At 42.4% G+C, this 72,089-nt stretch overlaps 1 protein-coding gene across 1 annotated transcript; it reads left to right on the forward strand.

The window, feature by feature from the left end:
• The first annotated feature begins 9,279 nt into the window (after window positions 1–9,279).
• Window positions 9,280–11,731, forward strand: DDIT4 (DNA damage inducible transcript 4). Its single transcript, XM_075258592.1, has 3 exons — window positions 9,280–9,432; window positions 10,136–10,353; window positions 10,458–11,731. The coding sequence occupies exons 2-3, from the start codon at window positions 10,179–10,181 to the stop codon at window positions 10,949–10,951; spliced, it is 669 nt and encodes a 222-aa protein (XP_075114693.1). The 5' UTR covers window positions 9,280–9,432; window positions 10,136–10,178; the 3' UTR covers window positions 10,952–11,731.
• Window positions 11,732–72,089: the final 60,358 nt, after the last annotated feature.

Raw genomic sequence — 72,089 nt, forward strand, 5'->3', positions numbered from 1 at the left:
GATGTATGAAGGTGGATGTGGTTATTGATGACCCATTAAGACATTTATAATCTTCAGATTGTCTACTTTCAAAAAATATATAGGGTTTAGGGGTTCACTTACTTTTCATAGTGTGTAATCACTGCATTTTATAGGATAATACTTTTTTAACAATTCCAGCTTCAAAGCAGATTTTTGTTCCTTCCAGTTCTGGTGATTTTCTGAAGACATGTGCATGCAGGTGTAGGCCTTAGTGATATGAATGAACTCTGCACATGTTGAACTCTTATTTTTAGGAGGTTTGGTGAATATAATTTTTTGTTTGGTTTCCGCTATAGCAACTAATATACATTTATTTGCATCTTTTCATAAAACATTCACTTGATATCAAAATTGCAGGAAGGTGCCTGTTCGTATACAGTACCAAGTGGCATTGAGACAATGCTGCAGGGGTTTATTTTAAGAAAATATATAGGTATGGTGGGGTTGGATGTTTTTTTAATGCTGCAATTTAGATTTGATTTATCCATCTCAAAACTGTGAAAATTGCTCTGGCTACTGGAGGTGCAAAATTTCCAGAGACCCTTGCCGGTGAAATGGTTAATAGTCTCATCATGGGGAAATTCAGTGCATTACAGCAGCATGGATAATACAGTAATATCTTACAAGAAAAAAGACATACAAGCTCACAGCAGATAGAAAAGATAGTAGGACCCACCAGGAACAACATCTGCAAGGAGTTTGTATGTTCTCCCCGTGTTTGTGTGGATTTCCTCCCATTCTACAAAGACATACTTGAATGAAGAAAAAAAAATGTACATTGTGATCCCTATATGGGGCTCACAATCTACATTAAAAAAAAAAAAAAAAAAAAAAGATCCTAGGAGTCATAGCAACTAAGAAGGAAAAGAAAGACTTCAGGATCATTTAGTCCTCTGTGCGGAGTGATCTCCGCTGGTGCTGCTTTGGGATGTCAATACTTGCTGACAGGTTCTCTATACCCCCAGCTATACTAGTAATTAAAATAAGTAAAAATAATTAATTTTAGACTTTACAATATGGCAATAAAGGCCAAAGAAAGTGCATGCTGGAGCAATGATTGTTTCAGCGATCGTTCCTCCTGCATAGTCTCTACATTGGTCTACAATGGTGGCCATGATGGTAACGCTGGATGTACGTAGCCTTTTTTTCTTATCAGAAAAGAATTCAGTCTGTCCGCACTTTGTCCACTAATGATACCTACAATGTTGGCCATGTTACCTTCAGAATTTAGAGACTTGTTATTAGACATGTGTAAATAGGCTTTCAGAGGGAATGGAGGGCTTCATTCTGCTCCAAGTCTCACAGTATCCCTGAGTATACCGGTGAGGAGAAACATTTGTACAGATATAGAAATGAACATCATACTGTAGAAGGCCCATACATGGTATATTCACTATATTATAGCCTGGGAATCTTCAGGGTATCCCTATATTATTAATCACGGCCAGTGGCGTAACTAGGAATGGCGGGGCCCCCGCCATTTTGACATGGGCCCCCCCCAACACCGAAGATCTCGACCGAGTCCCTCCTATGCATTCCTGCGCGCTCTATTATGACCCATAGTGTACCCTTCACACAGTATTATCCCCCATAGTGGCCCCTGCACACAGTATTATGCCCCATCGTGGCCCCTGCACACAGTATTATCCCCCATAGCAGCCCCTGCACACAGTATTATGCCCCATAGTGGCCACTGCACACAGTATTATACCCCATAGTGGCCCCTGCACACAGTATTATGCCCCATAGTGGCCACTGCACACAGTATTATGTCCCTTAGTGGCCCCTACAGGACTAAATACTGTCACGTCACCCGCTGACCGCTACACCAGGACAATTGTGGATAAAGTCTGGTCATGTGCATTACAATTTAGTAACTCCATGCGCCTCATATTAATAGCAGTTAACCCCATCAAGTCCCTCACATTAACCCTTGTGTACCTCACATAAGAGTTACTGATATGTGAGAGACATGGAGGTGATAATAAAGTATCTTCATTATTATTACCCCCATATGTCTCATTAGTAACTTTTATGGTGAGGCACACAGGGGTTAATGTGAGGGACATGATATGGTTAACTGCTATTAATATGAGGCACATGGAGTTACTAAAACAAAAGTAATCCCCCCAAATGCCTGACATTAATAAGTAACCCCAGTATGTACCTGTGTGTCTTTAGTTTCATTTTCCTGGAGCAGCTTCTTCTTCTCTTGTCTGCAGCTCGGCAGGGATAAGCCCCGCCTCCTGGGCTCTCCTCGGCCATCTCATTGGTGGGCAGAGGACAGGCAGAGAAAGGGAGGGGGGGAGGAGAGAGGGGGAACGTCTTGAAGCGCTGAAAGGAGCCAGACCTGCAGCTCCTGTGTGTCAGCCGTTGCTGCAGCTTCGGGGCCCCCTGTTGGTGGAAAGTATTCCACCAACAGGGGGCCCCAATCATTATACTCGGGGATCCGAAAAGACCTCCGAGAATAATGATAGCAGCGGTAGCAGCTGTCACCGGGCCCCTAATGTCCCGGGCCCTGTGGCAGCTGCCTCTGCTGCTATGGTGGTAGTTACGCCACTGATCACGGCCATTTTATTGCAGGTTTAGTAGGGGTCTGGAGCACAGCTGCCAAAACTCCTCTCCCAGACAAACAAGGAGTGTGACTTTGTTTAACTGTACAGTATAGGTCAAGTGAAATGTCTTCATACAATAGAAAGTGAAAGTCTTTCAGGCGAAGACAGAATGTATTGTAACCTCAACAGCCGGGAAATTAGTGGCAGCGACTAACAATGCCCCATTAATTGTCATCTGTCTGAAGCTTTGTCCGCCTTTTCATGGTGTTTCATGGGTTAAACATAGGGCTCCGTCACCATTCCTATATCTTTAGGAATACATACCAGGATAGGAGCTCACAACATTTTGAGTACCTACATGTGCTCAACCAATACAGCATGCCAATGTATGAGTGTTACTGCAGATTGGGAGTCGCTGCTGTCTGCCATAACCTGCTTCAGCTGTCTCTATGTTGAAGGTGATGTGACAAACCATTCAATGAATGTCACTCTAGAATGCCTGCCACTGCTGTCTGCCAAGTGTCCACAGCATATTACCCTCCAGAGGAAATCTGTATGCAAACCTGATACTTGCTAGGAATCACTACTACTCAGAGCTTCACACCTCTCAAGATATGTGGCATTTACTTAATCAGGACCTTTCACCAGTTCCCCCAATTCCAATTCTTTGTAGCATTCAATAGATTCTGCTCTTCTGCCTCTTGTTTTTTCTCTAGACCTCACTATTCCCAGGTATTCATTTCTGATAGTCTTAACCTAATTATGCTGTCTGCAGTCAAGTGGGCAGTCCATGTCTGGCTGCTTAAGCCAAGGACCGCCTACTTGACAGTAGAGGATATGACTGTACTGAAAGTTACAAAAGTGATTACTTTGGAATGGTGGAGACTAGAGAAAAAAATTCCAAATGCAGAGTTGGAGTTTGTGAAAGGTCCTCTGTAAATATCCTTAGGTGCCCACACACACAAAACCAAATATTCTTGGACCAGTTTTTTTGTCCATTTCTTTATTCTTACATTGAACAATTAAGTCACAGATTTATTAGACTGACTTTCCCTCTTTTGTACATGTTTTGGCCCAGCCTGTATTTAAGTAATTATAATTATAACCCCTCAGCTCTTGTGCTTGTCCCAGAGAGGAGCGGTGTATGTGATAGCCAGGATTACCAAGCTTCAAGCAATAACATTGCTCAGTAAAGCCAGTAGACCATCCCTGCAGACTGTCAGATGGCAACACTTATATAATATGTTCATAAAGACGCATCTGATACCCTGAAGCTGTATTATCTCGCTTACATAATGGCATGGGTAGTGAAATTGATTTTACCTCATTTTAAGGTCACAGAGCTGATCTCGGGGATTATGAGTTAGTGTGTATGTCTCACCTACTAAGGGGTCATACATATGTTAGATTTTTGCCAGTATATCCTATAGATTTCAATGGGATACACAAATAATCTTCACTGTTTCCCAACTTTTCTTATCAGGGAAAGAAAGATCCATCAGGCTGAATTTTAACCTTTAATTTCTCCAGACATAAGCAGTTTCACAAGACTCCAGCAGCCACTTATCTCCGCATTGAAACAGCTTGCATGTTCAGCAGAGATTGTAAGGCTGTATGTTACTTGCACATACCCTGTTAAAGAATACAACATAGACAAACATTCCCGGACAAAGCCTGCCATTACTTCTCAATATTTGTGGTAGACATTTGATGGGTATATTTTCATGGACATAGCTCTTGTGGATATCGTTTCTCATCTAACTGAGCCTTGGAATCTTATGGCTAAACACCTTGAGAACATGAGCTCTTCTCCAGAAGGAAGAATACTGTTGATGTAGTGCCACCTATAGGTAGCCACCTTGTAACAGTTTCAAACACTATTTTTTAGAAATTTTACATTCAACTTTATGAGCCAAAGTCAGAAGGTGATTCAAAAGGAAGGGGAACTTTAAAGGAAGAACTTGTATATCCCCTTCCTCTTCATCTATGTCTGGCTTTGGCATAAAAAACTGCATCAAAAACAGCAATCGTATTTTTCAAAAAAATGCTGCATGTGAAACTACCCGGATAATGTCCAACCCATAAAAGATTCTGGAATTTGACTGGGTCTAATCTGGTTTATATCAGTAGCCACATTTCAATGGACTTTTACGGCTAATACAAACCAATCTACCTTTTAAGTGGTATTAGAGAGTCTTCTTGGTTCTGTAGTGTGGTAGCAGTAGTGTGTATGTGTATATATTATTATACATATATAGTACTAGGCAAATGTTTAAGGGTTGGTTCACAGTAGCGCTTGTATTCCGTCTGCAAGGAGTCCGCAAGCGCTGTGCAGTTAAGCACACGGAGCCCATAGACTATAATGGGCTCCGTGTGCTTGCCGCGCACTGTCCGCACACAACATTATAGTCTATGGGCTCCATGTGCTTTGCAAGCACATCGCTTGCAATTGTGATTGCATTCCGTCCAGGGGGGTCTCCATGCAGACTCCTTGCGGACGGAATACAAGTGCTAGTGTGAACCAACCCTTAGGGTGCATGCACACTACGTAACGCCGGGCGTGTATGAGAGCCGTACACGCCGGCATTACGGCAGACTGCCGAACACTTCCCATTCACTTCAATGGGAGCGCTCGTAACAGCGGCGTTTACGATCGCTCCCATTGAAGTGAATGGGAAGTGTTCGGCAGCCCTGCTGTAACGCCGGCGTGTACGGCTCTCATACACGCCCGGCGTTACGTAGTGTGCATGCACCCTTAGTCTTTCAAAAATAGAGGTGGTAATAGTTTATGGCTGAGGCTCCATATTGTGAAAATACAACTTTTTTTGTTGCAGATTTGGCTGCATTTTCTTTTAGCCAAAGCCAGGAGTAAATTGAGCAGTAGGTAGAAGTATAAGAACTTCTTATATATTTCCTATTCCTTTTGTAGCCATTTTTGGCTTTGACTCAAAAAAATTGCAGCAAAATCTGCTACAAAAAAAGCTGCGTTTCTGCAATGTGGGGCCTCAGCCTAAAACAGCATTAATTCTACTTGGAATATGTGCAGACAGTTTTTGAAGGAACTCGACAGGGAGGTTGTGCCAAGCACCTTGGAGATCTTCTGTAGATTTAGGTTTGCTGAAATCCTTCTTTCACTTGATCTAATCCTAGACAGACTGGATTATGGTCAGTGCTCTGTAGGGGGTTACATAATCACTTCCAGGATTCCTCCTCCATTGGGCGCTCACACCAAATATTGATGGGATTTAGATATCAAATATATAAATATAATGCTTTCAAATATAGAAGTCTACACTTCTATACTAGAAAGCGTTCTTACTTTGCCATGCAGAATTTTCTTACACCTGCTTAAAACGTTTGTACAGTACGGGATCGATATATGTATATAGGAGATAGATAGATAGATACAGTAGATAGAAAACAAACACAGACCCCTACACAATAGAAACTATACCTATAGATACACAGACTGAGAAATGTTGTAGTGCTTTATGAGTCGTATGTAGCACCCTTTACAAATACAGTGTGTGTGCGTGTGTGTGTGTATATATATACTATATATACTATATAGACATTCTAAAATTTTAAAGAAACATGACCTCTAACAATCCTATCAAATTTTATATCATTATTTTATTTCCTTGTCTCCATTTGTCCTTCTGTTAAGCAAACTACTATAAATTTTCAGCATTGCCTCATACTGGCTGCTGCTTTCAGTATCTAGATAGATGGGAGATATATTTCAGGCACCTCTGTCTGATGTAATTTATGCTGTTGATTTCCAGGAGACTGTGCTGGAATGTGAGATCATTCTGCAGCAATCCTGATGCAATTGCTCTTTGTGGTTACAAGACAGTTTTTAGTATAATCGCTAGGGGCAGCAGAGAGCAGAATGATCTCCAGCTGTTGTGGTACGTGCAGAACTGGTTGTTGTCTGCATTCCTATAGTCCAGCACGGTGTATAGGCTCTGGGGATAGTAAGAGCATCATGTGGACAGCGTGTGTTCTCATTCATTCATTCATTCATTCATTCATTCATTCTCCATAGACTGTATGATAACTGCATGCTTACAGTTTCCCCTCTGCCCTTCCATGTACACATTATGAGACATATAGAAATATAGAGACAGGTGTGATGTATGTGCTGCCTGGTCCTGAACTATGAGCCCTGAAAACAATGAGTTTATGGGAGGAAATGGTCTGTTGTATAACAAAAGCAGAGGTAGTCTGCCATCCTGGTGTAATATATGGCTGCAGGGATATGGATTACTCCTGGATTTGGGATCTGGGATCTGCTTCCCAAATGCCTCCTAACTTTCCAAACGTGTATGGACTTGTTTACACAGTGCAGATTTGGTGCATTCATTTTTGTATGTGATTTTTCCTAGCAAAAAAACAAGGACTTAAACTTTAACATGAGATGTCTGCCTATATCTCTGCTATACCTACACGCTCACCTATAGCAGGTATTGATACTTCTCAGGAGGTCCCAGATATATTAGATGATATATGTCTCAAATGTGTTTACCCACACTCAGAGTACTCGGAGTATATTCACACAAGACAGACTGGCTTCCTCTAGTTTGAAGGTGCAGAAAACCATCTGCTTTCTACAAAACAATATACTGTACATGCCCCCATTCACATACATGGACAGTGCTTCGGTACGAATTTCCTAAATAAATCTGTGAACATGTTTTTATGTTTTTTCCCTTCTATACTGTCTTTACTGAAAAAACGAAATGTAAGACGTTCTGCGTTAGCACATAGGTTTATTAGGAATATCAGCCATTAATGATGGAAAATTGGGGATGAAAAGGGAACAAATGGGAATCCTGAATGGCTTGGAAGATGCATGTACATAATAAGAAAAAATAACCAAGATATATATCATCGTGTATGTGCTCCAACCAGGTTATGTACTCCATTATAATGTTACTATATTATACTACTGTTATATACTATACTATACCCATCTATGTGCTGAGACCATTATGTACTATATTATACTACTGTTATATACTATACTATACCCATCTATGTGCTGAGACCATTATGTACTATATTATACTACTCTTATGTTCTATATTATACTGTATTATACTACTGTCATATACTATACTATACCCATCTATGTGCTGAGACCATTATGTACTATATTATACTACTCTTATGTTCTATATTATACTGTATTATACTACTGTCATATACTATACTATACCCAGCTATGTGCTGAGACCCTGTTATGTACTATATTATACTGTTTTCTACTACTGTTTACTATATTATACTGTATTGTAATACTGTTATGTACTATATTATACTACTCTTATGTTCTTTATTATACTGTATTATACTACTGTTCTATACTATACTATGCTATACTATACTATACCCAGTTATGTGCTGAGACCCTGTTATGTACTATATTATACTACTCTTATGCTCTATATTATACTGTATTATACTACTGGTATATACTATACTATACCCAGCTATGTGCTGAGACCCTGTTATGTACTATATTATACTGTTTTCTATTACTGTTTACTATATTATACTGTATTATAATACTGTTATGTACTATATTATAGTACAGTTAAATACTATACCCAGCCATGCGTTCGGACTCTGGGACAGACTGTAGATGTTCTCTCTATGGATCAGCATTGATCTCACGTGTGACATAGAGAGCTGTGTGGCCACATATATCTTTATGACTGATATCTGATACATTGTAGTTATGATACATAATATTGAATGTGTTACCATAGTATTTCCTATACTGTGTTCTGTTATACTGCTCCCTCTAGGTAGAAGAATTCTCAGTACATTTCTATAGTGCTTTTTGCAGATTTTTATAGTAAATTAGCAATTCAGTTGGGATTATTGGAAAACAGATAGAAACTTGTTGGTTACTGAAGGCTAATAAGTGACAGCCTGCCTTACCACATATGCAGCGCACATATTACAGCTATAGTACAGTATTACATCATCTAGTACCACATACAATGTACATTGGAAGAAGTCACATTGTAGCTAGGTAGCTTTGGATGGAAGTCACATAAGAACTATGTAGTGATCATATGCAGGGTCGCATGCGATGTGATTTGATTCGGGGATCGCCCGATCACATCCAGATCATTCAGTGCTGAGTCTTTGTCCTGGACAAGTCAATCCTGCAGCATTATATACTTTTCTGCAACTTTCTCTCCATCACAACACCCTGCTCTGGATACAGATTTATTTTATGTTTTACATCTTTTGCAGATCCTGCATCCATTTCTGCCGTGTAGATACAGACAAATAACATGTTGATCAGCTGAAACCTTTAGGAGGAGGAGGAGGGGGAGGGGGCTCGGTCTTGAAAGAAAGAAAAACAAGAGTACAAAGCAATGCAGCAGCGAAATGAGCAGAGTGCAGAAATGATAGACTGATGCCTTTGTGTGCAGCCTCCCCCTCCTCTATCTGTCCTACGATAAACAGCCCTGACTCCAGTCCCAGCTGTAAGGGGGAGGGCTCAGCAGAGCTGTAACCGGGCAGGAAAGAACGTTGTGAACGTGCGCTCGTATCTCATTGGGCAGGAGAAGTAGTGGGCGTGGATTAGAGAAGTCTGTGGAGTCGAGCCCCCGTCTTGTGGGCGGGGCTTCAGCCTGGTTCCTATATAAGCGGCCGTGCAGGTCAGGAAGGTGCCAGTGCCAGCGATGGTAACTCGGACCGGAGCGCTGAGCAGTCCCGCATAGCAACTGCAAGCGCACGGGTTTAGCACTACTATTCACACTTCATCCTCCTGTTTTTATTTTATACATCTTCTGCGGTTTATCTGCGGTTTTTCTCCATCTTCACTACAAGCACTGTAAGTACAGTATGCCTTCCCTTCACTCTGTTGTCTAATGCAGTTCATTTAGTGATGGACAATGAATGAGTAGAATTTGCTGCTATATCTTACTGTGTGTATATGTATATATATGTATATATATATATATATATATATATATATATTTGGAATATTGTGGCCTTTGTTTTGTCATCGTTCTAGGATTATAGTAAACATCAGGGGTCCCCCTTTATATCTTGGTGACCCTTTTAGTTTCTGACAGTTCTAGAAATCTCCAGTTCTATCTTAATGTTTCTTACACTGCTTAGGCTATATTCACACCTGCAGGTTATGTTTAGATTTTTTAATGCATTTTTTTCATTTAACATTAGGATTATAACAAAGAAGTTTAAAGGATAATCTCTACTATTTTTTTTAATTACTCGTTTTTGGCTTCAAAACCTGCATCGTAAAATCTGATGGAAACCTGTGTGTGTGAATACCTTTTTATACGTCATAAAGATAATTTATGGAAATAAGGCCACTTTGTTTATCCTACATTATAAGTTAATGTACATGAAAACATTGCAGTAGTAGATATTCCCAATGAGCTGATCAGTGCTTGCCATAGATCTTTAGAACATCTCCAGGACTCGCTGTGATCATATCCATTGTTATCAGCTATTTGATGCAATGATCTCATCCTGCAGTAGTTGACGGACTCTTTTTCCTTTCTTTGCAGTGGTTACTACTTCTTTCTTCACAAGCTCTGTAAAGCATCAGTCATGCCTGCCCGTGGTGGTATCTATTACACTCTGCCAGTGGCTCTGCCATCACCCATCATTGAAGAGCCCAAAGACCTATGGGTTGGCCAGTGTGTGGACCTATCTGAAAGATGCTCCAGTCTTCCCAATTCAGACTGTGAATCCCTTACAAGTAGCGGCTCTTTCTCGGAACGTGGTAGGTATTGCCTATATTCAGGTTACTACCTGTATCCATAGTATTTGCCTGGTTTTGAATTGTTGCCAATGAAGACTAATGTATATCCTCTTCTTCCATTACAGACTTTAAGGATTTTGATGACTTGGATAACATTTCCATACCAGACTCCGAGCTCCTCTGTGACCCAGAAGGAGAAGAGCTATGTCCTAGTCTTCTTAAAAGAATAAAAAGAAGCCTGAATAAAGCGAATATTAACTCCTTGAGATGTTCCAAACTCCTCCTCCCTGATGATCTCCTTTACCATTTGGGCCAAGAACTGAAGCACCTGGCCTTCAGCGAGCCTTGTGGGCTCAGGGGTGCACTTATTGATCTGTGTGTGGAGAATGGCAAGGACTGTCACACTGTGACCGAGCTAGCTGTCGATCCATGTGTAGTCCCGACCTTCCAGCTGACCATCCTTTTTAAGCTGGACTCTAGGTTATGGCCTAGGATTCAGGGTCTCTTCAGCACCAAGCCAGTCCCTGGGTCTGGGCATTCACTCAAGCTCAGCCCTGGCTTCAAGGTTCTTAAGAGGAAACTGTATAGTTCTGAAGAATTGATTCTTGAAGAATGTTGAAATTTTATGAGTGGGGAAAAAAAAATTGAATGAGATGTCTGTATCATGGGCTACTGCAATCACATGAATGGTTAATGGGGTATTGTACAATTGCTGACTGGGGTGCCTTGAAAGGTGATTTGTTCTGTTTTATTGTTTTACAGTATTTTACACGTGTCTTTATTTCTGTTTGTCGTTTAACCCCTGTGTTGCCAGATTCCTGCCAATTTTTGTCTGGCACCATACGGGTTTACTTATTCACTGCCAAGTTTCGTGAACGCCATTTCGTGTGCATGGATTACTGCACTGATGATGAAAAGATCATGTACATGGTGACGTTTCTTTCTTAATCTAAGGTTTTGCACACATAGTAGTGACTACACTTGCAGTGGTCTATACATGAGTATTGAAGTTTAGCATTATGTGCACTAGAGAATACTACATTTTTTTTCTTAGTATGCTTTGGCAGCTGGTCTGCCCTACAGGTAGTTTGCTTTACCTCTTATAGAGGATGAAATGTTAGAAAAACTGAAAAGTCGAAGTACAATTTCCTTTTGGGACCAAGTGTGGGCTTCTTGTTCCCCTCACTACTGATTCATCGGCAGCTAGAAGAGATTCTGTAATGTAGCTCTACTGCAGTTAACAGTATGTGGAAAGCACTAGTATTCATTTCAATTGTGTTTGTATTCTGACCTGCTGCTTCAATAAGGTTTACAAAAATATATATATACACTTGATGTTCAAGTACCAATCCACACAATGTGCCTTTTTTTACTTTTTTAATAAACCATAAGAAAATAATACCACTGTGTCCTTGTCTTTCTACTTGATGGGTTTATATAATAAATCCTTTGTATGAATATTTTTTTTTTTTTTTTAATTGGCCTGGTATAAAATTGGTGAGGTCACATGCTGATTCTGTGCAAGCTCATGGTTAATATTGACACCTTCACACTAACTACAATGGTATCAATATCTCCTATTGACACGTACATGTCATTACAATCACACCAGTAACTACAAGTGTCTCGCAAGCTATCTGCATTTTTCTACAGTCTATGATCAGATTCTGGGACTGTTCTATTACTGACCCACAATCCTGGTCCTGTTGTACAGCCCAAAACCTATTTGATACAACATAACTATGAACTCCAGTATGATGCCCTCTAGTCTTGTGTAACTATTACCAGCATGCCTGATCAGTTTGGTCACTATATAAAGTGGTTTTCTGGGACTTAAATATTGATCACCTATCCTGAGCTGTTTACTGCTCAAGTGAATTGGGTCTGTGCTGCAATACCAAACGCAGCCACAATGCAAAGTATGGCGCTGTGCTTGGTATTAAGTGAAGAGGCCGAGGTGCTTAACTGAAATCTGCGGTCTCCTCAAATAGCTGAGCTGATAGTGATGCTCTAGCTTAAAGTTGGGTCATCATTCTTACATAACACCTTTATGTTGAGGCCGCACATTATGGAAAGGCTGCCTTTTCTTTTACAGATTTTTGCTGCATTTTTATTTTCAAACCAGAGTGGCTTCAAAAAGAGCGGTAAATATTAAAAGTTCTAAGCTGCAATACCACATGCAACCTGTTTATGACAGAGGCAGCCATGTTTTTCTAATCCACGATAACCATTTCGGATATGATGTCCGAATCATCTCTAGCTGCTGACTTGCTACAGTAGCAGTGAAATAGATGGGGCTTTGAGGGAGTCTGTTGCAGATTCCAGCAAATCAATCCAGTCTGCAGGTAGGTTACGGTCACTTGAATGAAACTGCGTTTTCCCCGCCATTCCCAAAATACGGTCATTATGCAAAAGAGCTCTTTGGAACATCTGCAATGTCCTTATTCCTCCAAGGAACTCATTTACATATATCTAATACATGGGGCGGAAACACTGATTCAGGAGACCCCGTGCAACAAATTGATGCTTACACTTTCTCTGATGAGAAAACCGATGGCATACAGAAGTGACATCAGATTTCTTCTCTAATTCAATTAGGTAAAACAGATCCTAATCCGATCCTATAACATATTCCAAAACTATTATATCATGAAATCGAAGGTAGTATGAGAAGGACTCAGACATACAGCACATTGATTCCCAGGTAGCTGAGTGACTTCACCACCATAGGATCACGTTAGTACTTCCATCGTATAACCAGCTTTGTTCTCTTAATTAGGACAGTGCAATTATTTACAGTACAAAGGTAATTACCACGTGAATAAATCCTAGTCTCCCTTATAGACAGTATAGCATCAGTGAACCAGTTATCTAAGAATCTGCATCAACTACTCATTAAAATCACTAAGCACTGGAATTAGAAAGTGCGACATTGCTTGACAGAATGTTCCTCAGGACGGTTTGTTTCTATGAAGTATCCTTCAGTTATTACTCCTGTCATAGCTATGGGATTTATCATACATGTGACTGTCAATAGCAGATTACTTTTCTTTAACTTGCAGGCATGTTTATTGTGCTGGATACCTTACACCATGCAGGCTGTGCTATAATAGTGGTCTCCAAGCCATACCCTGAATAACTATAGTTTCCTTGCCCAAAAAATAGCAATACACATAAGACTAAGATCTACCGAAGCAAACAATTCCATTGGAGGTGGCTGACCATGTAATTTGTATTAGATCCAATGTGTATATATTGGGGGAAATGGATCAGGATATATATATATATATATATATATATATATATATATATATATATATATATATATATATATTATATATATATATATATTATATATAATGGATCAGGATTGATATATACATATATATATATAATAAAAATAGCAGCCACCTACTATTGAGAACACGTACGCCTGTGCTAGGTTCTCGTTAGAATTTGGGATTCCGTCTTTCAGGTCCACTTCGGGACCTGAAAACGGAAACCCTATCCAGTCAGGAAGCGGTTACATGGCAAAAAAATGCTGCGTTTTACAATACCTGGAAAGGAAAACTGCAGAAAAAAATATGTGATGCGTCTCCACTGTGATTTTTTTTCTGTAGCATTTTTTAGCTGAGTTAAAAAATGAGCTTGAACCTTAGCTTAAAGGGGTTTTCTGAGAGATAAATAGTGAGACCTATTTTACAAAATAGTTCGCTAATATCCGATTGATCAGGGTTTGACCCAGAACCCATCAGCTGTTCAAAGAGCCTGCAGCACTTGAATGAGCATTGCAGCTTCTCCTACTTGGAGAAGAGGAGTCAACTGTGGAGATCGCGGTTCAATAGAAGTCCAGCTGTCACCAAATGAGGGGAAGATGAAACCCCATGAACTGTTATACCCCATTACCACCCCCACTAATCACCCATCCACCCCTGGACATCCCATTACTGCCACCTCCAATCAACCATCCACCCCCATATGTCCCAACTCCCCCCGCCCCCGCCATACCAACCACTCTCTTTACTATATTCAGACATACCAATGAAGCTCTTTCTGATTTGATTTAATTTGATTTGATGAGAAGAGGAAACTCTACATCCTACTGGGATAAGAGGAGTCCACTGTGGAGATCGCTGCCCAATATGTGTCCACTTGCCACCAAATGAGGGGAAGATGAGACCCCAAGGACTATTATACCCAAGTCACCCACCCATTCACCCATCCATCCATCCTACAATTACATCGATACCAAATTTGTATAGTGTTTTTTTTTTCAGTTTTACTGTTTTTGCTAGGTAAAAACCTTTTTTGTAATAATATTTTTTTTTTTGTATCACTTTTTTCCAAAACCCATAAGTGAATTAATTTTGGTTACAGATTTGTGTGAGGGTTTCCTGACATATTTCTTGATTCCCTTTTTGGCAACATGACAATTTTTAGCTGGTTTTTTTTACAACTTTTTGTTGGTGGTTGACAGACAAAAAAATGGCAATTCTGGCTTTGCTTTTGTAGATTTTTTTTTTTTTACGCCATTCACTGTGCAGGGAAAATAATATTACAGTTGCATTGCTCAGGTGAATATGAACAAGGCAATGCTCGATATGTCTGTTATGTTTTTTGGTGGCTTTTTTTAGTATCTAACCCCTTAGGAACACATAATGTACCTGAATATGATGGTGTCACTAAGGAAGTATAGAGAGGGCTCAGCAGCTGAGTCCTCTCTATACCCAGCAGGTATCGGCGGTATTATACAGCAGGCACATGCTACTAACAGCTGTGATTTGTGCCTGTACCAATCGCAACTGTAAACCCTTTAGATGCTTTGGTCAATTGAGACTAATGTGCCTAAACAGCAGCTAAAACTATATAAATTTGGTATCACTTTGATCATACTGACCAACAGAATTCTGTAATGTGTAATTTTTACCACACAGTGAACACCGTAAGAAAATTATGCAATTTTTTTTCCAATTCTGCTCCATTCTGAATTCCAGCTTACCAGAACAGCATATGGAAAGATTAAATGGTACCACTATAAAGGACAATTTGTTCTGCAAAAAAATAAACTGCATTTGACTCTGGCAACCCCCAAAATAAAAAAGTTATAGCTTTCGGAAAGTGGAGAGGAAAAAAAATGGAATGCAAAGTCAGAAAATTGATGTGGCTTAATAAACATTGGTAGATGGGAAATTAATGTTTTGTTATGTGTGTATATATAATGTTTTGTCATGTGTATATATATATATATATATATATATATACATACATATATATATTTATTTATTATTTATTTTTATATATACTTTTTTTTTTTTTACAAAGCTTTATTTAAATTGTTTATAATATTTCCTCTTCCCAAGGGGACTTGAATTTGCAACCTTCTGGTTACATTGTAGTATACTGCCTGTCATATTCTGATGGTGTGGTCTAATAGGGACATATTGAAGGCAAGCCTGGGGGCATTCATTAGGCCCTTGTCTGCCAGTTAAAACAATAGGACCTCTATGAACAAACATCTGATCTCTGGGGGGGGGTCTCAGGGATGATGTCTAAAGAAGGGAGCGCACCCCCCCAAAAACTACCGTATTTAAACACCAGCATCTAAGGGGTTAAATGACTGGGATTGGCAGCATTTTGATCCTGGGCATTAGGAGCAGGTGTCTGGCTGTGAATACACAGCTTGGCTGTCAGGATTTGAACCAGTGTCTTGCGGTTCTCCTGGTCGGTTCTGTGTTTCATGGCTATTTGCCCAGTTATTGCAACTCTGTCCTGTTTACTCAAATGAAACTGAACTGCACAAAGGCCATATGGCCAAATGGTCGCTCACTGAAGCACCACTGACACTCTGAATAGCTAGCTGAGGGTCTCTTGCTATTGATAACCTGGGAGATCCATGATGACCTGTTAGTCCTGGCAATGGCCTTAGAAATAGAGGGATTTGTTATTAACAATAGAATTTTGGAAACCATTTTATTGCATTACAGAGTTCCATGAATGATGTTCCGTGATACATAATAGTGCTGTATCCTATAGCAACAACATACCAGCTATTAACACCGTGCTGGTAAATGGGCCTGCCCACGTATAGAATTCCATGTGGAACAGCTGAGGTTTCAGAAGTTCCTTTTGGCGTTCCTCGTGAGCCTTAAGATTGCTGTTGGATCCTTTCCATTCTACAAGCAAAGATGTAACCCAAGCTATCCCATCCACAACATTTGTACAAACATTGCTGAATGAGCCTTGACCTAAGCAGTGACGGATGACAGCAGATGTTGGGTTACACATGGAAGTTTATGGTTTGATCATATAGCAGACACGAGCAGCATCACATGGTTCACGTGGAAAAGTCTCAAGAGCGATATTATACATCCCAATGAAAGGCCACGTACAACACTTTATCCTTTTCAGAGTGTCCAATGATTCTAGGAAGTTAAAAGTAGAAATCTGGATGTTGCAATCTAAAGTGTGGGCCAAACGCTGCCTGTGAATCATTGCTCTTATAATCTGATCTAGCTTGTTTTTGTTATGTTGCGTTTCTCTTAATATGGACTGTGGAATTTGGACCTCATGCGAGCTTGTTTTTTCGGGTCCACTTAAAAACAACAATGTCTTCTAGTTCTACAAGACAAGCAGAATGGACAGAAATAGCAGGGCTGGAGAAACCTGAGAGTGCAATGGAAAATCAGTCACCGTATCCTGTAGTCTGAGCGTTGTGTCCAACAATAGATAGGGTGGTGCAGCTGGTAAACAACAGCCACACAGTGCTCTCATCCCCTGCTCTGCACCAATCTATATGGCAATATTATGGAGATTGTATAGTAGTATTATTTGGGAACTGAACTTTTTGGGAATGGAAAGGCAGGATTCTGTGAGCAATATATCATACTATAACTCAGAGGAGTAACTTGACGCTCCTGGGCCCCAATGCAGAATCTTTAATGTGGCCCCTATACTACATTCAGCTTTTGCAATGAAAAGTATATGTAAGGATGGAGGGCTCTACTGTGCTTGGTGCCCTGAGCACCATTTTCTTTAAAAGGGCTCTATCATTGGGAAAAGTCATTTTTAACTAATCACATCCTTGTATAGCCTTTAGAAAGGCTATTCCACACCTACCTTTAGTATGTAAATTGCCTCAGTGGTTTCTGAATAAGTTAGACTGGTGCACGATGCATCGTGCACCTCCTTTGCTATTGTTTCCTATGGCTGTTATACAGCACAGGCTGCTGCTGCTGCTGATGACTTCCAGCTTCCTTGTTTGCACACACACACATAGGAGATAATAGCAGAGATGAGTGCTGCTGGGAACTTTCTGTGCTGGCTGGAAGCTCATTAGCATGTGAATAAAAACGGACTTATTCAGAAACCAGTGAGGCAAATATATACTAAAGGTAGGTGTGGACTAGCATTTCTAATGGCTATGCAAGGATGTGATTAGTTAAAAATGACTTTTACCAATGATATAGCCCCTTTAAAACCAGGCCTTAGAACAGTGGTTTTGAAACATTTCTAGAACTATTTCCTACTCAATCCACATAATGGGGCAGATTTACTAATCCTTTCGAACTGTTAGACTATACAGCTTTAATATGTTCCAGAATTATCACAGTGACTGGTCGTAGATGATAAATCTGGTGCATCTTTGTTTATACCCCTACTAGCTTACTAGTTTTACTTTGCAACTGAAATTTGTGCCAGAACATTGGCAAATTATGGTGCAGATTAGTATACGCATATCTTTCTTTTTTGCCAAGCCCTACCCCCGTTTGGCTACACTCTCCCCATTCTGGGCAAAGTGAAGAAAGTGTCTAAGGTTAAGGCCCCAAGTAACGGGCCACAAGGAAAAACTGATGCGGGAAAAATAGCAGCGGCAACACATCTCGGCTTTTCCCGCAGCACTTTTCACAGAAACTTCTGCGGACTTTCTGCTTCCATTATTCCTTTGGGAAAACCACCAGCGCTTCTGTAGGTATAATCGACATGCTGCAATTTCCAAAACTGCATTTGTGGAGTAAAAAGCTTTGTGCTTTCACACAGACATAATTCATGATCCTAAATGGACTGTCCTTTCCCCCAAGCCTTTTCCTACAGCCATTATTGTATATTAAATAATACACCACCCAAGGATGTAGAATTTCCTTTTGTACGTCATAGGAGAAGGAGTAGACAAGGCAAGGCAGCAAAAGTTCCCGAGAATTAACAAATCATTTCCTTTTCTGTAGCATGTCTTCCTGACCATAGTCACTAGACTGGGTTGCCTTGCAAGCAAATCAAATCTAGTGTTTGACACTTTTTAAAGGTCTTTTATTATGTTTGTATTCACATGGTGCCAATATATTCTGCTGAACTGTGCAAACCGAGATCTTTATTCAAACTCATCAGTTCATGCATATGAGCACCAGATCAGACTGTCCGGAGAGCAGCCAGTGTAAATTTTTTATATATTGGTAAACTTTGTACAAAAAGGTTGTATATGATCATGCAAACCTCAAGGGATGGTTTAAGGAATTGAAGAATGTAACATCAAAGAAAACGTTTGATCTAAAAATGTTGCCTTACAGTTTCCATACACGTTAGAGTGAAGTCTGGTAAACCCAGACTTAGACTGGCCCGCAGGCGAACAGTTAAATCCCTTAGGTCAGAATATCTCCCACCTTGGCGTGATGCAGTACACTCACTGTACATTATACAAATACCCATCGCAAGCATCTCAACCAGGCTATCCATCAATATGATATACTGGGTAGATTATTTAAGAAACGACCCAGTTTATTTTTATATACTGTAGACACAGGGGGCTGAGATGACATCTAGGTGCAATATCCTTCCTCCCTGGGCTTCATCTTCACAATCATACTGCAGGGGTCCCAATAACCCACCGCAGCTGACGGACATCTGCTGCTGTGTGATTACATATCCCCGGATTACAGACCAAGAGGGCTCTAGTTCAAGGCAAGAGTCAATGAGCAGATCACTGACAACACCCCAGGACAAGAACAGTCAGCGACAAGGACTAGGCAGTAGAGATGAGCGAGTACTGTTTGGATCAGCTGATCCGAACAGCTCGCTCGCATAGAAATGAATGGACGTAGCCAGCACGCGGGGGGTTAAGCGGCCGGCCACCGTCAAAGCAGAAGTACCAGGTGCATCCATTCATTTCTATGGTGCGTGCTGTTCGGATCAGCTGATCCGAACAGTACTCGCTCATCTCTACTAGGCAGCAAGGTATTACTGAAAAATAAATTATGTTAACTACATTTTAGAAATTTCTGAACCAGTGTTAATATTTGTATGTAGCTGTATAGGAGGCGCCAGAATAATTTATACTGGTGGGCCATAGGTACCCCAGTACAGAAGTAGATAACCAGCTAAAACCAAGTTTGTTGGGTTTATCTTGTATGTATTGGGTGAAGACACAAGTCTCAGTCAGTGGTAGAGGATGTCAGTAAATACATGTAAAATTGGTAATAGAACCAGGAGGAAGAACATGTCTACTCCATAGAGATAGCAGGCTGGTATTACCAAGCCAGTGCTCACTGTATCTAGTTATTAATGTCAGTTACACACACAAAACCATACACTTTGTATATATGTACACATCTAATAATGTAAGTACACATCCATGTTAAATCATAGTCCAAAAGCAAAACATAAGTGCATCTACCGGAAAATCTTGTTCTTCAGATTATATCCTTTATCATTCAGACAATGTTAGTCATAGCAACAGTTGTTTTCGCCCCTATCATACAGAATGTACAGAACTAGGAGCATTAGACTACAAAAAATAACCTGACATCTACAATTTCATCCAGGTTTTGTATATGTAGAGTAATATGATACCATTTTTAATGACCTTGACAGTTCAAGGAGCTGGAGTGGTACAGGTTCAGATCTTGACTTGAGAATATTACTGTCATTACAATGTATCATTGACGGAACATTGTGTGCCCATAATAAGTCAATAGGCATCATAACAATAAGCACAAGGCTTTCTTATGTTATTACTAAAAGAAAAAAAAAAAAATCTACTGGCAGTACTTTCTCTTTCCTAAGCATTATTGCTAATATTTCCAAGAGCATTATTCCTTATATACAGATATAGTAACTGTGAGGAGAATAGGTTGGTAGCAGCAGTGGGGTAGACCCAACCAGTCAGAGACAGGTATACAAATCTTGCAGCAATGTGGTTTATTTAAGAAAAACAGCAAAATAAATCTTTATGCTGGGCACAAAAATGACCAAAATAAAATACAGCTTTAACTTCAGGCAAAATAATAGTAAACAATAGAGGCAAATATAACAAATTATGTGTGGGTAAATGACCATAGCAACAAAGTGAACCAGCCACACAAAATATATGAATAAAAATTAACTTTTATTGAGTGCTCCTAAAAAGGTGTAGCAACATATATACATACAAAATATATAAACAAACATAAAACAAAATCATATAGGGGTAGACAATGCTACAAATACCAACTTGTCAGCCATGGAATGTACACTGGATGGCAACACTAATATCATAGTAGAAAGGGCTCAACCATAGCTAAAACTGAAAGTGTCCAATAATAAAGTGTTGTAAATGAAAACAACAAATAATCAGTGTAATAACCCACAGATAGCTATGAGACTGCCCACATAGGATGATCCAAGATTAGCCTCCATACATACCAACAGTAAAGGGACCCGACATGCGTTTCACCTGTACTTGACAGGTTTCGTCAGGGGACAACTACTAGGTATCAGATGCAATCTTATATAGAAGTCCGGCAATAAGAGAAGACTTACCGCAGGTGTGTATCAAGTAAGAAACAAACACAGCAGCCATAATCACTATGCACAGAAAGAATTACTACGGAAGCCTAGATGGTCCAAAAAGGTAATAACGCAAAGCAATGGACTTGCTGATAAAGATATACACACGTATATATTGTGATATCCATATAAGGATAAGTGTTGTATGCGGTTTAAGCTTCAAGATATAACTAGCCACATCTATACAAGAGTGCATCAAATGCCATATAAATGAAAATAGAAAGATAAAAGCAGGCTTCTATCATTGCATATAAAAGATCCTTTGAAAAACACCAACACCATATTTTACTGAAAAAAACGCAAGTACTCAAAACCATTATGTCTGCACATAGTTCTATCTCAAATAACAATACACACAATGTAAGTGATAAATACATAGAGTAAAAACCTTATATATGTCTAAAAGTGAACATATTAATACAAAATATAAAGTGTCAATAATTTCATGCAATACATAGCATAAATTTAAAAAAAATAAAAAATTAAAAATTAGAGAGACAGACCTTTTTAACTGATCCCATCTTTTTAGTTGACCATGTTCAATATTGGTGGCGCTACATTGACGATGTTCTGTTTATCTGGCAGGGTACCATCTCAGATTTAGAGCTCTTCATGGAGTGCCTCAACCAAAATAATCGAAACATCAAACTTACATGGTCTTATAGTAATACTTCAGTTGAATTTTTGGATATATTATTGACAGTGGATGCAGAGGGTCATATTCAAACAGAATTGTATCAAAAACCCACTTCTACGAACTCTCTTTTACATTATAAGTCTGCACATCCTAGACACCTGATTCACAACATCCCTACAGGACAGTTTCTCAGAGCCAGAAGGGTTTGTTCCACGGAGGTAAGTTTTGAAAAAACAGCACTGGATCTTAAATCCAGATTTTCACAAAGGGGTTACAGTAATCAATCTGTTCAACAGGGCTATCTGCGGGCGCGCCTTTCCAATCGTACTGACTTGATTAGAAAGAAAAAGAATAAAAAGACAACTGTCCAGGATAAGGTACGGTACATAACAACATACAGTACACAATGGACATGACAACGTGCCATCCTTAGAAAATACTGGGACATTTTGACATGTGACCCTATACTTGCAAAATCGCTTGGTCCCTCCCCGTCTATCACATATAGAAGAGCTCAAAACCTCAGGGACACCCTAATACACAGTCACTTTGCTGAGGAAAGAAAGGAGAAATTCTTGTTTGGACAAGGCCCTAAGCCTGGATGTCGACCGTGTGGTCACTGTGTAGCTTGCCAAAATGTAGAGACTACCTCTATTTTTTGGGATTCAAGCAAAAAACGCACATTCGAGATCAGGAAACACCTCAACTGTTAAATCTATAGGTGTGGTGTATTTTGCAACATGCTCATGTGGACTTATTTACATAGATCTTACAACTAGAGAATTCCGAAGGAGAGTTCGTGAGCATGTTCTCGGGATTCAAAACGCAAAGGATACAGCAGACGCAAATCTGCTTACAACAATTCCAAAACATTTTTTCTTCCATCACAATGCGGACCCCACATCTTTCCGCATCTGGGCGATAGATCAAGTCAATATGGGTCCTACAGCGGGAGATTGGAGGAAACGCCTTGGCCAACTAGAAAGTAAGTGGATCTATAGATTAAAGACAGTTCAACCGCTTGGTCTCAATGAGAGTATAAGTTTTGCCCCTTTTCTTTGAACCACATGTTCCACTCTAACAATGTGTGACTTATGGTGTGTCTCTTCTCTGATTGGATACTGAAAAAAGATTTTTTTTTAAGGAAAAAAAAAAATAAATTTAAATTTCTTTTTATATATATATATATATATATATATATATATGTTATTCCTTTTTAGAAGAATTTTTTTCTCTCATTCATTTTTTATTTTTTGTTATGTTTTGTTTATTTGTATTTATGTTGGTCTGATGTCTCTAATTATGTTCTAACTACTGGTTATAAGTATCATTATTCATTATGCTTTATTATTATTTATGTTCTGTATTTTTGTAAGGTAAACTGATACCGTGTTATTCGAACTTCGGTGAATACAGACATCATTATTACATGGCTGCTTCAAAAAATTCCTTGGAAGACCACCTACCTATATGAATTGGATCTATTCTTTATTGTTTTGACAAGATTTTTTTCAAAAAGTTTTTTCATTTTCTGTCACTTTTTTCACTTTATCGCACTGCGCACTTGGCACATTATTTTCTCACTTTTACTTGCTTCACATATCATGTTTTTGACTAATTATATATCATGCCTCTATATATATTTATATTTTTCTAGGAAAAAAAAAAAATTTAATTATTTTTTTTCTTTTTAAATTTATACTATGTATTGCATGAAATTATTGACACTTTATATTTTGTATTAATATGTTCACTTTTAGACATATATAAGGTTTTTACTCTATGTATTTATCACTTACATTGTGTGTATTGTTATTTGAGATAGAACTATGTGCAGACATAATGGTTTTGAGTACTTGCGGTTTTTTCAGTAAAATATGGTGTTGGTGTTTTTCAAAGGATCTTTTATATGCAATGATAGAAGACTGCTTTTATCTTTCTATTTTCATTTATATGGCATTTGATGCACTCTTGTATAGATGTGGCTAGTTATATCTTGAAGCTTAAACCGCATACAACACTTATCCTTATATGGATATCACAATATATACGTGTGTATATCTTTATCAGCAAGTCCATTGCTTTGCGTTATTACCTTTTTGGACCATCTAGGCTTCCGTAGTAATTCTTTCTGTGCATAGTGATTATGGCTGCTGTGTTTGTTTCTTACTTGATACACACCTGCGGTAAGTCTTCTCTTATTGCCGGACTTCTATATAAGATTGCATCTGATACCTAGTAGTTGTCCCCTGACGAAACCTGTCAAGTACAGGTGAAACGCGCGTTGGGTCCCTTTACTGTTGGTATGTATGGAGGCTAATCTTGGATCATCCTATGTGGGCAGTCTCATAGCTATCTGTGGGTTATTACACTGATTATTTGTTGTTTTCATTTACAACACTTTATTATTGGACACTTTCAGTTTTAGCTATGGTTGAGCCCTTTGTACTATGATATTAGTGTTGCCATCCAGTGTACATTCCATGGCTGACAAGTTGGTATTTGTAGCATTGTCTACCCCTATACGATTTTGTTTTATGTTTGTTTATATATTTTGTATGTATATATGTTGCTACACCTTTTTAGGAGCACTCAATAAAAGTTAATTTTTATTCATATATTTTGTGTGGCTGGTTCACTTTGTTGCTAGGTTCAGGCAAAATAATGTCAAACTAAAATCCTGCTCGTCTGAGCACCAACTAAACAGAAAATACTAACTTCCCTTGTGGCTTACTACCAGCCACACGAAATCAACCAAAAAGAAACTCTGTATCGTATCACAGGACAGACCCAGCCACTTCCTCTCCTCTCAGGATCTATCCTGAAGTGCAGGCCCAGCAGGCTTTTACGGCCCAGTAGTGAGCCTATGATCCACACCTGAGCTGAGGCCTACTCCAGACCTGACCACACATAAGTGAAGTATCTGGGGCTCATATAGCGGGACTCCAGCACTTTGCCTCTCACCTTCTCACACAACCTTAAACTTGAATTTTTTTTTTTAGACCAATCCTTTATCTTCTAAATACCAATTTGTTGCCTTCCAGTTCGTCAAGGTGCTGGAGGCAATGGCATACATAGGAGTGATGGGGGCCATAAAAAGGACTTAAACAGGGCACTTTATAGTGGCAGGTCACATCCTCAAGCCCCCTATCTCCTTTCTTGGATTACTTCCCCATACTCATGTTTGCTAATGATGCAGATTCTGTGAAGAGGGTGGTCCTTGGATAGGTTTCTAGCAGTGTTTTCATACTTCTTTTTTTTTTTTTTTTTTATGTAGATTGTGATCCCCACATAGAGCTCACAATGTACATTTTTCCCTATCAGTATGTCTTTGGAATATGGGATGCAAATCCATGCAAACACGAGGAGAACATACAAACTCCTTGCAGATGGTTTTTTGCCCTTGGTGGGATTTGAACACCAGGACTCCAGCGCTGCAAGGCTAACCACTGAGCCACCGTGTAGCCCTATTTTCATACTTCATTTTAACATGACAAAGATCACACTAGTGACTAAAGAACATAACTTTAGACTGTCACTTTTCTGCATGGCATAGGTATTGGAGAAGAAGCAGTTGCACTAAGACCCTGAGGGGGTCCAAACACCATGCTAACAAATAAAAAGACCCCAGTATTATGAATTGCAAAAGGTAGATGAGGGTCCCTGCTACAGAATTTGCCTTGTGACCCAGGAACTCAAGTTATACCACTGACATTGGGCAAAGGGGAAGTAACTAATCAGGGGTATAACAAGCAGGGGCTGAAGAGGGTTCAGCGGTAGCAATCACTACTGGGCCTTGGATCCTCAGGGAGCCCAATTGCCTCATTAACAATGTAAGAAACCACCAGAATTAAAGATAGCATAGGGTAATTAGGGGACCCATTATAGATTTTACATTGGGGTTCAGGAGATCCACGTTATGTGTTTAGTAACAAGTAACCATGGGACCACATAGACAAACTTGTAATGGCGCCCTGCTCTACCATCTATACCTACCTTAAGAAGCAAAAGAGCTAGAAAAGTGTACAATTATTTTGGTCTATGTTATCCCTGGATTATTACACACAGTGATGTTACAGTACAGGGATAATGCACACAGTGATGTTACAGTACAGGGATAATGCACACAGTAATGTCACAGTATAGTGGTAATGAAAACAGTGATATCACAGTACAGGGATAATGCACACATGTGATGTTACACTACAGGGAAAATGCATACAGTGATGTCATAGTGCAGGGAACACACACAGTAATGTCACAGTACAAAGATAATAAATACAGTGATGTCACAGATTAAGAAGAAAGTAATTCTAATAATGTCACATGTTGGCCTTGTGCTGTCCCAGTAAAATAAACGAAGGAACATTGAGTTTTCCAAGTCCCCTTCCATCATCTATAGTTAACACTAATTGTACCCTAATATACCCTCGCAGTTATGCTCATGGCGGTAATCTGAACTGCCCACTCTAGACTGTGCCAGAGCCTTGTCCTAAAAATCAGCACTGTCTCTTCTATGGAGTATAGCCTGCACTGTATTCATTTTATACTGTATATTCAGCATCGTACAGTATATACGATAGTAGGCTTCTGTAATTGTTATATACAATATTTAAAGGGGCTCTATCAGCAAAATTATGCTGTATGAGCCCCCATATACTTGAATAGCCTTTAGATGTTATTTTGAATCCCCCCCCGTTCTAAAATAAACCCATAAAAACATATTTGTAAATCATACCTATCGTGCACGGTGGGCAGTCCTCCATGGTCCAACGTCATCTTGCTGTCACGCCTTCCTCTACTTTCTTCTTCCAGTGACGCCCTCCTGTCCTCGCTCTTCCCCGCCTTCATCTTCTTTTCTTCCGGAATGAAGAAGTTCGCGAGTGTACTGTGCATGTGCAGTACGCTCGCGTAGTTCTAAGGGGTACTTAGAACTGCAACAAAAATGGCACCGACGCGTGTGCAGTAGCGCTCCCTCCGCAAGATTTGAACTAGACCTACCGAAAGAACAGAAGATCAAGGCGGGGAAGAGCCAGGACAGGAGGACATCGCTGGAAGAAGAAAGAAGAGGAAGGCGTGACAACAAGATGACGTCGGACCGTGGAGGACTGCCCACCGTGCACGATAGGTATGATTTACAAATATGTTTTTATGATTTTATTTTAAACCGGGGGGGGGTGAAAATAACATTTGCGGTGCCTGAATAGCCTTAAAGGCTATTCAGGTATATGTGGGTCTCCTACAGCATAATTTTGCAGATGGAGCCCCTTTAATAGACAGTGATCAAACATCTGACCACAGAAAACTGGAACACTGCCAAATTGTGGGGCTCTGGTCGGCTGATCTATGGTTCGATGACATGTCTGACATAAAATAAAAGTCTATCTTTACAAAAACCCTCTTATTTCATTGCAGAATGTCATCCTCTGAAAACTTTCATCAGAATGCCGTCTGCAGGCTATGAGTCATGCTGAGTAAACGTGCTGTGCGTGTGATACATCAGTTATGTAATAGGATGGAAGTGTGTGAACCAGGGGCACGTTTCTTGTATGAAATAGGATCCTACCCAATGGATTTTTGCTATCAGATCTAGTGGGAATATACTTCTTATATGGAGAATGATAATATATGTGGAATAATAGTGACAGCTTTCAGATAGATCACTGAACTAACTTAATATTTTTGCTTAACGCAACTGCCCAAAGGTTCTTTGTCATATTTATAATCCAAAAATATTCTAATAAAAAAAAAGACAAGGCGACCTTCTGAGGACAGACAAGTGGCTAAACTACAGGCAGTTATATACATAGGACCATTGTCTCCTGTACTACAACTGATGTATGACTGACACTAGCATGCTGGCAAGAAACTAAATATTTAAAGGGGGTTGTCCACTTTCAGAAAATACATTTTTTTGTTTGTATAATGAAAAATTTTTTTTATAGATCTCTGCTGCTTTCAGTCTTTGCATACTTCTGGTGGATCAAAATCAGTCCAGGGTCATGTGATATACAGTCCAGGGTCATGTGATATACAGTCCATGGTCATGTGATATACAGTCCATGGTCATGTGATATACAGTCCATGGTCATGTGGTATACAGTCCATGGTCATGTGGTGTGCACAACACAGTAATCAGACATCTGTGTTGTAATGAACCGTGTTCATCACATGACCAGGGATTGATTTTATCCACTGGAAGTCAATAACAGCAAGCAGAGAAAACCGTGAGGAATTGATATAGAAAGTAAATTGGAAAATTCTCAAACTTTTCATTATATAGACAATAACAAATATTTACTGAAACTCAACAACTCCCTTAAGGTTCCTATACACATTAGGGCAAAGCCCAACTAGCTGACTAAGGGCCCCTTCACATGGCGTAAGCACTTGGCTCATTCCGAGCCATACACGTGAGCGCTTCTAAACACTTCCCATTCACTTCAATGGGAGCGTTTGTGTGTACGGCTCGGAGTGAGCCGAGCGCTTAAGCTGTGTGAAGGGGCCATAACTTATGGTGGTGTCCTGACCTTTCAACAGCAGATGTTGGAGGAAAGAAGAATCGGGCATATTGAATTTCAATATGCCCAATCTACTGTATGACCATACTAGAGTTTAGTCAGTCATGTGGTTTATATGGAGGGAAAAATGAAGTGGGCAGTAAAGGCAGCCATATTGGCTGTGACTTGAAAACTGATAAAACCAGATCTATCTATATATAGCAAGTATAGAAACAAAGTAAGAAGAAGAATGAAGTCTGAATGGGGAAGGGGAGGCTGTGTCTACATTTTTATTAGTTTGAAGGGAGGATTGAAGCACATGTAATTTCCCCTTTCCGATGCACGGCAGGGAGTAAGGTAATTTGTAGTTCACAATGAATCTGGCACTAGTAAGTCTTTACCAGTTGCTATATAAAGCATCAAGAGGGATTATTTCAATTCTAGAGCTCAGGCCAGCTGGATCTGTGACAACGCTCTGATGCAATCCTGTATACTTATGCAGCATTACAAAATGGATGCATTTTAGTCCTCAATTGCTTTGGAACAAATTCATGTCTAAACTGTGTATGTTGTGTCCTGGAGACTATCGAACAAATGCATACTGTACATGGCATATCATAACGGTAACTATATTAATATGCAAATCATTTGTATCACCAATATAGAAGTACATGTCATAGAGGAGCTTGGTCAAAATGTACAAGCCATAAGAAAAAAAGGAGCTACTGTGTGATCCTACCAGTGCAAGGAACATGATACCAACTTCATCAAAGGTTGCTCACATCCCTATTATAGACAGATTTGCATATTCTTCCCATGATCCCTTGCACAGTGGAGAGCTAATGGCTCCTATATGGTGCTCTCTCTATATGGAGTGACGATATCCCCCCCATCCCTATAGTATGGCATACAGATTTGGACCCTCTGTTCAGGGGCGTAACTACCATAGAGGCAGCTGAGGCTGCTGCCACAGAGTCCGGGCCATTAGGGGGCCCGGTGACAGCCGCTACCGCTGCGTTTTTTGTTTTTTTTTAATAGGCCGTAATGGGCCCTATTCACTTGCCGATCCTGGCTGGGCCGGGATCGGAAAGTGACACTGCGGGCCCCACATATACTATCATTATACTCGGGGGTCTTTGCAGACCCCCGAGTATAAAGATCGGCAGATCGGGAGAGGTAATAAACATAAAAAACACTGTTACTTACCTCTCCACGATCCTGCCAGGCCTCCTTCCTTCTTGTCTGACATCTCTGACGTCACATGAACCCGGCCTGCGTCCCGGGTCATGTGACGTCTGACGTCATTTCAGAAAGACGCCAGGGGAGAAGACACCGTAGGAGCCGGGGACAGGTAAGAAACAGTAATTTTTTTATGTTTTTATTCCCCCGGGTCTCCGATTATTATACTCTGGGGTCTGAAAAGAAGTTGGGTTTCCAGGGGCCACTAAGGGACATAATAGTGTGTGCAAGGGCCAGCAAGGGACATAATACTGTGTGCAGGGGCCACTATGGGGGATAATACTGTGTGCAGGGGCCATTATGAGGTCTTCGACGTCAGTGCCGGTTGGAGGGGGGGGGGGCATGTCAAAAGTTCGCCACGGGGCCCTGCCATTCCTAGTTACGCCACTGCCTCTGTTGTAGAGATCAATGCGGTTCCCAAGGGTTACATATCTGTCAATCACAGTTTTATGGTATGGCGAGTTGGCCTGCCATATGATTTAATAAAGAGAGAAATTATTAACCCTTTACTAAGTGACTATACACCACATTGGCAAAATAAGGCAGCTACCTGAGCTCACATTAATGTGTAAAGTGCCCTGGAATAGTCAGCAACTGATCTCTCCTGCCATCACTGCAGTAGGTCCAGCTCTGATTCTATAGTGAATACCTAATACAATCGTAGCTCTATTACTAATCATGATTACCTACGTTGCCACACTTATTTTTGGGACAAAGCAGGCCACACCTTCCTCTATCTCCACCTAGAAACTAACACTGCATAGTCATAACCACAAATGTCTATTTATAAAAAGCCTCATCCTTTCTGCAGGCAGAGAATTATGACTCTCTATCATAGAATGTGATTGATGCAGTAGATCAATAAATCGATATGGTTTGATTGACAGTCATTACCAATGTCTTCTTCATTATGTAAGTGTAAGCTCAGTACTGTTCACTTCCATATACACAGCTAGAATATGTTCATGCTGGGCATTCATTGCCAATGTATCTGGTGACATTGCATTCTTTAGAGTGTGCCGTCTGCTTATTATATAACCTGGTGTATCACATGCTACACGTTATGTTACACCATAGAACATTCCACATAGCAAAATAACTTGTGTGATGCTTAATAGGATCGGTGTCTGAAAACAATCATTACGTGAACACGTTCTGGATAGAGTCCTTATTTACCTTGTTCTAGTATTGGCATTAGGCTAGGTTTACACAGTGCTTTTATCCACAAAACTGCAAGCATGTGTATATTAATGGTGCATGCTTTTATGAAAATCACAGTTGCATCATTATATGTGTTTTTCAAAATACCCATGTGTGTTTGCTGTAATAATGTATGGAGTTCTGCACACAATTTTGGGATAAAAACTCTGTGTATGGCTATTGCCACATATAGAGAAATGCAACTAAAAAAATATTGCATAGATGTTATTTAATCTCCACATTGCAGAAAAAATGCTGCAGAAAATGTGTTTCCCCTATCGATTTATAATAGGAGAGGCAAAAATGGAAATCACATTAGGGCAGATTTATTAAGACTAGTGTATTGTATGCCAGTCTTAATAAAGGCCCCAACTGGTGCAGGAAATTAGATGCCTCTGCTGTACCAGAAAGGAAATCTACGGCAGGCTAAGGTGAATGATGAACTTGCTATGTCATAGGTAGCACTAGAGGCCTTTGTATATGGCAGTGAAGGATGCTTGCTTATTCTCAGAACAAGTCATCAATATTGGATGAGTAGGGTCTGACTTGTTTGATTGCACTCCACCAACCAGCTGATTGAAGAGGCCATGGAGCTTTGGAGCTTCTTTATTATGTACCTGGGCATTAAATAGGCCATGTGACCCATGAATGAAATGTCACATGGCCTGTGAAGTGGAAGTGTTGCTCAGTCAAGTGCTGATCTGTGTGGGTGCCTGGTGTCAGACCACCGCCAGTTTAATATTGATGACTTATCCTTAGGCTATATTAAAATCCTGTGAAACTCCTTTACTTAAGATTACATGAGCTATTTTGCATTTGTGGAGTGTTGCAGATAAGAAAGCATGGGAAGGTAAATGGACTTATCTTCCTCTTGACCATTCTAACATGAATTTATTACAACGTAATCTGCAGGCGTCAAGTTATAAAGCAGGAGCAGCTGAGCAGATTGATATATAGTTTTGTTAGAAAAGTTTCAGTATAATTTGACATATATTCATATATATCTCTGCCCATTTTGGGAGTCCACTGGGTAGTCCTGCTCAGGGATTGACAGGCTTCCCTGTATAACTGTATATGGTCAGATATCTGTCAATCACTGTTAGGACCGCCCTCCAGACTCCTAAGCCCAGCATGGGCCTACGTTTAAAAGAATGAATGGAAAATTATTATGGGATTTTTCTAATAAAATGATATAACAACCTGCACAGCTCCTCATGCTCTGTAATATTATACAGAAATGAATGTTACCCTCTTAGATATTTCTGTATTGTATATTTGCAGAATTTAGTGTATTGCTATATATCAGCTATCACTGAGCAACTTACACTCTGGTTCATACTGTCTGAAAGTATTAGTTTATTCTTACATGTTTACGTATTAAACCATACAATGTGCTATAGAAAGTTAACATGAAATGGAAGATTTTCAGTATTGATGTCAGAAGTACATAAGAGTTTTTGTGGTTGTAAAGGGTTAAGAGTGCTGAAAATACCTCCTCCGCTGCTAACATGTTCTAGCTGAAAACCACTTCTCTTCCGGAATAACTATATGAAAAGCAGCTGAGAGATTTGGGTACAAAAGTACAGTACATATAGTTTATGCCGAGGAGGAACCGCACATCACCTGCCTCTACATCAATGATACTTCTGTTAGATATGTTCCTGAGATGTGTTTAAAGCAACTGAGCAAAACTTTGCATATGGAATATTATAGTTATGTGCCCACAATGTGGCCTCAGCGATGTCCGTTCTATGGGCAAGTGGTCGCAATGTCCTATGACATTAGTGCTGTACAGGCAAAATGGTTTTCATAGTTTTAGTTTAGTTTTAATAACAGAAATGGATTGGAAATGTAACTGAAAGCTCCAGAGCCCCAATGCTAAATTTCTAGAAGGGCCCATTTACCATATGCCGTGCATAATACTGGTGTCCTAGTAATCTTTAGAGAGGCTTTGGGCCCCCTCAACCTCTAGGACCTGGCAGTGACTGCTACCTCTGCAGCGACACCCCTGCATCCTCAGCAATATGTGTTTTTTTGGCTATTTTGTTTTCCCCCTACGCCCAACAGCAGCACAACTGGGGTAATCCTGCCCCTATGAGCTGTTAGGACAGGTGGAATATTTAATTACCTAACAGCAATCAACCCCTATAAGAGGTCAGAGGACCAACTCCCCTTTGTGTTTTTTTTCTGTCCTGTGGGACAGGACAGGTGGATGGGGTGCTCCGGCCTCCTATAGGGGTCCCCTCTCCCCCCCCTATGTTTTTACCTTGCTGCGTGGTCCTGATGAGGTCTCTCCCCCTGGGTCCCCCGCTGAAGCGTGAGTGCGGCGGCATCGCGGATGTCTGGATACTGCAGGAGTCGGCAGGTAGGAACGTTCGTCTGCCGGCAGGGCCTGGGAACTAGTTCTTGGTTCCCGGGTTCCGCCCGAGCCAGGGAACGTTTCTGGGGAAACCACGCATGCACAGGCCGCGCGGCCAGTGTTAGGTGCCGCGGCAGGCAGAAGACAGTGAATAACAGCAGGTAAGCTACTGCTGGTAATGTAGCCCCCCCCCCCCCTAGTGCTCGGGGAGGGGGGGTAAGTTATTATGAAGCTTAAAGGAGGAAGGAGCTCGGACCCAGGTGGTGGGGGCGTGGCTCCGCCCCCTGTCCCTCCCTCAACCGGCCTATTTAAACCCCCCTCGACGACAAGATGGTACCTGTCGCTCTGGTTACAGGTACTTCTGAAGCATTGCTGCCTCAGGATTCAAAAGCTCAAGAGCTGGAACTGCTAGTTCGTGCTGTCAAGGTTGGTGGAGGGGAGAGTGGGCTGGGGCTGTAACTGAGGTCCAGATCTTTTTATACTGGGTACTTTTGGGTACTTGTCTCTTTCCTTCCTCCCTTTTAGTATGTCCTCCTCATCATCCTCGACCCTCCCTCGGAGGAAAACCACTGCGAAGAGGAGACATTTGTCTTGTGCCCGATGTAAAATCCCCCTCCCTGATGCCTGTGAATACAGGTACTGCCAGGGATGCAGAGCGCCTCCCTCTGAGGCTACCCCGATCAGAGAGATGGTCTCCTGGGTCAAGGACTTCGTGTCCCAGTCCATGAGAAAGGTGGACGAGACCATTTCCCACCTCGCCAAGAGGCCCCGGCTGGAGGCTTCGGAGCCCTCCCTCCTGCCTCTTGAGAGGCTCTATATTGGGGAGGTTGAGTCCTCTGAGGAGGACCCTGTGGAGGTGGAGAAGGAAGTATTTCCCCTCGAGAAGATGGGCAGACTTTTCAGAGTCCTCAGATCATGTGATCGGGAGGCAGGGGAAGGGCCAAGCAGGAGGGCGAAGTCCTTTAAAGCGAATACTGACCTGGTCCAGGTAATGGAAGGCAAGTGGAGGCGTCCCAAGAAAGCATTTACACCTTCCGCTAGGTTCAGGGCACTCTTCCCTATGTCAGAGTCCCAGCAGGGTGCCTGGGGACCACCGCCAAAAGTTGACGTGGCAGTTGCCAAACTATCCCACCGGACAGTCCTGCCAGCCGAGGACGGCTCAAGCCTGCAGGACCCGTTGGACCGCCGCGTAGAGGGGTCCCTGAGGCGGGCATATTCTGTCACCTCGTCACAGGCCTCCATGGCCATATAGGCTAATGAGGTGGTCTCTGCCCTACAGGCTGAACTATCTTCCCTTGCTAGGGATATAGACACGGGGGTCCACCGGGACGACCTCCTATCGGCTATGACTGATATTAATTTATTGGCGGACCACTTGGCTGAATCCTCCAGGTCGCAACTAAAACTCGCCTCCAAATCTATGGCCCTCACCACTGTGGCCAGGCGACCATTGTGGGTTAAACCATGGAGGGTGGACAACGCCTCCAGACTAGGGCTTTGTACCCTGCCCTTTGAGCCAGGTAAGCTCTTTGGCAAAGCCCTGGACAAAATCATGGAGGATCTGGCGGACACTAAAACCAAAAATCTGCCGCAGCCGCCAGAAAGAAGAAGAACTGCCTTTCGGGGCCGAGGATCCTCCACCAGAGGCTTCAGGGGGCGTGGACGCTCCGCTCCCCAGGGCAGAGGTAGAGGACGTGGCACTTTCCGCGATCGTAAGAAGGATCCCTGACCCATCAGTGGTCTGCCATCCTGGGAGAAATCGGGCCCGTCCATCTAGGGCCCCGACGCAAAGGTCCCAGGGTCATTTGCTACATCATGGCTCCACCGGCCGAGAGAACATCTTGCCCTTTTTAGGGCCCCAAACAACTTCATCTTTGAGTACCCGTCCAGAAGGATCTCTCTCCAGGCTTCTTGGTTTCCAGAATCTTGGGCGAAGGACGCAGGTTCATCTTCGACCTAGACCGCTTCCGCCATGGGATGCGGTTTCCTTAGGGGACCTTCAGGCCAGGTATACTTGCAGGATCTCTCATAGCTCGGCCCAGGACCTTAGATCTAAGGGACAAACACCCAGATGGAAAACCTTGTCCTCAAGTTTCCACCCTCCCAGATGGCAGAACTTCAGCCCCCCTATTCTCAGGGGAGTAGTATCCACGGGTCTTCCCCCAGCCCCCTAGTAAGGCGGGGGAGTCCTTTAAGGGGACAGAAGGCTTCTCAGAGCCAGGATCAAGGAAGACCCGCTAAGATTTTTTACGATTCCAGCAAATTGAATCCAGTTCCGGGGATTCACCAGGGACTCTCCTACCTGGAGGCACCTTCTCTATGTCAAGAAGCTGCGAGTCCGGAATCGTCGTCCCTAGGGACTAAAAAAGCCTATCCAGTGAACCATCAGTGCCCGGCCATGATTGGCCCGGCAGACCCATCTTCACGATGGCAGGTCCTCGGTCAGGTTTACCTAGACCCTGTTGACCACAGATGCCTCCCGGTCCAGGGGAGCTCATCTGGGGGAGACCCTGGTACAGAGCACCTGGCGTTACCTGAAGAGAACGCGCTTACCCAGCTGGCGAGAGATTACCAGAGCTCAAGTGAAGCTTCTGACGTGGACTCCACAATTTTGGGAGTAGAGGACCAGGACGGACAGCCTGATCACAGCCGATTACGGTCATTCCGGACAGAGGAGGAGAGCCCTCTCCACGTCACCAGATGCCAGGATCCTCATCTATTCGGATCTATGAATCTCCCAGCGGCCAGCGGTTCAAATTCCAGGTTACAGTCTGTGGGACTGACTCACCAGAAGGCGGATGACCTTAACCACGTCATCCCCAGACCAGGGTGCTCTCCACTATCCTACCAAAGGATGAGGTCTCCCCGAGGTGGATCTGATGGCCACCTCAAACGGCGCCACAATAGAGGAACGTTGCTCCCCAGGTCGGGAAGACAATCCTCCGGCGCTGTATGCCCTGTCAATACCAGGAAGGTATTGACAAAACGCAGGCAGAACCAGAGCTTGGCAAGGAGCCCGCCATTCTGGTTAAAGAGGGCATGGTTCACCGTCCTCACTCTCATGAGACGGAGGAACACCTGGAGGCTTCCACCAGTGTAAATTCTGGTAATCCGGAACAGTCGGCCCTATCAAGGCCTGAACAGATGCAACCTCACTGCCTGGAGGTTAGCCAGCCTTTAGCTGGCGAAAGAGGATTATCCCAGGAAGTGCTAAGAACTTTGGCGCACTCAAGAGCGGAGTCAACTAACCAGAGCTACCGGAGGGTCGCCCGAATCTTTCAGAACTGGTGTTCGAGTAACCAGCGTGACCCTGATAGGAATGCAGTCTTGGAGTTCCTACAAGACGGCCTGGAGAAGGGGCTAGCACCGGCTACCTTGAAAGTCCAAGTCTCAGCTCTGTCCGCACTCCTGGAGACCCGGCTAGCACTAGATCCTCTGATTAAGCAATTTTTAAGAGGGGCTAGTAGACTTCGTCCTCAGGTGCAGCCACCGGTCCCGAGCTGGGACCTGGCCGCAGTTCTTCAGGGGCTCTGTGCGCCCCCCTTTGAGCCCCTATCTGAGGTGGATTTGAAGTACCTAGCATACAAGATAACTTTCCTGTTGGCAATAACCTCCGCCAAGAGGGTCGGTGAGCTACAAGCCCTAGCGGCTTCTGAGCCATTTATAACCTTCTTTCCAGACAGAGTGCAACTAAGGTTCGTCCCAGGATTCTTGCCAAAGGTACCCACACCTCAGAATATTAACCAGGCAATCATCTTACCAGCGTTTTTCCCCTCTCCCACCTCTGAGTGGGAGGAAAGGATGCACAAGTTGGACTTGGTGAGAGCGTTGCAGATTTATCTAGAGCGGACTGCGTCCTTTTGGAAGTCAGAGAATTTGCTGATCAATGTGTTTGGCCACACCAAGGGGACCAAAGCATCCAAACCAACTCTATCAAGATGGATTAGAGAAGCCATTATCTGCTCCCTACGTACTCAGGACCTCCCGGTACCAGACCTTATCCGTGCCCATGCCACCCGAGCAGTGGCGACATCATGGGCCGAGAGACGTTTTCTTTCCTTGGAACAGATATGTGCAGCGGCTTCTTGGAGTTCTCAGCTAACTGTCGCCAAACATTATAGACTTGAGTGGCGAACAAGGGAGTCCACAGCATTTGGACATTCAGTATTGGCATCAGCTTGCCAGGATCACCCGCCCTAGGGTAAAGCGATACTTGCTAAATCCCCAGTTGTGCTGCTGTTGGGCGTAGGGGGAACGAAAGATTGTGAATGACAATCTGTTTTCCCTTAGCCCAAACAGCAGCACAAGGCTCCCTCCCTATGCTGTATTTGTACTATTTGTTTGTACTATGTCATATTACTCCTGTTAAATAGATGTCTAAAACCTTTTACTTGCTACTAACACAAAGGGGAGTTGGTCCTCTGACCTCTTATAGGGGTTGATTGCTGTTAGGTAATTAAATATTCCACCTGTCCTAACAGCTCATAGGGGCAGGATTACCCCAGTTGTGCTGCTGTTTGGGCTAAGGGAAAACAGATTGTCATTCATAATCTTTCGTATTTTCCTAATATATGGTAATGACTGTTTGGTGACAAGAGAGCAATGATGATGCCTTCTTTGCACCAAAGACTTTCAGGGCTTTTGGAGGTATCCTTACTTTGCAGCATTTTTTACCATCTGCTTAAAACTTTTGCACCATACTGTGTATATACTGTGTAGTGGCAAGGAAAAATATTGAAAGTCAGCCCCATACATACCAATGTGGATTCTCAGGTTCTGTGCCACCATGCTTTATAACTGAGTTCTGTCATTTTGAATGGCAAGAGTAGCACAGCATACAGCACTATTCTTATCCTATTAATATTATAAAGGTGAAAGTTTGTGAGTTTGGATGTTTGTGGGTTTGTGTGTTTGGATGTTTGTTCCTCAATCACAGCCAAACGGCTGAATGGATTTTGGAGAAATTTCACACACACACATATTTGCCAGGAAAAGGTAGTAGGCTACTTAAAATGTGTGTCACTCACCCCAAATCGCCACCCTGACCCTCCAAAGTCCCCTCCGGGCTCGGCTGTAGAAGCTGGCATTTTGCCAGCGCTGGTCTGTCCACGCACCTCATATTGGTGCATGGCAGGCTGTGGGCGGGCTATAGAGCCAGGTCTGCGGCACCATAGGTTGGGGGCTGAATGTGGGCATGCCGATTGAGCAGGGACACCGTGAACAAGATGGCGGCAGCCCACATCGTCCCGGAGCCGCACCTATACTAGGCCACCTGCACACGTCGCGGACGTAGGAAGCTGCTACACCCGACACTCCACATACAGGTCAGTGCAGTGGGGGGAGGGGGTGTCCCGGGGAGGGGGTGTCCAGGGGGGGAGTGGGGGTGTCCGGGGGGGAGGGGAGTGTCCCCAGGGATCAATCACGTTCCCCAGCTTCATGTCCCCCTCCTACATCGGCCCCAGTGTAGTAGCACTCCCCTTGGCCACGCTCCCCCGCTGCTGTCTCCGCTCGCTCAATGCACATAGTTCGCGCGCTGCTGCCTGTGTGTGTCGTAGATGCAGCAGAGCGTGGCCCGGCGTCATAGCAACCTGACGCCAGGACCTTGCTCTGCCACATATAGGACATAAACAGGCAGCAGCCCGAAAACTATATGCACGGAGCGAGCGGAGACAGTGGCGGGGGAGCGTTGCCAAGGTGAGTGCTACTACACTGGGGCTGATGTAGGAGGGGGACATGAAGCTGGGGCAGAGATGGGCGAACATGAGGCTGGGGGCAGAGATGGGGGGGCAAGAAACTGGAGGCAGAGATGGAGGGACAAGAAACTAGGGCCAGAGATGGAGGGACATGAAGCTGGGGGCAGAGATCGGGGGACAAGAAGCTGGGGGCAGAGATAGAGGGACATGAAACTGGGGGCAGAGATGGGGGGGACACAGATGAGGGGACATGAAGCTGGGGGCAGTGATGGGGGGACAAGAAACTGGGGGCAGCGATGGCGGGAAAAGAACCTGGTGCCAGAGATGGGGGGACAAGAAGCTGGGTGGACAAGAAACTGGGGGCAGAGATGGGGGAACAAGAAACTGGGGGCAGAGATGGGGGGACAAGAAACTGGGGGCAGAGATGGGGGACAAGAAACTGGGGGCAGAGATGGGGGGACACGAAACTAGGGGGAAGAGATGGGGGGACAAGGAACTGGAGGCAGAGATAGGGGGACAACACATATAAGCGGTACAATGCCACCGCCAACCCGCAGACGAAGTCGCGGGTAACTGCTAGTCATCCATATAGTGGAAATCTCAACAAATCATAATAGGTCAGCTGAGCCAGTTAGTCAATGAAAGATGTATGCATACTGCTCATAAAGCAGCCTAAAGGTCACAAATACTTTCTTCACCTCCATGCCACCTCCATTCATAACACACAAGATCGTGCTTGGGAACACAGTTTACATATAGTTCATATTATGAAGTGTGCAAAGGCTCATGGCTATAGGGTTTCTATGAAATACATCTTACCTGGAAAGAGCAGTCTTTCCTGGCAGAAGTAGTTGCCCAGAAGTAAACATGTCCAGGGCTTAGGACTAAGACGTGTTCTTATAATAGAAATGTAGTAAAGGTCTAGTACTATTAAAAGTGATCAACCAGCAGGTTCCTTCTATATATTGTATGTATAGCATAATGTCCTGTCTATTAGTTAGATGTCCATAGGACCTTCATTTTTTAGCTTGGCACGCGGGTCATGGTGCCCACTTAGCACATCTCCTTTGGCACTTATAGGTGAGTGATAGTAAGCCGCAACCTTCCATTTTTATATTTTTATCTTTTAATAGACAGACTGGAAGAAAAGATTTCCTTCTGTCCAGTTGCACGATGTAGATTTCAGGCTGAAAGGTTAACTTGTTTTTCATTATCAAACTTTTCTAAGTAGAAGGCTGGCTCTTGTCCAGCCTCAGAAAACACTGTAGCGCCTGATACTTTATCAGGGAACTGGCAATGAACTCGCACACATTTGCCAGTTTACGCCCCACAAGAAAGACCTCTGTGTCTTTGCTGTTGCTTGGTTGGCTGAAATCTAGAATTCCAAGGCGAAAGCTTGCCAGCTTACTGAGCAAAACAATCCTGCTATTTGATTGGATGATGGCCAAGTGTACTCCCCAGAAGGAATCGGCAAACTATAGCTCCGAAATCTGCATTTTGTTTTTCAAGGGTCAATATTTTAAAGTGGAAATACTTGTTTTTAAACATATGAAGTTGAGAGTTCTTGGAGTCTACTGTTTTAATGCAGAAATCATGTCCAACTTTTCATGAAAACCGCAACGAGAGAAAGTGTAAGAAGTTTAAACAGAGGGACAAACACTTGGTTTAGACAATTGCAGAGGTCACCCTATCGACATTCTCTCTAAAATCTATACCACAGACTTGGTGCGCTAGTTGGGGATCGGACACTGCTGTTATTTTTGTTGTTCTGTCTGATTGACAGAGAAGAACAATGGAGATAACAACATACATGTCTATGTCTTTCCATTCACTTCTATTGGAGTCAAAAAAACAGCTGAGCCTAGCTTCACATCTGCAGTTGGGGAACTGTACGATGGAGAGCCCAACCGCTAAAACAATGGCCAACCATGGACCCCAATAAACTATAATGGTGTCTTCTGCTGTTTTAAGTCTGAAACTGGGGAAGAGAAAAGTCTTTCGTGCAGAACTTCTATCTCTGCAGATTTCTGGCAGTGAGGAGACTCTGGCACAGATGAGAACTTAGCCTGGACATGTTGTATTCTGTGGTTATGTCCTTAAAGTCTAACCTGTCAAAAATCAAATGTAATTCAAAGCTACTAACACATATGTCAATGTAACCTATACTAGAACCTCCGGTGAACAATAGCTTCTGGAAGCTGCTGCTTCAAATCTGGGCAAAACCCGCTTGTATCTAGTAATGTATTTTTATGTATGAGATCTAGGAAACGATTGCACAGGTTTATACAGGATGCCACCATTAGTCCGTACTCACGTTACTATTTGTCCAATGCAGATTTCAGAGTACATTCTGTTTCAAAATCTGTTTGAAAACCGTATGTATTCTGCCTTGCATTGTTTTCATTGAGAATCTGTGCCATAGTTTATGTTTAATGGGAAAACAATTAAGGTGGGCTGTATGTGGAATGGGCCAGAAATGAGAGGCTCAGCCCCCGATATCCGCCGCGGATATACTTTCGAGTCAACAGCTGATTTTTCCGCATTCCCTTTTTCAAAGGTATGGGCCCCTAAACAGCCTTGTACTGTCAGTACTGATGGGCCGGTGTTAGACTTTGTAGGGATATGTCCCCATTAGTAATACCTATAAATTTGTAGGAGGATTAACAGAGGAACAGCACAGACTTCTATAAAAAGATGTTGCAGAATAATTATTTAATAGGGAATACAATCATTTATTAAAACAGACGTGGCAGAAGAGATGACAGGCAGGGGGCAGATTAATACTACCATGGTTGCTTGGTTGTATGAAGACTGTGGCCCCCCACCAGGGTAAGGTTTTCAGGGCCCTTTACTGGCTGATTATCAGCTGAATGAGAATTCATAGAAATGTTCATTCTCAATCAATTCCTAGTGTTAGATTCAGTTAACATATTGCCCACGCAATGCATACAATATGTCCCAAGACACTGTTGAAACCAGGAATCAGATGATTGTTGCTGAAGGCAATTTTATTTTTAATGGTCACAGGGTAAAGGAAGAGTGACTTTAGTGTAAAAGAACAGCTATGCCAGGTGAGAAGAGGGCACATGCTGCCAACACTATGATGCCGCACCCTTGTTTATGGGAAAATTTGTTGCACCCAGGACCGTTTTAAGACATTGGTGGGCCTGGTGCAAAGGTGAAGTGTGCCCCTTCCCCATCACTATCACTTAAACATACCAGATCCACCCAAATTAAAATGGCTGCCACATATTATAATTCCTTCTTACAGTCCCCATGCAATATAAGTGGCCATGCCCCTGCATTTATAAATAGTAGCCCCCCCCCCTTATAAATAATATGTCCTGTTCACGGTAACTGTACCCTTCTCAATAATAATTATAAGGCGGTCATTATTTATAAACAGGGACTATTATTTAAAAGGGGAGCTAAGATTCATTGCTTATAAATAATAATCTTTGCTTATAAATAATAATTCCTCATCATAAATAAGTATCCCTGCTTATAAATAGTGGCCCTTACCAGTAATTATCCTTCCTTATAAATAATAGTCCCCCTTATTAGTAGTAGTTCTCCTTCCTAAATAGTTCCCTCTTATAAATAATAGTCCACCTTATCAGTAACAATCCCCCTTTAGAAATAATAGTCCTACCTTATAGTTCTCCCTTTTAAATAGTAGTTCCCATTTATAACTAAAATGGGGGCAATTAGAGGCAGACATGTTACCCTCCAGCTACCCCCACGGTTTAATGTCTTCCTCCACTTGCTCTCAGTTTAATGTCCCCCCTCCATCTGCTCCTTAATTTAATGTTCCTCTTCATCTCCCCCAATTTGCCTAAAGCCCCACATTGCAGAAAAGCTACTTTTTTGTTACAGATTATGCAGAGTTTTTTATTTTGAGCCAAAGCCAGGAGCGGATTTACCAGAACGGAGAAGTATAAATGTTTCCTATACATTTCCCATTCTTTTTCAAGTGAAAACTGCAACAAAATTTACAAGTGTTTCCACTATATTCTCTTTATTGGTATAGTATGTTGCTTATAATCACAATATAAAATACTGTAAATATACAGATATATATATATATATATATATATATATATATATATATATACACACACACACATGTGCGTGCATGTATGTATAATGTTATATATAGTGTAAATTGCCTTACAACATGACACTGGTCTGTGTCATATTTTTAGTGAGAAATTTGATATCAGTCTCACTTCCTCCTTGAGGTTGTGTGTCATCCTTGGCTACTCATGCTGTTCACTATGTTTAGACAGGTGTGAGTCACCTGGAATCACCTGATGTCGTCTGTCTAGGAGGAAGGTTTCCTGGTATTCTAGGTGACAAGGTTCAGTCTATGTACAGTCGGCATAGCTTTACGAGAGAGAGGAAAGCACGGGAATTTTCTTTTCTATGGCCTTGTACCTGACCATGAAGTGATTTCCTTATAGCAAATTGTTCGGCTATATTATGCTTTCTTTATTCTCCCTCACAAATACATATTTCTATTTTATAACACCATAAGCTAGATAGTTGTATTCATTTAGAAGTTTACTTAAACGATAGCAAAAAATGCATATTTACCTGTAACAAACAATATGATCCAGGTCAAAAGAGCCCTAAATGCAATGAAAGGTCCTCCAGACATCTACGGTATTTTCAGTGACCTCTATTTTAGAGATGAGTGAATATCGTTCGATCGAGTAGGTAGTCGATCAAATATTACGGTATTCGACATATTCGATTCCAATCGAATACCACGCGGTAAACGCAGTAAAAATTTGTATCCCCTCACACCTTTCATGGCACTTTTTTTGCACCAATAACTGTGCAGGGAAGGTGGGACAGGAAGCAGGAAAACGTAGCCATCAAAAAAAAAAAAAAATGGGAAAAAGTTATTGGCTGGCGAAATCAGGTGACATCGGATTTATAAGAATAATGGTAGCCATTTTCGTGTCAGATGCGTTTTGGAGAGATAGGGAGAGACATTGTACTGAGGGTGAGATAGAGTTTAGCCACTGCTAGGCTGGAAAAATTCAACAGCTCTTTTCAGAGATACACAGCAGGAACAGTGTATATACACTGAACCTGACAATGATGCGTCAGGGTAGCATCAAGGGACGGGGACATGGAAATCCAGCTGGGGATCCAGTACACAGTCCAGATACTGGAGAGGGGCAGCCAGCAGTGCCCCTCGTCTTCAGCACACGGGGATGAGGATGGGAACATGGACGTGGAAATCCAGCTGTTGATCCAGGCCGCAGTAGCTCGATTTGCGGATCCAATTAGCTACTGGAGAGGGGCAGCCACCAGTGCCACAACGTCAAGCAGGGTGCAGGGTACCCCGCTGACGAGGCCCGAGCACCAGGAACCTATGCTAGGGTGGATAGCAGATATTGTGGACATGCAAACCAGCATGTCCCATCAACAGTACTGATGAGACACAGTTCCATGTGTCTGTGCGAGCACACAAGTTCCTCATCCTCCTCCAACACCACCACCTTCACCGTTAACAAATAGTTAAAAAAGTTCATTAATGTTTTAGGGCTCACCCCAAGGGCCAAAAAGTAAAACTCTGCTGGTTAAAGGCGCTCAATTCACCCAAAGGGCCTAAAACACTGCTGGTTAAAGGCTCAACTCACCCCAAGGGCCAAAAAGTAAAACACTGCTGATTTAAGGTTCTAGTCACCCCAAGGGCCAAAAAGTAAAACACTGCTGCTGCATGGCTCAACTCACCCCAAGGGCCAAAAAGTAAAACACTGCTGGTGCAAGGCTCTACTCACCCAAAGGGCTAAAAACTAAAAATCTGCTGCTACAAGGCTCAACTCACCCAAAGGGCCAAAAACTAATCTGGTTAGAGGCTCAAAACACCCAAAGGGCCTAACATTATGCTGGTTAAAGGCTCAACTCACCCAAAGGGCCTAACATTCTGCTGGTGCAATGCTCAACTCAATTAAAGGTGCAACGTTTAGATGGCTTCTTTCCAAACCGAAGGTGATTCCTTTCGATAAGATCTGATGGCTGTTATCTGCCTGATTATCCTGGTTGATCTTGTTCAGTAATGAGGCCAGCTCAGCATGAGGATCTTCTATGTTAGGTTTTCCATGCCCACTAATGTGCATGAAGACTCGATCACAGTAAATGTTCTTATTTTTCTCCAATTCAATTTCTGAATGAACTGCTCTGAAAGATAGCCTAGGCACTGCTGCAATGGCAATCACTGGGTTTTCCTGTTCTGGTTCCAAAGAATCTTGTGTCTTACTTTAAAAAGAGACAATCTTAGTCTGACTGCTGGTTGCTTGTGCTGCAGCATTTGGAGTTGGGTCTGTCAGCCTTGTGATGAACTCCTCATTCTGGATCCCATTACTTTCAACAGTCTCTAAAGTCTTTTGACACTTTGAATTTTGTTCAGTTCCCTACGACTCTGTGTTTAGCTTTGGCTCAGTCACAGCTCCAGAACATGCCTTGGAAGGCAAGGTTTCCTTTAGTGGCTCCATCTCTGCAGGATGATGATGATGATGATGAAGCTTGGTTAAATCTGGTGTCGGAAGGGAAAGTGGTTTCTGATCTACATCTAAAGTACTGGAGCATGTTGTTTGGACTATTAACACCTGATCAGAACCCTGTAGAGGTAATGTAGAGTCCGATATTAGAGGACCATTACCGGTAGTAGTGGTTGCAGCCAATTCTCCACCTTTGCGGTCCTCTAAATAAACGTTACCCCCAGGACTTGATGCCAAAATGTTATCAATTTCACAATCAAAATCAAGATCAATGTCTGGGTCCTCACTCCAGTCCACTGCATCAATCCCACACAATGAGAGTGATGGTTCTGGAACCACCGTTTTAGGGACTAACAATTTTAAAAGGGCTAACACTCTGCTGCTGCAAGGCTCAACTCACCAAAAGGGCCAACAAATCTGCTGGCTAAAGGCTCAACTCATCCAAAGGGCAAAAAACTCTGATGGTGCAAGACGCAACTCTCTTAAAGGGCCTAACACTTGGCTGGTGCAAGGCTGAACTAACTTAAAGGACCTAAAACTATGCTGGTAAAAGGCTAAAGTCTCCTCAAGGGCCTCAATCTCTGCTGGTAGCTTAAGGGCCTCTAACTTAATTTGGAAGGGCTCACGTGAAGGGCCAGAAAAGTCATTTTTGGAGGTCTCACCACATCACACACACACATAAACAATGGCAGTTAAGGGTTGGCTGTTGGATTTCCCATTGCCTATGCCATTTGTAGTTGTCATGGGCAACGTGATTTAAAGGGGTGCATGCTAATGTTTCTTTAACTTTACATTTGTGTTTCTGTCCATACTATAGTGGAGGAAAGAAGGTTTCCAAGTATTTTCCACTTTCCTTATTGAGTTTGGAGTGTCTAGTTGATAGGCTGTGATAGTGGGGTAATACTGGGACTTGGGCTTGTTAGATGCCCCCAGACATGCTTCCCCTGCTGTCCCAGTTGCATTCCAGAGGTGTTGGCATCATTTCCTGGGGTGTCATTGTGGACTTGGTGACTCTCAAATTGTGGTTGCCCCTGAAACGAGCATTTTTTCCCCATAGACTATAATGGGATTCGATATTCGGTCGAATAGTCGAATATTCAGAGGCTACTCAAAACGAATATCGAATATTTCACTACTCGCTCATCTCTACTCTATTTGCAAGACTTCCTACATTAGGATCAACAGGCTTAGTTTTTCTGCAACAAGGGGACTTAGCCATAAGGAATTAATGTGCTAAGTTCTTTTAAGAACAGTATATTATTGTCTACTCAAAGTATAGCTAGTGGCGGATAACAGGTTACATAATCAAACAGAAAAAAACCTTCCACACATGATTCTGTATGAGCATGCCCTATAATGGGTCCTTACAGTTGTGTCAAGACCCCCTAAGCTACCACAGACAATTATTTACACCAAGGTTCACGACATTGATCCTTTGTTGTCAAATAAGCAAATATGTTCCATGTAGGACAGCTAAGGATAGAGGTAAAGACAGAGCGGCTTTTATAACAATTATATTTTCCCAATATAATAAGTGCTGTCCCTACAAATATGAGACATATCATATTTCAGACTTCACTTTCATTGAACTTTAAAGACCTCCAGACTTGACATACTTGTGTAGATATTGTGTCTCGCTTAGTGTTCATTTCCTTCCTTTTGCACTCTATAGACCTGATAACAATGGTTTCTGAAACGCAGAACATTTTACCACTGAGCGCTTTGATGTACTTTCATGTACTGCTATATGGTACATAATGTAATAGCAGTCACTTTCGGTAGCATGTAATAAAAAAAAAAGAGTACCAAAGCACTGTGGGCATAGTTTCACATGCTGCCAGGGCAAAAATATGTTCCAAAAATATGTACCAAGTATTTCTACCTAATAGTGAGCATACAACTGAGTGCATGCTATATGTCATTGTACGGCATATATATGGTAAATTTGTCAGGCCGCTAGAGGACACGTGGTCTCTCATGAAGCCTTACCCACATCCATACCACTTTTACAATGGCGTAAAATTCTGAAAAGCTGCAAACTTTTGCACAAAAACAATTTCCAACTTTTATTCATTTAGCCCTGGGGTAATTTTCCTGACAATTTCCTACAAGTTCTGTAGTTTGCTGCCGCACGCCATAAGAATTGCTAACAGTTTAAAGGGGTGATAAGAAAAAAATTCAGCCATGTGCTAACTGTTGCAGATAGGCTCACTTATTCATGCTGGTCCCCCATCACCCCAATTTTGACTTTTTGATAGCGCTGCAGGGCTGTCAACAGTCTTCGAGTCCATGTCTCCTGCTGATGCTTTGATTCTTTGTCTGACCCAGCTGTACTCTGAGAACAAGTAGCAGGAGTAGAGCAGGGTCTGTCTCTGAAGAGTCTGAGGGTCAGAGGGGAGACCAAGATACCAAGTCTTTCAGCTCCATCTGGGTGACAGGGGAGCACTGTCTATATTAGTAAGGGTGCTTATGTACTACAGTAAGTACACTGCTAAAAGTTTTTATCCTCCACATAACTCCTTTAAGTGTCTTCTTATAAAATTGGCCCTAGTGTACGTGAGACAAGGGAAGCTTAGACTGTGAACAGCAGTGAGCATAGCGACTGATGTGAATGGTGACAATCTATATTCAGAGCTGTGGCATATATTGGCATAACATCAGAAATGGAAAAAAAATAATTGTGCCCTGTCATGTAATCCTCATAAAGGCTTGTGTAACTGTATCAGTAAGTGCACAGAACATGTTCCTTTGTGGATGGTGGAGAAAAACAACTTAAAAGTGGGTCAGTGTAAAACTGTGTGTATAGCCTGAAAGCAACAGCTGACCACTGCTGAATGGACTCATTGTCAGTGTGAAGTCACAGTACAACTTGGTCCATGTACATATACTATTACCCCAGAGAAGATTTCTTGACATACAGCAGGGCTGACTGTCTGACTATTTCTACAATCTGATTTAGTACAGAGATCAGAATATTCAGATCAATCAGACTGAACCATTATCTGTTCTGTGCGGAAATCCCTCCAGTCTGCTCACCATGAATGCTGTCCCTTATTTCTTGTCCTCAATGACATGTATAGCAATGTGCGTCCTGTATGACATGACAGTGGAAGCATAAGGAGACAGGGACCCAACATTATAGATCCCTATGATCAGGGGTGTAACTTCAGGCGGTGCAGAGGGTACAGTCGCAGCAGGGCCCAGGAGCCTTAGGCGGCCCATAAGCACTGGCATCAGTACTGAGATTACAGCTTCCATCTGGCCATAAGAAGGGAGGGATTTAGAACTTTTATTTATTTTATTTTTTTACTATATTTTTTTAAAGCTTCTTTTTTTTTCTCACTGTTTTATGGGAGATTCTATACATTACTATTGTGGCTGGCTATTTTTTTTTTTTTTTTTTGCTTGACTCGAGTATAAGCCGACGTGGGCTTTTTCAGCAAAAAACTGTGCTGAAAAACTCAGTTTATACTCGAGTATATACGGTAGCTTGGTTCTGTTGTAATCTAAATTTTGCTTAGTAAAACCACTAGGTTTGGGTGTGTTCACATGTTGCAGATTTTTTGCAAAAAGTATCTGAATTTTTTTTTTTTTTAATGTAGACTGTGAGCCCCATATAGGGATCACAATGTACATTTTTTTCCTATCGGTATGTCTTGTAGAATGGGAGGAAATCCACACAAACATAGGGAGAACATACAAACTCCTTGCAGATGTTGTTCCTGGCGGGATTCAAACCCAGGACTCCAACGCTGCAGTGCTAACCACTGAGCCACCATGTTGCCCCCTAAAAGTATCTGAAAATCTGTTCCATAGAAGTGAATGCACATAGGTGTAACTTGAAGCTCTTGAGCCCTGGTGCAGCATTTGCAATGGGGCCCCTACCTCTCTTGTACCATTTAGATTAGTGCTATATTTTATCTGATAGAGGGATGTTTGGCGCCCCTTCAGAGTTGAAGGCCTGGTAGTGACTGCTACCACTGCACCCCCAATAGCTATGCCCTTGTGAATGGGGTTGTTTCTGCAGCCAGTACTTGGATCCTATTCTCCCCCGTTGAACATTTGTAGACAAGTGAGCGGGTTAACACAAGATGTCTATGTGAACGCAACGTATCTCCTTGACCTGGTCACTAGGCCAGTAATGAGAGTCCCGGGGAGGAACCCCTACCCTGTCTTTATTTTTGACATAATCCAAAATCAGTTTCCCCTGTGAACATTTGAAAATTTTGCCATGAGTTTCTTGGCCACGCAGCAAAATCTGTGGCACACGTATGAAATCACCCATCTTTATATATGTTTCTATGGTGATTACATATAAAATAATTGCAGAATTTTCTAATTTAGGCTAGATCTACACAATGACTTTGGCTGTGGCTCCCATCTCATGAACAACGCCTGCAGGATTGTCCTGTGGTTCCTTCATTAGTGTTAGAGAGTGGAGGCTGGAGCCTCATTGTAACCCCTAGAATGCCATGACTGTGACTTCTAGTTGCACAAACAATTAACGCCGCTCAACGTTTTGCGACTAGAAATCATGGTTGCAGCAACCTAAGAGTTGCAATGGGTCTCCATTCATTAACATTAGTCAAGGAATCACAGGGTGCCCCGCCAATCTTTGGGAGCCATGTAGCCCTAGCCTTAGGATCTATAATATGGCTGCAATACATATGGGCATATTTATTAAACCAGTGTAAGGATAAGTTCACACAGGGTTTTTTGGACCAGATTTTGATGCCTAATCCACCTCAGAATCCGGCTCAAAAAACCACCTTCCATTGACTTCAATGGGAGCCGTTCACTTCCTTTTTCTGCAAGCGTTTTTTTTTTTCCGTTCGCGTGAAAAAGAAGCAACCTGCCCTATCTTGCCGCAGATTCTGCGGCTAAATCAGCTCTGGTTATCCGCAGCTCGACACTCCCTCCCGACTAGGCCCATTCATTTAGGCCTAATCCGGAGGGGAATGCCACGATTGTCGGAATGCCGCGACAGGCGGTTTTTAGATTCCCCCGTCAAAATCCGGTCCAAAAAACCTCGTGTGAATTTACCCTAAAAGCAAAACTACCTTGGCGCCCATAGCTTTAATGAACAGTAGTAACTATATATTATGTAATTTATCACTCTCTCAGCAATGTGTAACATAATCCTACTATAGGAGCGGCACTAGGACCCAGAGGAGCGCGGCCTGTCTAGACGTCCTCAGGCTTGTTGTTGCTGAGACCGTGACGTCACTGTCGGGCCTCCAGTGATTTGTGCTAACCTGCACGCATGTGAGCGCAGTACTCGTGTTGGACACTCGGGGGCGCGCAGGTGACGTTTACTTGGCAGGAAGCCGAGTGTTTGTTCACTGCAACCTGGAGAGGTGCCGAGTCATGGCGGTCAGCAGCGTGTGGTGTATGTGCTGCAGGCGACTGCTGTCTACGTGTATAATGGCTGCTGAGTGTCCCATAGTTATGTGTATGTGAATGAGTCACTCACAAAGCTGATGCAATATGGACCAGAAGGTTGAAACTACTGAAGAAAGTGATGCAAGAAACGAGTGCAAGTACGTGAGGGGAATCCTGGCACTTATAACGCTCAGCAGGCGACAAGTGTGGTGGCATCCTGTACATGAGGAGACAGTCCTACACTATAGGAGCTATAACGTGGGCATATATACCAATGGTATCCTACCACTGAGGTGACCGACATTGCGCCAGTTATAAACAATAGGGGGAATTACTAAGACTGGTGACTGTACTCCTATTACCCACTGGCTCTGTATTGTATAAATCAGGACATGCTGTAGGTTTCCTATATAAGGGATGCTAGTTCTCTACCAAGTGTAAGTTTCTGCAAGTTTCTGCTCACGTTCGTAAAAAGTCAGTCAAAGATGCAAGACAAGGTTTCCTATGTACGGCTGAGCCCCTACATTGTGGAAACGCAACTTATTATGTTGCCCAAAGCCAAGAATGGCTACAAAAGGAGTGAAAAATATTCAGGAAGCTCTTATACTTCTATCTTCTGCTCAATCCAATCCTGGCTTTGCTAAAAAAAAAAAAACTGCGTTTCCGTCACATAAGGGTATGTTCACACAGAGTTGTTTGCTGGCGGATTTTGACACTGAATGTGCCTCAAAATCCACCAGCAATAATAGCTCCCATTGACTTCAATGGTAGCAGCTCGCTTTCTTTTTTCTGCTAGTTAGTAGCGGAAAAAAGAAGCAACGTGCCCTATCTTGCTGCGGATTCCGCAGCTCGAGACACGCTCCTGTTTAGGCCCATTCATTTGGGCTTAATGAGGAGCAGGATGCCACAATGGAACGCCGATGCACTACATCGGCATCCTGTCAGGGCTAGTAAATCTTCCCCAGTGTAATATGGCACAACTGAGAACGTTATGATCAAGGTGCTCGCCACTGCCCCCTACAAAGTCCAAGATCATTGCCTCAAGATAAGCCATCACAGCCCTAGGCAGAAAATCACTATGCAGCATTAGGACTCGTCTGCCATCTTCCTCTCCCTGGAAGCTGGCACATATGAATGTGGGGCCACCTGGGCCTAAATAGTGGTGCCATATCGCCACATGAGAATAGGCACTTACTGGTGTCCTCTGTCAGTCACATACCTTGTTACTAAACAACAGACTACATATATTTAGGAGCTGCTTACGTATAAGGTTAATCACTTTTATTAGGAACCCCTAAAATAAACTTCTCGGGTGTTCTGCAGCTGTAAACTGGGCAGTTCCTTAGTAATGTCACTGGAAATAAATAGATGCATTACACATTACCTACAGAATCAGAGACACATCTGTTTAATGCCTCAGGTGCACTTTGAAGCCATTCCTGAAGATGGAAGGGTTCCTCTCGCCTCTGGAAATTCCCTAATTTGGAAGCTATTAAGGCCTAGTTCACATGGGGGGTGGTGGGGTGGATTTTGGCACTGAGAGTGACGCGGGGAGCCGCATCACTCTTGGGTCAAAACACGACTGTCGCGGTCACGGCTTCCCCCTCCGGAGTTGGCTCAAATGAATGGGCCGATCCTGGAGGTTGCTGCCGCCAGGCGGGCGTTGAGCCGCAGAATCCGCCTGAAGAAAGGGCAGCTCGCTTCTTTTTTCCTTTAGCGGCAGCATAGACCACCATTGTGAGGGGCGGATTATGATGTGGATTACGCGCCATAATCTGCCCCCTCTGTGCCCGTGTGAACAGGCCCTAAAGCAGACAAGCCCTGTAGAAGTGTGGCCAAAAATTAAAGGGATCTTCTGAGTTTTACAAAAAACTGAGCAAGTGCATGAAATGTGATAAATAAAAAAAAACGATATCTAGTTTTTCAATCCCTGCTGCTTCAGTGGTCACTGCTAGTGTGAGCTTACATCCTGCAGTGATTATGTTGTGTATAGTCCGGCATCACTGCAGAGGCCAGTGATTGGCTCCTGTGGAAGTAAGCAAACACTGGCAAGGACCACCAGAGCAGCAGTGCTGGAGCAGTGGAGGATTGTAGAGGTAAGAATAGGTTTTCTATGTTTTTCTCTCTAGCAGACCTTCGTACTGCCTCAGACCACCATTTGAGGATTGGGGTCATTTGGGTGGGTTCGGATACTTTTTACTCCAGTTTGTTCAAGTTTTTGTGTTCTCCCAATTGTGAATTTCATATCATGTTCACAAGCTGCTGCTGTAATCTGGGACTGTGGTTCACTATGTCATAAAACTAAATTTGGAATGGTCCAGGGCTATATGAAAGTTTTGACACAACATTTGTAATGTCACCTTGCAATAATGCATTAAACTAAATGTTGGTACCTGGACTGCTGGCTGTAGCTCAATAGATAATATAAGGTAGTGGTGCTAAAAAAGTTACCATACCCCTGGATGAAAAGGGTTTCCCCCCATGTTCACTCACTTCAAGGGCTTGCTGGATGCTGGGGAAGGGGATGTTTTGGTTGTCTATCTGCCCCTTCCCTGAGCTTGAGGACTGTTTTTTCTTCCCCCACTTGGAACTCAGTCTGGCTGAATATAGGGTATCTGCAGTTCTCCTATTAACCCCTTCCTGACGGAACAGGAGCACTGCAGATCCTATATTCAGTAGACTGGGCACTTTCAGACACAGGGATACCTAATGTGTATGTGTTTCACAGTCATTTTCTACTTTTATATGTATTCTAGGGAAAGGAGGGATTTAGAACTTTTATTTACTTTATTCTTTTATTATATTTTTTTAAAAGCTTTCTTTTTTTTGGGAGATTCTAGACATTACTATTGTGGCTGGTCATAGACCACCCCCCCCCCCAAAAAAAATAAATAAATAAATATATATATATTTTTTTTTTTGCTTGACTCGAGTATAAGCCAAGGGGGGCTTTTTTAGCACAAAAACTGTGCTGAAAAATTCAATTTATACTCGAGTATATACGGTATATATTTCCCATTCCTTTTGTAGCCATTCTTTGCTTTGGCTTAAAAAACACATGAAAATCTGCAACAAAAAAAAGATGTGGGGTCTTAGGCTTCATACACATAATGGAATTTGTATTCTGAATGTCTTCTGATGTTCTGTTTCAATTTTTTTACATCCAAATCCAGAAGTGGAGTGGAAATGTATAAGAACTTCCTTTATATTTCCAATTGCTTTGGCTCTGGCCAAAAAAAAAAAGCTGAAAAATCTGCAACAAAAAAAAGGCAGATTTTTCCACAAAGTGTGGCCTTAGCCTCAAGGGGAGTCTGTCCAGGAAGCTAGATATTAAACCAGCCATGGTGCATTGTAGGGGACCTTATTCTGCCCACTATTATACACTTTAGCCCAGTAGATGTTGGTTCCCATTGGGTCATTTCAGAGCCTCCAAGGGCTCCAGCCAGGAAACTTAGAGAACCTTTCACCACCTCCACGAGTCCAGATTTTTACATCATTTAATAAGCATTGCTCCACTGATACTGACACAACTGGATTTTTTTCTCCAGCCCCCCACCATTCTCAAGCATTCAATGCTATTAGTTTTGGTGCCTGATATGGTGTTCAGGCTCTGTACTGTCAGGAGGGCGGTGTCAGGCTGGAGCAGACAAGGGGTGTGATTCTGAGCTCTGACATTGGCTGCCTCTGATTGGAGCTCTGGGTCACACCCCATGCCTGACTCCACCTTTTTGACACTACAGAACTTAAGTAGCCCATCAGGCATCAAATGTAACTGCACTTGTTGCTTGGGAACGGTGGGGACTAGAGAGAAAATTCCAACTGTGCTGAAATCAGTGGAGCAGAGACTATTAAAGAGGACTTTCCATGTCCTCATGAAAGTGCGGTTTGTGCTGTTAGTTTAGGCACTGATATCTCCCCACTGTCAGAAAGGCATTCCTCATAGCTTAGCGTCATCGCTATGCAGTAAGGAACACTCCCTCTGACAATACAACGCTATATTACAGTACTGTCGAGGAAGGATGGGGGCGTTCCTCACTGCGCACTGTTGGCTTTCTAGCGATATATATAACCGCACTTTCATGAGGACATGAAAGGTCCTTTTTAACAGATGCTAAGAACTTGAATGGGTTGAGGTGGTGAAAGGTCCTCTTTAACCCCTTCCCGACATGCGCCGTAATAGTACGGTGCATGTCGGCTCTGTAACTATGGCGACCGCCCGGGAGCCGGGCGGCGCCATAGCCGCCGGGTGTCTACTGCTTTAAGCAGTAGACAACCGGCTCTAATGGGACCGATCGGAGGCATTAACCCCTCCGGCGCCTGTGACCGGCGCATGGGCGCCGCCATTTTGGCCGGGATCGCCGGCTCCTGGAGCATGCTCCAGGGCTGACGTCCCGTTGCCATGACAGCCGGGAGCCTTGTACAGGCTCCCAGGCTTGTCTGCAAATCCTCTCTTTTGCAGGCTGGTCTATGCAGCCTGCAAAAGAAAGGATGATTTTTTGCAATTCATTAGCATTGTAATGCATTGCATTAGTGATCAGACCCCCTGGGGTTCAACACCCCTAGGGGGTCTAATAAATGCAAAAAAAAAAAAAATTTAAAAAAAAGTTAAAAAAAATATAAAAAGAATTAAAAGTTCAAATCACCCCCCTTTCCCTAGAACACATATAAAAGTAGTTAAAAACTGTGAAACATATACGTTAGGTATCCCCGCGTCCGAAATCGCCCGCTCTACAAATCTATAAAAATATTTTTCCTGTTCGGTAAACGCCGTAGTGGGAAAAATAGTCGAAAGTGCCAAACCGCCGTTTTTTCACTGTTTTGATTCTGATAAAAATTTGAATAAAAAGTGATCAAACCAATAACATTTCCCGAAAATGGTAGAACTAAAAAGTACACCCGGCCCCGCAAAAAAAGACGCCCTATGCATCCCTGTACACTTATGTATAAAAAAGTTACGGCCGTCGGAATATGGCGACTTTTAGAAAAAAAAATTTTTAACACAGTTTTGGAATTTTTTTTAGGGGTCAAAATGTAAATAAAACCATATAAATTTGGTATCCCTGGAACCGTACCGAAACACAGAATATAGGGGACATGTCATTTTGGCTGCACAGTGAACGCCGTAAAACCAAAGCCCATAAGAAAGTTGCAGAAATGCATTTTTTCTTCAAATCCACCCCATTCTGAATTTTTTTCCTGCTTCCCAGTACATTATATAGAATAAATAATGGTAGCATCATGAAGAAAAATTTGTCCCGCAAAAATTAAGACCTCATATGGCTCTGGGAGCGGAGAAATAAAAAAGTTATGGGGTTTAGAAGGAGGGGAGTCAAAAACGAAAATCAAAAAATGCCATCGGCGGGAAGGGGTTAAGCATGGAGACAGAGCCCTTGAAGACCCTAGCATGACCCATTGAACTTGAGCCTCATTTGCATATTTTTCAAGGAAATAGTGAATCTATTGTAATATCTAATGGTATAAGGTATAATACTGCTCAGTACAATGCCCCCTATTGTGCACTGTGGCTGGTTTAATAGCTTCTCAGTGATGCCACCTTTTAGAGCGCACATTTTGCATATGAATGCACCCTCAATAATTGTCTGTTGTTATTAACTACACAGTTCTGGATCAGTACCTAGCATCACATCAGCTTTCTACCCTCCTGTTATAACACTCATATGGCCTTGCATGTTGGTGATTCATTTAAGAGACTTCAAAAGTGCCCCCTCCTCTTCCTCTCCAGGACTGGCCTCATTAATCATACGAGACACTGAGGCAATTTTGGAAATTACTTGTTTTTCTGCCATGTCAGATCATCTGGCAAAGTATAGAAAAGGTGCACAGGAAATAGCTTCACTCTGGTCTCTGAACTGTATGGATCAAAATAGTCTAATATTTTTATTTTTTGGTTTTATCTGATTTTACAGGTGGATGTGAAGTCAATACATTTAAGCTAGGGCCACATGGAAACTAGTCGTGGCTTGACATAAGATAGTGGTCAGAAATGCAGAATATAATGGATTTCTGCACAAGCCCATTTATTGCCTGAAGACAGCCAGGCCATGGTGATTGTTGGGAATATGGTTCTTCAAAGTAAGGCCTAATTCACACTTCACTATTGGCTCAAAATTTGTCTTCATTTTAAATCCAAAATGCTGGAGTGAATTAAAGGAAGATAATAATTATTTTTTTTCTAACATGTCTGTAATAGCAGGAAATGACAGTGGAAAACACCTAAACATTGTTGATGATATAAGGTTGGGATTTTTGGACTTTCTTGTTTTCATTCTATCTGCACTTTGTATTTTCACTTTTTAACTACCGTATATACTCGAGTATAAGCCAACCTGAATATAAGCCGAGGCCCCTAATTTTACCACAAAAAACTGAGAAAACTTATTGACTCGAGTATAAGCCGAGGGGGGGAAATGCAGCAGCTATTGGAAAATTTCAAAAATTAAAATGGTCGGAGTTTTTGGGTGCAGTAGATGCTGGGGAAGGGGAGGGGGTGTTTTGGTTGTCTGTCTGCCCCTTCCCTGAGCTTGAGGACTGAGGTTTTTCCCCCAGTTGGAATTCAGTCTGGCTGAATATAGGGTATCTGTAGTGCTCCTATTAACCCCTCCCGACGGAACAGGAGCACTGCAGGTACCCTATATTCAGTAGACACAGGGATACCTAATGTGTATGTGTTTCACAGTAATTTTCTTTTGTATTTATTCTAGGGAAAGGATGGATTTAGAACTTTAGTTTTTTTTTATTTTTCTTAAAGCTTCCTTTTTTCCCCCACTATTTTATGGGAGATTCTATACATTGATATTGCGGCTGGTCATAGACCCCCCCCCTCCCCCTTTTAAAAAAAAAAAAGGCCTGACAGGTATTTCATATATTAACCATAATTATAATTTCTTGTTTTAGATACCAGTTTCAAGAGAGGTTGTTGATGTTGGGAGGGAGTGCAGCTTAACCCAAGGTAAGGAAATTTATTTAGCGCTTTTTTTTTTTTTTTTTTATAGCACCATCATATTCCGCAGTTCTTTACAGACATTGACAGTTATTGTCCCAGATAGGGCTCACAATCTATATTCCCTATCAGTATGTCTTTGCAGTGTGGGAGGAAACTGGAGTACCCGGAGGAAACCCACACAAACACGGGAGAACATACAAACTCCTTGCAGATGTTATCCTTGGCAGGATTTGAACCCAGGACTCCAGCGCTGCAAGGCTGCAGCCACCGAGCTGCAAGGGATTGATCCAAAAGGTTACTTGAGGCTTTACACCAGAATGACTTATATGTGCATTGCTTTATTTTAGGTGAGCAGCTATGCTACATAACCAAGTGGGCTAGAACCACATAGAGACACTAGAAAGGAGGACCTCTGTCTTCTGACCCAACTACCACAACTGCAGTGAAAAGAAATTTGTATGGAGTTATGAGACAACCTGAGCTGATGCAGCATCTGTAACATTACCTGATACAGGCCTTTCTTTTCCCAGGTATGACTACATTCACCTATTAGAGGAAGAATATGTTTTAATCCTTCTCATTCTTTTTTTTATCAAAGAAGGAGTGTTTTTAAAAGTTTATGTTCATTCTACAGTTGTGCTGCTATGTTACTGGTGAAACACAGAATTAGATTGTTTGGATTCTCCTCCCATTGTAAGGTATTGTCAAGAGACTATCAACCTGTTTCAGATCCACTTAGAACCCTAGTAGTACCTTTAAAAAAAAGCAAAGAAAGAAACTTTTTTTGTATTGTCAGTTATTTTTGTTTGGCAAGTCCGCCATGTAAGATGGAATCCAACATATTGTTCAGTGTCAGCAAATAAATGCTATTGTTTGCACAGTTTTTCAATATACCTTCTATATTAATCCCACAGTGTCTATTGTTATTACCAGCCCATGATCATTTGATGGACGGTCCATGATCATGTGATGAACACAGAGATGCATAGCTTGTTACAAGACAGAGCTCTGACTCCTGTGCTGTGACTGTAATGTGTTTATCCTGTTTCTTCAAAAATAAGCCCTACCCCGAAAATAAGCCCTAGCTTGATTTTGCAGGGTTTTTGGAGTCGGCTTGAAATATAAGCGCTACTCCAAAAAGCCCTCATTTGCACCTCCAGTGCTAGGGTATGTTACGTGACGTCACGGAGATGGAGAATAGGCATACCGCTACTTCCGACAACAGCAGGGCAAAATCTACTCACCCAAGTCTCTCTCCAGAGTCCTGCCTCCTACCTTCCGAGTTCTGCCCCTGGGTCTCGCCTCCCGGAAATCATAAAGGAAAGGTGATAGAGAGGGAACGGTGCCACTGCCACACAAAGTGTTTAGAGAGAGAGTGCAAGTAAGTTTGTTTAAGACCCACTGACCCTGCACATCAATTGTGAATATAAGTTTTCTCCAGAACGAATCAGAGAAGATTCTAATTTGCTCCGATGCCTGAAAAAATAAGATTTACCTCGAGAATAAGCCCTAGACCTTTTTTTGGGAGAGAAAAATAATATAAAAATATATAAGACCTTGTATTATTTTCGAAGAAACACAGCAGTATTGAGATATGATCCAGTATTGGCTGTGTTATTAAACATCACTGTCACTTTTAGAGAGAATATCTGCATATTAGCAGTTGGCTGAGAAGGCGACGGTTTCTGGTGAGCTATAAAGTTTCAAGAATTTAAAGGGGTTTTCCACCCATGATTTCCTTATTGTAGCTGGACTATGTTCTATGTTCAGTTGTAACGCGATGTGACGTCATCACATCGTGTCTAGACAGCCAGTAGTGGAATGCAGTGGTGAAGCAAGGAGCTGAGCTGTAACAGCTCCTTGCTTTAGCCGCGTATGTGTTCAACTCAGATCTGCGTCCTCTGGATGCAGATCTGAGTTGAAATCGGGACATACCTCCCACCAACCGAGACATTCACGATTTCGGTGACGTGTCCCGTGGAAATCGGGACGGTTGGGAGGTATGCCAATGTAATGGAGCAAATATGTCATGTCGCTCTGGTTTTGACTCTTGTAATTTGCCAATTACCGGTGGAAGATTCCAGAAAGAGTTAGGGGTCCTTTGTTTTTCCATTCACTGCCATACATGTGTATACAGCAGAACATCTCTGGTTCTGGCCCCTTAGTGGGACATGTAGAAAATGTGGAAAAATTTTAAATAAAGTGTGTTAAGCCCTTCCAAACATCCACTGTGATTTCTGTGCTCAGGAGAAATTGCATAACAATCTCTGATATGCATTTTCTCCTTTTTTTTCTTTCTGAATGTGTCAACTTTAAGGCTAAATGAATGTACTAGTGAAGAAAAATTAAATGTCACCTCCATATTGTTTTAATTCCAGTGAAATGCTTAAAGGGGTTAACAAACTTTCCAAAGACCGGCGGGACAGAAACACCGCGATTTGCCAGCGGCGGAAATCCCGCACGAAAAATCACGATGTTTTACAGTAAGGGCAAAGTGGATTGGATTTTAGCGAATCCCATGCCCACGCGATTTCCAAAACAGACGGGGTTTTGAGAATTGCAGCATGTCAATTTTACATATGGAACAAAATGGACAGAAAGTCTACGGATGTACAAATTGACCACTGTAATACCTCCCCAAACGAGGATCAGTAAATAGTACTGCGCTGAACCTGATTTTCAGATAAAAAATAAGCTTTATTGTGAGCACAACTCCACAAACTTCTTGTTTAAAGCGCTATGGGAGGAACCGCAATGCGTTGCCACCTGCGTTTTTTCTTGCAGCACTTTTTTGCTGCGGGACATCCAATGGGGCCTTAGCCAAGTGCTCCTTTGAATTATTCGAGGGGTGCAGTTTTGAAAATGGGCAAATTTTCTTGTAAAATCGCTGTTACACTTCTAACGTCCAAATAAGTTAAAGGGCAATTAAAAGATGATGAAAATATAGAGCAGAGATATGGTAGATAAAATGTATTAATGTATTTGGATGGAATGACTATCTGTCTGAAAAGTAGAGCATTTCACATTTTAAAAATTTCGTTGGGGGGGGGGTTTCTTTCCAAGTTAACATTAATTTCTAATTTTTCTTTCTTTTTTTAATATAAATAAATACAAAAATATTGATCAAAGTTTACCACTAACCTGAAGTATAATGTCTCACGAAAAAACAAGCTCAAAGTCACTTGTTTAAATTAAAGCCCCTCAAAGTTATTGCCATATAAAGTGACACGTCTGATTTGAAAAATGAGGCCTGGTCCATAAGGGGTTAAGAACCACATAACATATTTGATGAGCAACTGATACAAAAAAACAACTAGCCAACACACTGCTACCCTAATTCTATAACCTGGTATTGCACATCTCTTAAGGTTTTGCCTTCAATAGTTAGAATTGAGGTCTGTGGCATTGTTCTCTTCCAGTGCTCAGTCCATTATTTTGCAATCACAGTAGTGGCCACCCTCTACTGGAAGAATACTGCAGGAGGAATGTATGAAGACCAGAGAGCAATAGCCTAGCCTTGGGCACAAACCATACACTACAAAATAACTAAAAACACATTGAGAAGCCCATGTGATAAATAGTATTGCAACACAACACAGACTTACACATAGGCAGAGTGGTTTTTTTTTATTTTATTACCAGGCCTGGTTTTGGTGGTGTTGCTGTTCTCCATTTAGACATAGAATGCAAACTACCACTTCTATTTTAAAATAAACTTTTGATAGCAATCCATGTATTTACATTATTCTGGGAAATTATCCAGCAAAACATTTGGGACAATGTTTTGTTCATTTTCCAGGAACCAGGGAATATTTACTTAAGAAGCACAGTACAGCCAAAAATATATTTTTGCAAAAAAAAAAAAAAAAATGTTATAAGTGCCTTGCAGCACGGTCTCTGAAACTCGTAGCAAACAGTTTTGAGTCACACAGTAATGTGAGGAAATCTGGGACTCCTTTGTACTTATTGTCTCAATGTCTCGGGAAATTAAAGTAAAGCCCCTTGTGGCTTCGAATAATTTATGGTGGATGGACACCAACAGAGGAGTCAGAATGAGTCGTATTAAATAAAGGGATCACAAGTGGCATGGGAACACGACAATTTATTTATGAACCATCCAATATTTGTTCCATCAGAAGTGTAAATGCCCATCAAAGGCTGAAGCCTCACGTGGCGTAAATGCCACAGCAAAATCCACTGTGTTTTACATTCCCTGCAATGTATGTGGGATTCTAGCGAATCCCATCCACACATTGCAGAAAAATACCCACAGTGGAAATGCTGCAATTTCTAAAACAGTAGCGTACTTACGGAAATGCTGGCGGTTTTTGTATAGATTTAATTGAAACAGAAAGTCTACGGTGGGAAACTCTGTGGACTTTCTTTCAAAAGCGCTGTGATAAAAAAACACAATGCATTTCTAACATGTTTTTTCATGCAGCGCTTTCTGGCTATGTGGGGCCTTAGCCTTAAGGTGCTTGCTTAACCACTTCAGTACCGGGCCAATTTGTGGTCCAGGACCAGACACATTTTAGGTTTTTTTGTATGTGCGGTTTTGAAGGCTGTAACGTTTTTCTCATACATCTCATTCAACTAATTTTTGCGTCTTTTTTGGGGGACACATAGGTCTTTATTTTTATGTTGTTTTTATTTTGAAATGTGTTTTAATTTTTTTATATCCGGGAAAATATAAACAAAATAGGAGGGAAATCGTGTCTGGTTTTCACTTTTTTTTTTTTTTATAACTCAAAGTGCTACTGGAAAACTTTATAAAATAGTTTTTCCTCTCCGTTATGGTAATTTAATTTTGTATGATGTTGTCGGGGGTGGGGCTATAACCTTTAATAATGGCATTTTATTGGCATATTATTTTACTTTTTTTTCTTTTAATTATGTTTAATTTTTTTTAACTTTTTTATTAATTTTTAAGGTCATATGAAACCTTATTGGGACATCTGATCACTTTTTTTTTTGTATTAGAGGCTGATTTCCCCTGTAACTGGGGGGGGGGGCATTTAGCCCAAGTTGTAGGAGGAATGCAGCCTCCTGCACATTGTATACACAGTATATAGAGCTGATCTAGGTCCTGTAGGACCCAGCAGCTCTTGTAAGACACTGAGCCCGGCGGATCACGTGACCGCCGGGTCAGGGGGTGGCCCCATCATGGCGGCGCACATAGCTGTGTATACAGTGCTCATTGAGTGCTGTATACACAACGTTTGAGAAGGCAGGGAAGGGAATAAACCTTCCCTGTCTTCTCTCTAGGAGCTCCGGCTGAAATTACAGCTGGCTTCCAGTATCGGCAACTGCACGATCTCCATGCAGCTTCTGTGTTCTGACAGGACGTACCGGCACGTTCTGTCAGAACAAGGCAACCACTATCCGGACGTACAGTGCCTACAAGTAGTATTCAACCCCCTGCCGATTTAGCAGGTTTGATAAGATGCAAATAAGTTAGAGCCTTCAAACTTCAAACAAGAGCAGGATTTATTAACAGATGCATAAATCTTACAAACCAAAAAGTTATGTTGCTCAGTTAAATTTTAATAAATTTTAAACATAAAAGTGTGGGTCAATTATTATTCAACCCCTAGGTTTAATATTTTGTGGAATAACCCTTGTTTGCAATTACAGCTAATAATCGTCTTTTATAAGACCTGATCAGGCCGGCACAGGTCTCTGGAGTTACCTTGGCCCACTCCTCCATGCAGATCTTCTCCAAGTTATCTAGGTTCTTTGGGTGTCTCATGTGGACTTTAATCTTGAGCTCCTTCCACAAGTTTTCAATTGGGTTAAGGTCAGGAGACTGACTAGGCCACTGCAACACCTTGATTTTTTCCCTCTTGAACCAGGCCTTGGTTTTCTTGGCTGTGTGCTTTGGGTCGTTGTCTTGTTGGAAGATGAAATGACGACCCATCTTAAGATCCTTGATGGAGCAGCGGAGGTTCTTGGCCAAAATCTCCAGGTAGGCTGTGCTATCCATCTTCCCATGGATGCGGACCAGATGGCCAGGCCCCTTGGCTGAGAAGCATCCCCACAGCATGATGTTGCCACCACCATGCTTGACTGTAGAGATGGTATTCTTGGGGTCGTATGCAGTGCCATCCAGTCTCCAAACGTCACGTGTGTGGTTGGCACCAAAGATCTCGATCTTGGTCTCATCAGACCAGAGAACCTTGAACCAGTCTGTCTCAGAGTCCTCCAAGTGATGAGCAAACTGTAGACGAGCCTTGACATGACGCTTTGAAAGTAAAGGTACCTTACGGGCTCGTCTGGAACGGAGACCATTGCGGTGGAGTACGTTACTTATGGTATTGACTGAAACCAATGTCCCCACTGCCATGAGATCTTCCCGGAGCTCCTTCCTTGTTGTCCTTGGGTTAGCCTTGACTCTTCGGACAAGCCTGGCCTCGGCACGGGAGGAAACTTTCAAAGGCTGTCCAGGCCGTGGAAGGCTAACAGTAGTTCCATAAGCCTTCCACTTCCGGATGATGCTCCCAACAGTGGAGACAGGTAGGCCCAACTCCTTGGAAATGGTTTTGTACCCCTTGCCAGCCTTGTGACCCTCCACGATCTTGTCTCTGATGGCCTTGGAATGCTCCTTTGTCTTTCCCATGTTGACCATGTATGAGTGCTGTTCACAAGTTTGGGGAGGGTCTTAAATAGTCAGAAAAGGCTGGAAAAAGAGATAATTAATCCAAACATGTGAAGCTCATTGTTCTTTGTGCCTGAACTACTTCTTAATACTTTAGGGGAACCAAACAGAATTCTGGTGGTTTGAGGGGTTGAATAATAAATGACCCTCTGAATAAACTTTTCACAATTTAAAAAAAAATTAAACAAAGAAATAACATTCTTTTGTGGTGCAGTGCATTTCACACTTCCAGGCTGATCTACAGTCCAAATGTCACAATGCCAAGTTAATTCCGAATGTGTAAACCTGCTAAATCTGCAGGGGGTTGAATACTACTTGTAGGCACTGTATAAAGTCTATGGGCGGTCCGGAAGTGGTTAAGAAACCAAAAGGAAAATTCTATTCAAGCTACCAACATTATGTATCCGGATCACGTAACCGCCGGGTCAGAGGGCGGCCCCATCATGGCAGCACGCATAGCTGTGTATACAGCGCTCATTGAGTGCTGTATACACAACGTTCGAGAAGGCAGGGAAGGGAATAAACCCGCATCACGTGACTGCTGGGTCAGAGCAAGATGAACTAAAGAGATATATTATTTTGGAGAAAATTTTTGAATATATTGACACTTTCTTATTGAAATTCATGTTCTGTCTATGCTTCAGCATCCATTGGGCCGTCTCACTAAATGTTTTGCAGCTGAAGGTATACAGTTACAGAAATTGGACTGCCCATAGGGGCCACACGGTGGCTCAGTGGTTAGCACTGCAGCCTTGCAGCGCTGGAGTCCTGGTGTTCAAATCCCACCAAGAGCATAAAACCATCTACAAGGAGTTTGTATGTTCTCCCCGTGTTTGCATGGATTTCCATCCCATATTCCAAAGACATACTGATAGGGAAAAATGTACATTGTGAGCTCTATGTGGGGCTCACAATCTACAAAAAAAAAAAAAAAAGAAAAAGAAATTGGACTGCCCACAAAACAACTCTATGTATTTGGTATGTAGTCTTAGAGCCATGTGCAGAAATAAATGCAACTACAAGCCTTGGCATGCTATAAATGCTTTTACCACCTCCAGCTCTTTATGTGAATTATTAATAGGCACTGCTCCACTGATTATGGCACTTCTGGAATTTTTTCTCTAGTTCCCACCATCCTTAAGCAATCAGTGCTGTCAGTTTTTGGTGTCTGATATGCTATGTAGACTCTGTACTGTCAGGAGGGCGGTGTTAGGCAGGAGCAAGCAAGGGGTGTGATTCTGAGCTCTGACACTGGTTGCTTCTGATTGTAGAGCCTTACACTGTGGGAGGGTTGGTCAGAATTCCTGCTGGCAGCCCTGTGTGCTATGCCAGCATCACAGCTTCCTCACTATAATCTTGCACATACGTGTAGTGTTGCATGTCCATGTCATTCACCATACAGTGCTATGCATGAATCGTCCATGAAGTTACTAGGGCCTGCACAGTACTATGGGGAATAGCTATACTGGGAACGTACTCAGTAACGCCGGATAGTCAATCCATGTGTAAGATTTAAAGGGGTATTCCCATGTCCCTTGCTCACCAGTCCTCGCTGCTGCAAAGACTTCTTTCTTCCTGGTTTTCGACGTCAGTTGGTGGGCGGGGTTTCATATGCAAAGCCATACTGTCCGACTACCTCCAGTTTAGCTCAGCCCCCAAATTAGAGTGTAGCTCCGCCCCAGTATAGCGTGATCCTATGGGGCGACTGAAGGGCCTGTGATGTCATCAAAGGTCCAATAACACTTGGATTTAGCTTGTTCTATATAGAGTTGGCTAAATCCTAGTGAGCAGAGGGACCAGGTCCTTTAGCTCACTAGGATTTAGACTGTTTTATATAAGAAAGCAGCACTCATTTCCCCCCTCCTTTATCTGAGAGCAGGCAGCTATGTCACTTGACATTTGAGCAGATAATCCCAAGGGCCATAGAAACGCAGTGTCAACAATGAAGTGAATAAATTAAGATAATGGACAAACAAAGCAGTTTTGCTGAAGCAGTGTATTTAGGAAAAGTCTTAAATCCACATTAACAAGCAGTATAGATAGGATCCTCGTTATGGGACAACCCCTTTAAGTGAAGAAGCCATGGTGTAGGCTATTAGCAGGAAGCTGCTGGGTGGACCCTAGGACCTTCAGGTCAACATTGGATCCTGGAGGTGGACCCTAAGGAAAAATTCCACTGATGGGCTCTAGGTATCTCAGTCTGAAACTATGTATAAAGATTGTTTAGCTTATTTGATCATAGGAATGATCTTTTTTTGGCTGAAACCCAAGACCTTTAATTGTTTATCTGTTGACTTGTTTCTTTGGTTGCTGTGCAGGGTAACACTTTATCCACCAATAAGCGCCGGGGTTGAACTGTGTTTTTATTTTCATTAAAGTGCTAATCATAGTAAGTTTGCTCCATTGATGTCTTAGACAAGCCTTGTAGCCATAGCAATGACAGTAATGACTCTTCAAACCACCTTAAACCGTGTAAATGCTCACATCACTTGTCAGGAGTCAGAGCTCTTTACAGCACATATTGTCAGGTTCTCTACTGAGTCTTGCTGGATCCTGTTAAATCTGGTCCTTTGTCCCATGGACACTGTTTTTCCAAGGCTATGATATATTTACTCCAGGGCATGTCAGTGGGGAGTGTTTGACTTTTGGCCTCTGGAGCAGACAAAATTATTTTATGGTCTCTGAAATCCCATTCAGGGAAGCCTGTAGCACAGGATATATCCAGATGCATTTATCAGCTGTGATACAGCCTCTCTGTGTGTTTAGAATATTCTGTGGATGTATATGGGTCCTATCTGGGAGGATTATGGGTGGGGGAGGGGCTGAATCTGACATGTCACAGACCTCATGGGATTATTTTTACAATTTATTGTACTGTATGAATCTTTCTGGGTATACAAGGAAAATAAATGGCATATTCCATCTTTTAGACTCCTTTGTGTTCCACGGCAGAGTGTCCATAACCTTTTTTTAGCTATATTTTTATTAAAGGTTTTATACGATATTTTTGAGATATAAAACAAGGGAAGGGAAAGGAAGAAAAAGCGGGTGGTGGGGAGTCAGGATACAGAAGAAACATGGTAAATAATGATAACATGTTTACATGTCCATAGATTATGACAATAACAACACAATGAGTAGCCAACAATATAAGTTGACCCACAAAACAGTATTACTTCCAGGCAGTCCTCCTCAGTATTATAAGGAGGGAGTGACTTCAGGCGGATGTCTTGAGGCAAATCCGCCTGAAACAATGAGCATCTCGCTTCTTTTTCCGGGAGTTGGAACAAACAGCTCTCGGAAAAAAGAACTAACTAAGCAGTCTTTTTGGTCAGGATTTTGAGGTGGATATGGCCTCAAAATCCTGACCAAAAAACCCTGTGTGAACTTACCCTAAAGCCTCAAAAGAGCAAACTAGGAGGGTATGTCCATACAGCCCACAATACTGCTGCTTAAAATTTGCAGCCTTTATGCAAAGTACCTGAGACTTGTGCAAATTTGACCCGTGCACTGTCAAAAAATCCAGAGCAGAAATTGACCTGTGGTGCAGATTTCCATGGAGTATATACCCTCTTCAGAGCTGACATCTGCAGCAGTTATGCTGGATATCCATGTCATAAGACACAGGACTTGGTGCTGTTTTTGCTGTTGCAGGCGACAGATTCACTGTGTTTTTAGCAATGTGTATACATCCCATGTGGAATGACCCTAAAAGAAAGCAGGGAAAGTGCACACACATAGTGAAAGACAAATAATGGCAGTGTCATGATAGGATTCTGAAGGAGGGAGAATTTGGATAGTACATTGATAAGAACTTTAGTGTTTAACAGTCTTATCTGTGGCTTTAGTGTTCCTCTAAGCGTTTGAAGTCCTGCATTTCAGATCCTTTGTACACTTGCACCATTGTGGACAGTCATTTTGTACTGGAATAATAATGTCCTTCTTCTCATTTGGGAAAGATGTAGGTTATATCAGTTTGTATCTGAATAGATGCCCTTTATTTCCTGAATGAAATGTTGATATCTTGCCTTTATATTTCCTAAACATGGCAAATTGGATTCCCAAAATGTCTCTAGCAAGACCCCAAAACACCTTATGCATTGCACTGCTGCACGCTAGAGATGGCCATTCACATTCATTATCTTTTGGCTAAATGCTTGAACAAACATTGACCAGATGTCAAATACACATTAGATCATGAGAAATTGTAACTGTTCTAGAGGGCCATGCGCGCCGTGGCAAATTTAGCTCCACCCACTTCTCCACTGACTCCGCCCATTCTCAATCATTTTTCCCATTTGCCCCACAAAGTAAAATCCTCCTACAGTCAACCTAACATTATACACCCCCACATTATAACGTTTCCCTCCAAATGTCCCACAATATTAAGTCCCTCTCCTGGTATAAACTAGCAGAAACTAGTGAGGACATTAAACTGGGGCAGCTGGAGGGGGACATTAAACTGGGGGCAACTAGAGGCAGACATGTCCCCCTCCAGCTACCCCCCATGGTTTAATATCCTTCTCCAGCTGCCCCAGTTTAATATCACCCTCCATCTGCTCCCTAGTTTAATGTCCCCCCCTCCATGTGCATTCAGTTTAACTGCCCCCCTATATCTGCCCCTAGTTCCCCACCTCTTGCTCACACATGCTGTCTCTTCTCTCTTTATCATCCAGCAGCCTCCATTGCCAGTAGCTTGCAGCAAGCACACAGTCCTGTGTGGCTCCGCCCACTAACGAGTCATAGCCTATCCTGGTGATAGGCTGTGATGACCTCATCACAGGTCCTTGAACAAAACTTCCACTAGTTATGTGGATAGAAGCAGTCAAAGGGTCGGATGTGGCCCGCGGGCCGCACATTGACCAGGTCTGCATTAGATGTTCATCTGGGACCACCAATATTGGTGGGTTCAGCCATCTTAAATCTAATGTGCATGACCACCTTTACTCTCAAAGTTGCATTCTTACTTCAAAATAAGCCATTTTTTAATGTGTCCTGCTCCACCAGGCCAGTAACCCCCCCAAAAACAGCAAGCAGTGTTGTCCACAGTGAAGCTTGGTGTAGTTTTGATCATTTTCATATTTGTTGTTTTGGGCATGCTAAATTTTTAGCAATCGAATTAGTCTCCATTCACATGATCATCACCTTACCTTATTGAAAGTTTTCGGAAGTCTTGTGCCTCTCCTATGGGAGTTGCCCAGTTTTGGTGAATTGGCAAACTTTATACACATAAGCCAAGAATGTGTGATTATCAGTGCTAAATGTTCTGCTTTGAGACACACTATTAATTTGCCAGATTTATGTGTTTTCCTTCTAGGCACAAAAAAGTTGAAAGGGTCAGAGTTGAACAAGAGGTAAGAAAACTATGGCCCTAGCTGTCATATAATAAAGTCCAGCACTCCTGTTATTGTTGTTTCTGTGAAGGGTTTAAGTCGAAGCTCCAGCCATGACCCTTTTGTTCAAGGCAGCTGAATGACAAGAGCCTACTCATTGCTTTTACAGCATTCAGAACATTCAGTATATAAGAAGAAATAAATTGGAGATTTGTAAATATTTTGTGTTCAGAAAATAAAGTATAGTTCCTTAAATAGGACCTTTCATCACTTGGGGCACATGCGGTTTTATATACTGCTAGAAAGCCGACAGTGCGCTGAATTCAGAGCACTGTCGGCTTTCACGATCTGTGCCCCAGGTGAAGAGCTATCGGTGCCGGTACCGTAGCTCTTCACCCTCAGAAAGGCGTTCCTGATAGTCAGTCAGGAACACCCTTCCTCACAGCAGCGCCTATAGCGCTATACTGTGAGAGCGGGGAGGAACGCCTCTCCCAGTACTCTCTGCTGTGGGGAAGGGCGTTCATGACTGACTGCTCCATTCTATGGGACTGGTAGAAATAGGCAAAGCATTGTACTCCGCTATATTAGGTCAGTGCTACTCCATTCCATGGGACTGGTAGAGATAAGCAAACATTGTACTCCACTATATTAGGAAGTTCCCATAGACTTTAAATGGAGAACAGTGCTCATGCTCAACCATTGCCCTACTCAAACAAGAGACTTGGGGGTCCCCCCATTCTCATGATGAGTAATGGCCCCAAGGGTTAGACCGATCAGACACTTACCTACTATTCATGTGGATATGGGTTCAGTTGTAATTGTGGGACAATCCTTTTAAGTGATTGGGACCAACCTGCATTTCCAAATACAGCTCATAGACAAGAGTGGTGTCATTTCATAGAAACATAGAAGATTGACTGCAGAATAAGGCCACATCATGTCTGCCCATTCATTACCACTTTATTTTATGATAGACGTATATCTTATCGCAGGCATGCTTAAATTCGCTTATTGTCAGTTTCTAGAAGAAAGCTATGATGTCTAACTTTACACAACTGACAATTTAGTGGAGTAGAGATATGTCTGCACTATGGTGGGCAGTGGCGTAACTACCACCATAGCAGCGGTAGCAGCTGCCACAGGGCCCGGGACATTAGGGGCCCGGTGACAGCTGCTACCGCTGCTATCATTATACTCGGAGGTCTTTTCAGACCCCCGAGTATAATGATCGGGGCCCCCTGTTGGTGGAATACTTTCCCACCAACAGGGGGCCCCGAAGCTGCAGCAATGGCTGACACACAGGAGCTGCAGCTCTGGCTCCTGTCAGCGCTGCAGGACGTCCCCCCCCCCCTCTCTCCCCCCTCCCTTTCTCTGCTGTCCTCTGCCCACCAATGAGAGGAGGAGGCGGGGCTTATCCCTGCCGTCCAGCACAGAAGAGAAGAGGAAGAAGCTGCTCCAGGAAAATGAAACTGAAGATACACAGGTACGTACTGGGGTTACTATACTTATTACTATCAGGCATTTGGGGGGATTACTTGTGTTTTAGTAACTCCATGTGCCTCATAGTAATAGCAGTTAACCCCATCATCTCCCTCACATTAACCCCTGTTTGCCTCACCATAAGAGTTACTGATATGTGAGACATATGGGGGTAATAGTAATGAAGATACTTTATTATTACCTCCATGTCTCTCACATATCAGTAACTCTTATGGTGAGGCAGACAGGGGTTAATGTGAGGGAGATGATGGGGTTAACTGCTTTTAATATGAGGCACATTGAGTTACTAAATTGTAATGCACAGGACCAGATTTTTTTTTATCCACAATTTGTCCTGGTATAGCGGTCAGCGGTGACAGTATTTAGTCCTGTAGGGGCCACTAAGGGACATAATACTGTGTGCAGGGGCCACTATTGGGTATAATACTGTGTGCAGGGGCCACTAAGGGACATAATACTGTGTGCAGGAATGCGTAGGAGGGACTCAGTTGAGATCTTTGGTGTCGGGGGGGCCCCATGTCAAAAGTTCGCCACGGGGCCCTGCCATTCCTAGTTACGCCACTGATGGTGGGCCTGTCAGGTCAGTTCAGATCAGCTCCTAGTACTGAAATGTATGTTATTATTATTGTTTATTTATATAGCACCATTAATTCCATGGTGCTTTACATTTGGGGGTTACATACAGTACACAAAATATACAGGTAGATATAATACTAACAGTGACTGACTGGCACAGTGGGGTAGAGAACCCTGCCTGCGAGGGCTTACAATCTATGAGGGAAGGGGGATAGAGACAGAAGGAGAGGGGGGAGACTGTACAGATGGCAGTGCGGTGATAGTGTTATTGGAGGTTGTAGGTCTTCCTGAATAGGTGAGTCTTCAGGGCCTTCTTGAAGCCTGTGATTGTGGGGGTCAGTCTTATGTGTCTTGGTAAGGAGTTCCAGAGTATGGGGGATGCACGGGAG

Source organism: Leptodactylus fuscus, chromosome 10, assembly GCF_031893055.1.
Source record: "Leptodactylus fuscus isolate aLepFus1 chromosome 10, aLepFus1.hap2, whole genome shotgun sequence".
Lineage (NCBI taxonomy): Eukaryota > Metazoa > Chordata > Amphibia > Anura > Leptodactylidae > Leptodactylus > Leptodactylus fuscus.

Bases quoted from the DNA above. Each gene is read 5' to 3' on its own strand.
- DDIT4 (XM_075258592.1), top strand. From the start codon at position 10,179: ATGCCTGCCCGTGGTGGTATCTATTACACTCTGCCAGTGGCTCTGCCA. The intron at 10,354-10,457 runs GTAGGTATTGCC...CTTCCATTACAG, and splicing joins CGGCTCTTTCTCGGAACGTG to ACTTTAAGGATTTTGATGAC.